The 72,089-nt window shown below is 43.5% G+C and overlaps 1 protein-coding gene across 2 annotated transcripts; it reads left to right on the top strand.

Moving 5' to 3' along the window:
• Nucleotides 1–35,542: 35,542 nt before the first annotated feature.
• Nucleotides 35,543–58,196, top strand: atf3 (activating transcription factor 3). 2 transcript variants are annotated; one of them, XM_078229822.1, is made up of 5 exons: nt 35,599–35,738; nt 42,829–43,008; nt 53,200–53,438; nt 53,614–53,721; nt 57,392–58,192. In XM_078229822.1, the coding sequence occupies exons 3-5, from the start codon at nt 53,208–53,210 to the stop codon at nt 57,587–57,589; spliced, it is 537 nt and encodes a 178-aa protein (XP_078085948.1). In that variant the 5' UTR covers nt 35,599–35,738; nt 42,829–43,008; nt 53,200–53,207; the 3' UTR covers nt 57,590–58,192. The 2 variants fall into 2 exon arrangements, with proteins under 2 accessions (XP_078085947.1, XP_078085948.1); XM_078229821.1 differs by lacking the exon at nt 42,829–43,008 and having other exon boundaries at nt 35,543–35,738; nt 57,392–58,196.
• Nucleotides 58,197–72,089: the final 13,893 nt, after the last annotated feature.

The following is a 72,089-nucleotide window of genomic DNA, read 5'->3' as shown; positions in this document are numbered from 1 at the left end:
TGACTGTGGGAGCACGGAAAGTTTTATACACCCTCGCACAGTGCGTCAATATGCCCTTCCCGTGCGACCCTGGAGCCAGACCATCTCCATGGCCTCGAATTCTCACTCAGTGGAGGTCCTCGGGTGCTGCTTGGTGACGCTGACGGTACAGGGCACAGTCTACGAGCGTTTCCGGCTCCTCGTGCTGCCGCGACTCTGCACAGCTGTACTGCTGGGGTTAGATTTCCTCAGCCATCATAGAAGCGTCATCCTGCAGTACGATGGCCCTTATCCCCCGCTCTCCGTCTGCCAGGCACCGTCACGGCAGCGCCCCTCGCGCACCACCTGCAGTCTCTCGACCCTCAAGATCACCCCCCCCCCGTTATTTGATAACCTCACCCCGGATTGTAGGCCTATAGCCACCAAGAGTAGGCGCTATAGTGCGGATGACCGGGCCTTCATTCGGTCCGAGGTACAACGTTTGCTCCAGGAAGGGATTATCCAGGCCAGCACCAGCCCCTGGAGGGCGCAAGTGGTCGTAGTTAAATCGGGGGAGAAACACCGCATGGTGATTGACTACAGCCAGACCATAAACAGGTATACCCAACTAGATGCATATCCTCTTCCCCGTATCGCGGACATAGTCAACCACATCGCGCACTATAGGGTTTTTTCAACGATCGATTTGAAATCGGCTTACCACCAGCTCCCTATCCGCTCGGAGGATCGCCCATACACTGCCTTTGAGGCGGATGGCCGCCTCTACCAGTTCCTCCGAGTCCCCTTTGGTGTCACCAATGGGGTCTCAGTCTTCCAACGGGCCATGGATCAAATGGTGGACCAGCACGGACTACAGGCCACTTTCCCGTATCTGGATAACGTCACCATCTGCGGCCATGACCTGCAGGACCATGATGCCAACCTACAAAAATTCCTTCGTACGGCCACTCTCCTGAACCTCACATACAATGAGGCGAAGTGTGTTTTCCGGACACGCCGCCTCGCCATCCTTGGGTACGTGATAGAAAATGGTGTCCTTGGCCCCGACCCAGCCCGTATGCGTCCCCTTATGCAGCTTCCCCTCCCTACTACCCTCAAAGCACTGAGGAGATGCCTGGGCTTCTTCTCCTATTATGCCCAGTGGGTTCCCCGTTACGCAGATAAAGCCCGTCCGCTCCTAAAATCGACCTCTTTTCCCCTGGCGGAGGAGGCCTGTCGGGCCTTCGATGACATCAAAGCGGACATCGCGAAGGCCGCGATGCACGCTGTGGACGAATCCATCCCATTCCAAGTGGAAAGTGATGCGTCTGACTTTGCCCTAGCTGCCACCCTTAACCAGAGGGGCCGTCCGGTAGCCTTCTTTTCCCGGACCTTACAAGGCCCTGAGATTCGACACTCCTCGGTCGAGAAGGAGGCCCAGGCCATCGTGGAAGCCGTCCGGCACTGGCGCCATTATCTCGCGGGGCAACGATTCACCTTAATTACGGACCAGCGGTCAGTTGCCTTCCTGTTTAACACCAGGCAAAAGGGCAAGATTAAGAATGACAAGATCTTGCGGTGGAGGATTGAGCTCTCCACCTACAGATATGACATCATGTACCGGCCTGGGAAGCTCAATGAGCCCCCAGACGCCCTGTCCCGTGGATCATGTGCCAGTGCCCAACTAGACCAGCTACAGTCCCTCCATAACGACCTCTGTCACCCGGGTGTCACCAGATTTTTCCATTTTGTCAAGTCCCGTAACCTGCCCTTCTCCCTTGAGGAAGTCCGGACGATTACCAGGCAATGCAGGGTCTGCGCTGAGTGCAAACCGCAGTTCTACCGGCCAGGTAGGGCGCACCTTGTAAAGGCCACTCGCGCGTTCGAGCGCCTTAGCGTTGATTTTAAAGGCCCCCTCCCCTCCTCTAACCGCAATGTTTATTTCCTGAATATCATTGACGAATACTCACGTTTCCCTTTTGCCTTCCCCTGCTCGGACATGACCACGGCTACAGTGATTCGGACCCTGAACAAGCTCTTCACCCTGTTCGGCTTCCCAGCCTATATTCATAGCGACCGTGGGTCCTCTTTCATGAGTGATGAGCTGAGGCAGTACCTGCTCGCCAAAGGCATTGCCTCCAGCCGCACCACTAGCTATAACCCCAGGGGCAATGGTCAAGTAGAGCGGGAGAACGCAACCGTCTGGAAGGCCGTTCTATTAGCGTTACGGTCTAGGGGCCTTCCAGTCAGCCGTTGGCAAGACGTCCTTCCGGACGCATTACATTCCATTAGGTCACTCTTGTGCACAGCGACCAATACGACCCCTCACGAGCGGATGTTTTCATTTCCCAGGAAGTCCTCCTCGGGTACTTCGCTCCCGGATTGGCTGATGTCCCCGGGACCCGTCCTGCTTCGGAAGCATGTCCGGACCCATAAGGCAGATCCCTTGGTCGAGGAGGTCCAACTGCTCCATGCTAATCCCCAATATGCTTATGTAGCGTACCCTGATGGGCGGGAGGACACGGTTTCTGTCCGTGACTTGGCACCCGTGGGTGCCCCGGAGGTCACCACGTCCTTCTGCCCCACGGTCCCTGGTGTCGTCCATTCGGAGACTGCTACGCCTCTTCCTCCCTCAGTCCCTGTCCCCAATGTAGTGTGCCCAGAGCCTGTTGCAGCCCCCCACCCCCCAGCTCCGGTTCCCACTGTTCCCCATACGCCACCAGGGCCACAGCCCATTCCTCTCGCCCCTATGTACAGCTCGCTTGAGTCGCCGGAGCCGTCGCCACGCAGTACCCGACGACTGGACGGGACGACAGATCGGTCCGCTTCACACCACCCAGCGCCTTCTCTCGACGCTCACTGTACGGAGCCTGGGCCGACATCGCTCCCTGCTCGGACGACTCTGCGACCTGCACTACGACGATCGCGACGACGGATCAAGCCACCGGTTCGTCTGGACTTGTGATATTGTTTCCGCTTCACCCCCGTGTTGTTTTTTTAAAAGGAAGGGGTGAATGTGGTGGACCTCAGTTGTGCCTTTGTCCTATATGGACCACCGTTGTGTGTGTTTGTCATACCTGGACACATCCCCTTCCAGTTTGGTTCCTCCCCTCAGCACCTAGTATAAAGGTGGCTGTCTCCTCCCCCTTGTTCAGTCCAGGTCGGTTAATTGTTGGGATCTGCTCCTGATTCTGTTGTGAATAAAAGCCTACACTTATATTGGCATATCGGTAGTCTTTCGCCTTATTGATAGTGCATCACCCACCTTTAAATGTTAAGTGTGTACGTTTGCAAATATTTCAGTGCCTAATTTTTCAGTTAACACTATCTCACTACCCCCACGCCCCTCATCTGATTTGTTTTGTTAGCTGCACTTTAATGTTTTAACTCTTAGTTTCCGTGGCATCTGTGACAACATCAATTCCCGGCCTTGCCTCGGGATCGATACAGTTTTTTATTATCTTTCAGCGGATCCTAATGCTGGAATAAATGACATCAGCTTTGATCGGCTTAAACATTAAAGACGGGCTGGCTGAAGTATGAGTAATCGGTCTTACGAGAAACCACTCGGTATATTGGAAAGAACACTTGCTGCCGACTCTCGCTACAGCTCCCGGGCGCTGACTCGCTTCTTATCGGTTTCGTTGAATGTAAACATCCAATAATGATCGCAATTGGCCAGTGGATTAACATCGTAAATCAGGCCATTTGATTACTCGAATAACAGCAATTCCCTCAAATCAACGAACGCATTCTGTTCTAGGAACCCAAAGATGACGCGAGGAACAATTGCAGGAGTTTATCATCACTTTTCACATCACCCCAGTCATTATTGTTCACTTGTAAGCAATCCCAGTGCGGAAAGATACAGTCATTCGAAACATATTAAACAACCTACTGTCATCACGTGGAGAGTTTTGCAAACAAGGACTTATTAAGGTGCTTCAAGTGCTTGTACTTTGTTGATATCCTTATGCATGTATGTTTCTGCTTTTTACCGTTGTTTTCAAAGCTGTTTTTATGTGATTGCATAAGAGTTTAAACAAGATCAAACATGCACTTAGATATTGGCCTTAACATAGAGAAACATGCCCTGATACTTCAGACAAAATTATACCCTGAAGCAGAGTATAGAAGGAGTGCCCAAAAGTATAGTCAAAGCAACTAGGTGTTAGAGAGGTATGAAAGGAGAGGAGGAGGCAGAGGGGTAGAAGTTTAAAGTTTATTTATTAGTATCAAAGTAGGCTTACATTAACATTGCAAGGAGGTTACTGTGAAAATCTCCCAGTTGCCACACTCTGGTGCCTGTTTGGGTACACTGAGGGAAAATTTAGCACGGCCAATGCACCTAACCAGCACATCTTTCGGACAGTGGGAAGAAACCGGAGCACCTGGAGGAAACCCACGCAGGCACAGGGAGAACGTGTAGACTCCGCACAGACAGTGACCCAAGCCAGGAGTTGAATCCGGGCGACTGGCGTTGTGAGGCAGCAGTGTGTCACCGTGCTGCCCAAGGGAGGAATTTCCAAGAGTATTGGAAAAATGGTGTGGGCACGTGCATTATGAAGATGGGGAGGAAGGACACAGGGTTCCTGCTGAAGGAGATAACGGGGGATTTAAAGAATCAGAATTTAAAATTGGAAATATTGGAGGACCAGGAGCTGGTGTCCATGCGTAAGGACACTAGCGATGGCTCAGAAGAGTTTGGCACTGGCTAGGGTGTGTGTAGTAAAATATTGAATGGGCTGAATTTATCTTCTTAGGTTGACATGGGAGACAGGAAGCCAACCAGGAGAACATTAGAATGATCAAGCCTGGAGATGACGAAAGCGGTTTCAGCAGCAGATGGGCTAAGGCAGGAATGGAGATGCACAGTGCTATGGGTATGGAAGGAGGCAGTCTTTGTGATTGAGTGGATATGATTTGGAAGTTCAGTTTAGGATTGGATCGGATGATGAACTTACCAACAATCCAATTCAACTTGAGACAGTAATTTTCTCTCTCTCTTACAATTAGAGGAGAAACAACATACCACGAACACTAAAGCACCCATTTCTGGTATTACTTTGAGGATTTACTTCTGCAACCTGTCCCACTAACCTTTGTGGATGATGCATTCTTTGGACTCTCTGCTTGAAGGGGGATAGTAGCCATATTAATAATTATGCTCGCTGGAAGGGTTAAAGAATTCAGTTTAGCTGAATATCATACAAGCTTGGTGCACTGTGAGCAAGGACACAAACTGCAAACTGCTTGTTAAGTCTCAGAAATTGGAAAAACAATGTGGGATTGCTCTACCATTTGCTATGACAGCCAAGTAGTCTAAAAGATAACACAGGGAGGCAATGCTATCTTTGAACCTCCCTAGCTTGGGAGAATTCATTAAGCATGGACAGAACAGATAATTGATATCCACAAGTCAGACACAAGTTGTTGTTAAGAAGAAATTGTAGCTGGTAGTAAATCAGACTAGATAGCATATGCGAGCCTTTACTCTGAATGGGTATTATAATCAGGTAGATGTGCACAGGTTGTAATTGATTAGTTGAATTTGTACCTTATGCATGATGTAAACCTAATCAATAGTTATCAGTGGATATAGGTAACTTCTACACAAATGTACATCTCTGATTGGTATATGCTAATTAATTGTAATCAAATCTGGAAGTATATTTGTCCGTGTGATGCTATATTTAGTGCTCTTGGCTGTGCCACCAGCTGGCTTACTGGAGGCCTAGCTATACTTTGTAATAAAATCCAATTTTAAAACTCCGAAATTCTTTGTCTTGTCACTTGAAGGGAACAAAGTCTGTAAGCAGCTGGACAGCTAATTTTTCCCCCAACATTGCTGATTTGTTTTTGTGGTATCACCATAGCAATAGTGCCAACAAGTTTACAGTTTTACCCACGTGTTACCTATTGACATCTTTCCATCTCAGACAACAATGGACTGAGCCCAGGGCATATGCCACTTCTCTGTTGAACATTGTCTGTTCTGGATGTAGTGGCTGATTCATGGATAGCAGTCCCTTCTGCAACTGGCACAAATAAATCGTTTTAGTCCGAGGTTGACTGATTAATTTTCATCCCAGTTGGAAGGGAATTACCCATGTGGATTGCACTCATGTGTAATATATGATTCTTACCATCGCAGCTGGGAATCAGTGCTTTGACAACAAGAACAATATTAATCATAAAGTGTGGATTAAAAGAAACAGTGACCGGTTTTTGTTCTGTAACATTCTAAGAATCCCCTGTTGCCGTGTCCTGACATCATCTGTGACATCCTCAGTGAGCGCTGGAGTAAACTTCAGAGACAGAAGCCCATGCCATCAAGAAGCTAAACTTGATTTTCAGTTTTTGTTACAACACTGAGGCAGTAACCATGTCAAAACAATGAATGGGGTGGTTTTTATCTCTGGTTTTGCTTTGAGTTCATGTTGCTAAGTCTCTTGATGTAATTGGTGTTTCTATGGCATCACAAGTGTCTTTTCACAGCTCACTGGCTACTTTTGAAAAGTTAAACCATCTGAGTGAAAGGTTAAGGTTTACTTTAGGGCATATGAAACAAAGCAGTGTCAAGTGTGCTTGGTGTTTTGGTCAGAGAGATTAGCTAAGTGACAGCTGAAAAGAAGACTTTGTGTTTTTCTATAATATAGCCATTGTTTATAATAATCTTTGACATTTTCATCCATTCTCTTTCAATTCCCCCTAAGGATTTCCAGCAGGATGATCAGACGGTCTACTCCCACATCTTTGCCAGTCGACTCTGGAGTCAGCATTAAGATCTGCAATAGACCTGACTTTGTGACTCAGCTCACCTGCTTATTTCCCATGCCTTCAGACCAGGAATCCTGTCTTCTGTTCATTCCATTCTTTTGAGGACAGAGCCAAGACCAGAACCCCTGCCTTGGTCCATAGCACAGAACAGTGGAGCATGAGTACACTGAGTCACCGTGCTTCCCACAGAATTAATTGCTTACGTTACAAAATTTTATGCGGGGCTGAGAGAAGCTTGTATTGTATTGACCTGCTTTTAATTCAGATCCCAGGAGACTGGCATCTCTGTGAATCAGTTAACACAGTGGTTCCCAAAGGGTGCGGCGCGCCACACTGTTGCGGCGAGAGAGGATGGCAAGTGTGGCGGGAAGATTCAAGGACAATCAAAGAAACATTTAAACATGGATAGATATTTTTCCAAAGTGAGAGCAAGAGCATCAAGTGATGCTGAGGACGATCCGAGTCCACGTTGTGATCCGGAATCGCCTTTCGAACAGAGTGCTGAAGAAGAGTCGTTTAATTCTACACCAGTAGCAGGCCCAAACAAACCTCCAAAAAAGAAAGTTTGTCGACAATGTATGGATAGCTATCTGAGTCTCGGTTTCACATGGACTGGAGATGAAAACGTACCTTGGTCTATGTGTTTGGTCTGTGGTGAGAAGCTTTCCAATTCCAATATGGTCCCAAGCAAGATGAAAAGACATCTGTTGTCAAAACATAGAAATCTGGCAAACAAGGATGTTCAATATTTTGAAAGGCTTTTGGAACAGCAGAAATGCCAACGATCATATTTCGAAAAACGAATGACAGTCTCAGATAAGATGCAGATTGTATCTTACCAAGTGGCTGAATTGATTGCTCAACAGACAAAACCACATACAATAGCTGAAAAATTGATTCAGCCTGCCTGCAGCTTGATTGTGAAAACTTTGGCGATGATGCTGAGCGAGAAGTTATGCAAATTCCTTTGTCTGATAATACAATTCGCAGAAGAATAGTTGATATGTCAGCTAATATTGAGAAGCGTGTTTCCGAAAGTATGAAGAATTCTAAATTTGCCATTCAAATTGATGAATCGACCGACATTAGTGGAAAAGCACAGTTGCTTGCCTATATCAGATTCATTCACAATGACGAAATAATCACACAGTTTCTATTTTGCAAGGAACTTGAAAAACATATCAGAGGACAAGATATTTTCCAAACCTTGTCTGAGTATTTGGAAAAAGTTGAGATTTCATGGGATTCTTGTATTGGAATTTGTACGGATGGAGCGCCATGTATGATAGGGAATGTGAGAGGCTTGGCGGCACTCATCAAACAGAAAAATCCAGATGTAATATCAGCTCATTGCTTTTTACACAGAGAGGCTTTAATCACCAAGACCCTTGTAGCTGATTTGAAGTTGGTTCTAGATCAGACTGTGCGCATTGTGAACCTCATCAAAGCAAAACCACTAAAGGCATGGTTATTTGCTCAACTCTGCAAAGACATGGAATCAAAACATCAATGCCTAATACTGCAAAGAACAAAGAACAGTACAGCACAGGAAACAGGCCCTTCGGCCCTCCAAGCCTGTGCCGCTCCTTGGTCCAACTAGACCAATCGTTTGTATCCCTCCATTCCCAGGCTGCTCATGTGACTATCCAGGTAAGTCTTAAACGATGTCAGCGTGCCTGCCTGCACCACCCTACTTGGCAGCGCATTCCAGGCCCCCACCACCCTCTGTGTAAAAAACGTCCCTCTGATGTCTGAGTTATACTTCGCCCCTCTCAGCTTGAGCCCGTGACCCCTCGTGATCGTCACCTCCGACCTGGGAAAAAGCTTCCCACTGTTCACCCTATCTATACCCTTCATAATCTTGTACACCTCTATTAGATCTCCCCTCATTCTCCGTCTTTCCAAGGAGAACAACCCCAGTCTATCCAATCTCTCCTCATAGCTAAGACCCTCCATACCAGGCAACATCCTGGTAAACCTTCTCTGCACTCTCTCTAACGCCTCCACGTCCTTCTGGTAGTGCGGCGACCAGAACTGGACACAGTACTCCAAATGTGGCCTAACCAGCGTTCTATACAGCTGCATCATCAGACTCCAGCTTTTATACTCTATACCCCGTCCTATAAAGGCAAGCATACCATATGCCTTCTTCACCACCTTCTCCACCTGTGTTGCCACCTTCAAGGATTTGTGGACTTGCACACCTAGGTCCCTCTGTGTTTCTATACTCCTGATGACTCTGCCATTTATTGTATAACTCTTCCCTACATTATTTCTTCCAAAATGCATCACTTCGCATTTATCCGGATTAAATTCCATCTGCCACCTCTCCGCCCAATTTTCCAGCCTATCTATATCCTGCTGTATTGCCCGACAATGCTCTTCACTATCCGCAATTCCAGCGGCACTCGGAGGTTCGCTGGATGTCCCGCAGAAAAGTTTTAAATCAGGTGTTGGAACTGAAGAACGAATTAAGAGAACATTTGGAACAAGAAGGGAACCCATTGTACCACCAACTGGATGACAATGACTGGTGTGCAAAGCTGGCATATTTGGCCGATATCTTTTCCCGGTTGAATGTGCTCAATGCCAGTATGCAAGGCCACGATGACAATATCCTCACAACTACAGACAGACTAACTGCATTTAAAAAAAAGCTTCAGCTCTGGCTCGGAAGAGCGATGCAACATAACCTCAATGTTCCCACTGGTAAAAAGTTTTAAAACGAGCAATGAATTGTACGGCCTCATACAGGAACATCTTGCAACACTGGTAGAAAAAATTGATCATTACTTCCGATCGTTGTCTACAGAAAAATTTGACTGGGTTAGAGACCCCTTTGCGAATTCCCGCTGTTCAGGTCTGACATTGGATGAGGAGGAGGAAGTGGCCTGCATTTCGAGTGATCGCACCTTGAAAATGAAACACGGGAGTATGCCACTGGACTCTTTTTGGATATACAACCCGAAACAGTATCCACGCATCTCTTCAAGAGCATTAGCTATTCTTCTACAGTTCTCCACAACATATTGTTGTGAACAGGGATTTTCAGCTCTGACAAATATCAAAGACCAGAAAAGAGAAAGGCTTATTTGTGTTGATGAGGAGATGATAGTTTGTTTGTCTCAAATTAGACCTAATATAAATGAGATTACCCGACAAAAACAAGCTCACACCTCTCATTGAGTTTGTATACTTACTTAAGGTTACATATGTAAGAGGCTCGTCTATAAGTATATTTTGGGAATGAATCATATTTTTATGTAGCTGCATTGTTTTAAACTTTCTGGATGTCCCATGATCATATTATAAAGTAGTTGTGTTCTATGTTATGAATCAAGCGCTGCTAGGAGTTGTTTGTTTTTGTTTTTGAATGTATTTCTTATCAATAAAATTTGGTGTGGCGCGAGCAAATCTTTATTCTGAAAGTGCGGCCCAGTGAAAAAAGTTTGTGAACCACTGGGTTAACATGACTCAGTCCAGCTTCCTTAAAACAGAGCACCCATGAGAAAACCAAATCTACGAATCTGCTACTAGAGTACAAAAAGTGGATTTTGCAATGTTAGTTCTGGGAACTGCCTCGACAAGAATACCAACACCTTGCCTTTGTATAGTACCTTATAAAATGATAATGAAACATTCCGAGACACTCAGGATTAGAGGAATATGGGCCAAACGTGGGCAATTGGGATTAGCTGGGAGGGTACTATGGACTGGTTGGGCCGAAGGGCCTGTTTCCATGCTGTATTGCTCTATGACTTTAACTGGATGGTCTCAAACAGAATTTGATACTGTTCCACGTAAGGAGTAATTTGGACCGATGACCAAAAGCTTGGTTAAAGGAGTAGTTTTATTTAAAGGTGGAAAGAAGGACAGAGAGGAGGATTTAGGAGAGAGTTCCAGAGATTAGGGCAGTGGCAGATGAAGGCAGGGCCCCCTTGGGGTACTCAAGACACCAGAATTGGAGGAGTGCTGATATCCTGAAGGATTGTAGGCTGGAGGAGGTTAAAGAGATTGGGGTGGGAGCTGGGGGGTGATGAGGCCATGGAGGAATTGGAAAACAAAAGATAAAAACAGAATCAAACTCCCCATTCTGAATTGTAAAGGTCAGTATAATAGCATTTCTGATAATTACAAATTATTTAATAGATTTATCATGAAGCTATGGGAAACTGACAACAAATAGACATTCACACTACAGTGTGGAATGGAATTTATTAGTGGGTAAAAACTTCATATACAGTGTGTTGACTGATAGGAAATTAGGTCTAATATGACATAATGGAATAAGTTCCGAAGGCATAAGATTCATGAACTAGATAGTACCTTCTGATACCTCAATTGGTGCATTTTTGAGCAGTTCGGATTCTACACTGAACAAAAACATAAAATCCTGATTCAGGTGCAATATTTTTATATTGTAAATCGCTCTCTATTTGCCACTTGATATTTCTTTAACGTTATTTTGTTTCAAGATTTCTGTCTTTCGGTGGCAATAAATAATCTATCCAGGAGAGAATTGGTGCAGAAGTTCCTGCCAGTGGTGGGGATCATGGTGGGTGGAGCCACTAGATTTGATGTGAATGAAAAAATCTGTTTCCCACCAGCTGAAAATTAGTTTGGAATTTTGTTTTTCCTTTCCCGACTTTCAAAGCGGGTTAAAAGTGGGTGAGGTTTCCCCGCTGAGCTATGTTGGGAATCAAATTTGCGAATGCACATTAAAGGCCAACTTGCCTGAATCACGCTTCCCCCCCCCCCACTCCAAATTAAATGCCCTGCCAGTGGATCTGTTTTAGAAGTGGCGTGCACCTGCAAGATTCACTTCATCCACAACTTGGAGTTCAGTAGACTCTGCTTTCTCTTTCCTTTGACACTAACTGTTAAATATTGGCTACTTGTAGCACAAGCTGCAGCAATGCTGGGCATGGGAGGCATGGCCAGCAGGGAGGGGTGAGAATAGAAGCAGGATTGAGGAGGTGGGTGAGACAGAGGCAGGACAGTGGACGTAGGAAGATGAGATGGGATGAGTGAGATCATACAATCCCTACAGTACAGAAAGAGGCCATTCGGCCCATCGAGCCTGCACTGACAGCAATCCCACCCTATCCCCGTAACCCCACCTATTTACCTTACTAATCCCCCCGAAACTAGAGACAATTTATCATGGTCAATCAACCTAACCTGCAGGTCTTTGGACTGCGGGAGGAAACCAGAGCACCCGGAGGAAACCCACGCAACACGAGGAGAATGTGCAAACTCCACACAGACAGTGACCCAAGCCGGGAGTCGAACCCGGGCCCCTGGTGATGTGAGGCAGCAGTGCTAAGCACTATACCACCGTGCTGCCCAGATGGATGGAGGCAGAACTGGCAGGGAAAGGATCAAGAGAGCGGGGAGGGATGAGATGAAGAGGGACAAGAGGGGCAGAGTCTCAGCTAATAGAGCAGAAGAGACAAAGACTAATTATCCTGGGGCAACATTGCTCATGGAAGAGTGAAGGATGGGTGCAAAAGTTAAAGGACCATCCAGTGATTGTTCAGAGACCACCCTGGGTTTGAAGCCACATTCTTTAGGGCATATTTCAGAGACTCTCCTGAGACTGCACAGGCCATGTTAAAGGGTTCTGTGTGGCACACATGTCTTGGTCCCAGTCTTGGGCAGGGGAAGGCCTCTCTAGGCAGTGACGGTTGAGCACAGGATGGTGCGCAGGGCATGGTCAGTACCTGAGGTATCTGTACTCTGTATGTTGGTATCTGAAAAGTCATGGAGGATTAGTGGATGGTCTCATGGGGGTGTGGAGGGGTCCTGAAAAATAAGTGTGCATGCGGCCTCAAAAAGGTCAACAAAGAGCATGAGGACTTCATCATGGTGGGATTCGAGGGGTGGTGGGGGGAGAACAGGAATAATGACTAGGGATTCTATGATTCCGTATTGTTGGGATCAAGGGTAATGGGGAAGCTGCATGGTGACAGGGGGAATGGGAATTAGGAGGTGGTGACTATGGAGGAGGATGGGCAGAATGTGGTGAGTGACGGGAGAGGTTGGAAACTGGTATCACTTACAAAACTGATGAGCACCATCTTCACAATGATGGCCCTCTGGCCCTCCAAGCCTGTGACGATCACGATGCCCTAACTAAACTTAAAAAAAACCTTCTGGCCTTACTCGGACCATATCCCTCTATTACCTCTCTGTTCATGTACCCATCCAGATGCCTCTTAAATGTTGATAACATGCCTGCTTCTACCACCTCTTCTGGCAGAATGTTCCAGGCACCCGCCACTCTCTGTGTGAAAAACTTCCCCTGTACATCTCCCTTGAACTTTACCCCTCTCACCTTGAACCTGTGTCTCTTTGTAATTGACACTTTTACCCTGGTAAAAAGCCTCTGACTATCCACCCTGTCTGTGCCTCTCAATTTTGTAGACTTCTATCAGGTCTCCCCTCAGCCTCCGTCTTTCCAGTGAAAACAATCCTAGTTTATTCAACCTCTCCTCATAGTCAATATCCTTGAGACCAGGCAACATCCTGGTGAACCTTTTTTGCACTCTCTCCAAAGCTTCCACATCCTTCTGGTAGTGTGGCGACCACAACTGCACGCAATACTCCAAATGCAGCCTAACCAAGGTTTAATATAGCTGCAACATGATTTCTGAACTCTTGGACTCAATGCCCCAGCGATGAAGACAAGCATGCCATATGCCTTCTTAATCACCTTGGTCACCTGTGTTGCCACTTTTAGGGAACTGTGGACCTGCACACTCAGATCCCTCTGTATGTTAATATTCCTAAGTGACACAGTTTAAATGAAGAACAAGCTTGAAAAAATCAAATTAGGATGGTCTCAGGATGTGGGAGGAGTTCAGCCCAACATTTTTGGGCTGATTGAAGTGGTACCCTATAAATCTCCTGCTCAAACCATGGTGAGCATGGCTCAGCCGACTTAGAGTCTAATGCACAATGAACAAGCTTGGCTCCATTACCAATGTTGCACGTTTGGGTGAGAATCCATGAAGTTTAAGTGCTGTAGTGCAGTTGCTCTTAATGACCATCCGATCCCCACAGTGAAGGAGGATCAAACAACCAAAAGCCGCAGCTCCTGCACAGAAACTAGAAGGAAGCCACAAACCTCAGTGTTTCCAGTGATCATGGCTTACAGTCATGACATAAGTACAAGGCTTGGGTATTGATAGTTACTGTCTAGGCTACAGGAGGCAAATTGACACTAGCCTGACTGAGGGCTGTAGCACATGGGTTCATCAAACCCAATGAAGACCCCCATTGTGAATGCACAGTCACATCTGAGGGGATGCTCAGTCACCTGTCAACCTCCAGGATGTAATCAGACTGCAAGGGATGGCCTGATATGCCATGTAGAGACTGAGGGCAGGTCCAGGGGTGGAAAACAGATTCCTGGCTTGGAGATGGATGGAGACCATTCAAGGGAAGCTGCCATTGATTGCTCAGTTGTACCCATTCATAGATAGAAGGAGGAGAGGCGAATGAGGGTTGCAGGTAATGCTGCCTTGTTGATAATTTTGATTCGATTGAAGGGAAGAAGGGTCCATTGCTGATTGGCACAACTCTGGAAAGAACATCACCCTGAGGAGCAAGAGCCAGAGGGGCCCCAGAAAGTCTCAAATGCTCCCAAAGAAGGGCAAAATCTACAAAGACATTTGGCTCAATCAAGTGACTACAGAAGACGTAATTCATACTTGAAGATGACTTTGCCACAGGCAGCTTCACTTGTCTAGAGGGGTGGCAGCTCACATTTGCCACCTTCTCCATGAGGAACTCATGTCACAAGAACTTGGAGGGCATCCCACGTTTGTTGCTTTGAAGGTAAAACCACACTTACATTTTTTGCCAGATCCTTCCAGGGCTTCACTGGGGTCATTTGCGGAATATCACAAACAGCAGCACATAAATGCATATGGGAGGTCCCCTTTCAATAAATCTCATCATTATGTCCAGTTCCATTTGGATGAAGCAAGCTGGTCTGCCAAGGCTGTGGATTTGCTGTGAGATCAGGTTAACCACAAGTGTAGGGCACCATCGAGCGCACAAATGTTACCTTGAGAGCTCCCCGAGAGATTCATTAATGGAAAAGGATTTCACTCTCTGAACGTCCAACTAATTTGTGATCACAGAAAACAGATCCCTGCTTTTTTGTGCTAGGTGCCCAGGGAACTCTCATGACTCTTATATCTTAAGTTTCTCACAGGTACAATATATTGTTGAGGGAACCTTGGTACTCAGAAGGATGGCTTCTCATTGACAAAGAGTAGCCCAGATGACATGAGTCATTATACACATTTGTCAGCCACTTAGCGCATCTGAGGAGAGATACAAAGCAGCACATTCCACCATGTGGTCATTAATAGAACAAACCATTGAAGATATATTTTTGATATTTGGACCAGTTAGGCAGGCTCTCCAGTACTCACCACAAAGACTATCCCACATCATTGTTGTTTGCTGCACCCAGCACCATTTAGCATAGCAGAGAGGAAATGTGTTGCCTGAGGGAGACATTAAGAGGCAAGACGTCTCCTCAGATAAGAAGGACATTGAAGGGGACGACTGTGAAGAGGACTTGGATTCAGATGAGCCACATGAAATGCCATGCATGGGCACGATGCGGCAGATGTGCCCATGCTGACCTCATAGCTACAGAGGGAATAAGGTGAAGACTATTTTTCACAATTGAAGTTTTCTTCAGCCTTCGTTTTCAGCTTGAACATCTCAGGAAGGATCAGAAATCTCGTAATGATCATGCAATTAACATTAGTCACCTTCTGCTCTAATGATGGGGTCATTCTTGGAAGGCATATTAGCCTTGGCAATATGTGGCCACTATGGACTGTGATTAGTGCACACCATTAGGCAACTCCACATGGTGCCATCCTTTCAAACATGGCATCACCAAGTCAGTGGGCATGGCAGCTTTCAAACGGATGAAAAGCTAATTAGATAACTGCCCAAATACAGATTCTAAAGCAGCTCAAATTCTTCAGTGGTTTGTGCTTGGGCAGCTCAATGGGGAGCAGCGTGTGGAGAGCTCCATTCATCCCATCGCCAGATCTCTGGAATGGAAATTTCCACCCCAAATGCTTTCTTATATTGTTTAAAAGTCCACACAACAAAATGTCTACTGTTATGTGTGATTGGGCAGCACTTGCTAAACAATCCTGAATGTGCTAATAGTTACACCAATAACCAATTTAAGATAATCAGTTGAGCTGGTTTACACTTACTGGAAGCGACATAAATTCATACGCAGGGATCCATTCTTTGCAAACAAAAGGAATGAGTTCAAGCCTTGTACCTTTTTGGAATTGCCCGAGAGCTTGCCCGATTTTTCCCCATTAGTTTCTCCATGGCAATGCCTTGGCAAATCAGAGTTGACTTGCCAACCAATCAGCACCTTATTCTCCTGCGGTATAAATTGTTGTGATTGTTTGAAATTTGGCATTCTTGCATTTGTCCTGATATGTGCAAAACTAAAAGCTTCAGCAACACCTCTCTTTTCAGCAATATCTAAATTCTGTTGTAGTCTCTTCATGTCCCCACAACTTGCTTTCCTACCTATCTTTGTATACACAGAAAATTAGGTAGAATGGGTCTCTTCATCTAAATCAATATAGATTGTAAATCAGCTCCGGAACTTATCCCAAGACAATGACCAAGGCATCTCCATGTTGAGTATGGTGGGGAAGGTCTTTCCTCACATTGCTCTTACCAAATTGCAGACCCTGGCATGAATCATTCTGCCTGAGTCTCAGTGTGGCTTCAGAGCTGGCACATCAACAGTTAGAGTTTTAACAACACCAGGTTAAACAACTCTTGTTGTTAAAACTCTTACTGTGTTTACCCCAGTCCAACGCCGGCATCTCCACAACATCAACTGTTGGCATGATTTTTCTCACTTCCCTTATTGGGCACTCTCTGGCAGGACAGAGTGCTGAACGTGGAAGTACAGCAGCATGTAGGGATCCTGAGCGTATTTGTCCTCTCGAGTCAGTGACGACTCTGGCTCATGTGAGCCAAATGGAATGTGTGGCAAATTTCAGCTGGAGTTCTCTGTAACTTTGTCGACGAACCTCCTGGAAAAAGCAGCACAAACATTTCTGCCACTTCTTTGGGATTTCTGTGGGTTTTCCACCAAAGTTGCAACATACAAGAAGATGCAGAAATTTGCACTCCACTTCCTTTCACTTGTCCTCATCTCATTGATAGTGCATCACAGCATTTTATTTGGGTCTTTACTATGGCTACACTGGGCTCACAGAGTTGCATATTTATCAATCACAATCCCTAGATTGCTTACATGCTGTTCCACTCTTATACTTTTCATAGACTTCCTCTTTTTGATTCCATTCTAATTATTTACAACTATCAACATTGAGTTCCAACATTGGTAAATGAGATGGTGGAGTTAGGTAGAAGCAATGAGGTCACATACTCCTTACAAAATAAAGGGGAAATATTTGTTCACATATTGCCACTTCAGGTGGCACTACACAGAACTACACCGATTCCCTGGGGTCAGACAGTGCCATGAGCTGCTAACTGCCCAGCCCAGTCCATTGATACCTTTGAGAATGGCCACCTGGGTCAGGGAGGTAGCAACTCGTGATGCTGTCTGGCCGAAGGAATCTGTGTAGCCCCGCTCCAGGAGGTGCTCTGAACCACCCCCCCCCCCCCCCCCCCCAACCCCCTGATGTCCAAACTTAACTCCCCACCCCCACCCCTCCCACCCTGCCATCCACTCCCCATGTCTGGAATGCCCTCATCCCCTTCATTTCTGGATCCCCATGGATGGAGCAAAGGTGCAAAGAAGTCTTGGGGTGCTAATACACAAACCATGAAAAGCAGGAATGCAGGTTAATAAGGCTATAGATAATGCAAACAAAGTGTTGGGAGGTTAATTCATGAGGAACAAAATGGAAAAGCTGAGGCATTCTGTTAAATTTGTTCAATCCACACATGAAAGTACTATGCACAGTTCTGGCCTCCAGAACTCTTAAAAGCAACATATATGCAAGTACTGTGGAAGGTGCAATAAAGATTTACAACACTAACACCGGACTTGAGAGGCAAACACTATTAAGAAAGATTGAGTAAGCTGGGGCACTTTCTCTAGAACAGAGTAGGCCGAGGGGTGGGCTGCCTTTAAAATTATGAAGGAGTTTGATGGGGTCAATTTAGAAAAAATGTCTTTGTGGGAAATCTAAAATGAGGGGTCACAATTATAAAATAGTCACTAAGAAAATAAGGAACTCAGGAGTAACCCCTTTACCCAAAGAGTGGTCAGAATGTGCAACTTGCTGGAGCAGTTGAAGTGAATGGCATAAGTGCATTTAAGAGGAAGCTTGTTAAATGCATGAGGAAGAAAGGAATAGAAGATTATACTAAATGGATTAGATGAAGTAGTGTGGAAGGAGGCTAGTGTGGAGCATGAATATTGGCATTGACCTGGTCAGCTAAATAGTCTGTTTCTGGGTTGTAAACTCTGTCTAATTCTGTGATCTGTGTCTGACACATATTGAAAAAGTCTGGTTTCTTGTTATGCTTTATTTGTACTGTTTTCTTTTTTGGTGTCGTATTACTTGATCTGTAGACGTTAGTTATGATTCATAAAGTATTGTTTGTTCTGAATCATTGTACAAATATTGACATTGATAAATTACTCAGTTCTGACTAATGTGAAAGAAATCTTATATAAACCTGAGAATCATTTAATTGTAATACAGGGCAGGATTTTTCAGATTGTGGGGTTTCTCACTCCACCTAAAGAGTTGATAGGAAATGCATGCCCGCTGCCTTGCAGCCACTTAATGCTCAGCGTGATGTTAATCAGCTAAGGGCAAGACTGCCACCGCATCTGGGAAGGAAGTCCCCTCTTTGAGAGCTCTGTAGTTCAGTAGTCTCAGTAGCTCCAGGTTCAGGTAGTGGTCACTGACTACAATCAGTCCCCAGAGAAGAGGAGTTAACAGAGGCCAGACTTCAGAAGTCCAGAGTATTGGCAGGGCCTAGCTGGCAGATCCCAGTGAATGGGGGTCAGTGCGGTGGGAGGGCTGGGTTTGAGAGACTGGAGGAGGAGAGTTAAATTTGGATATGACTCTAGGGGACAGCTGCCTCTGATAGGCACAAGGGACCCCTTAAGGAGGTTACCTTCTCCTGCTCGACATCTACTTGTCCAGTAAAAGCTGCTGGGCTATCCACCTGGTGTGATCCAGCCTCTGCTTCAGGTAAAATAGTGGTGGGGGCAGGATAAGGCACTTAAGGTGGCCCAATGTCTAACATCTCCACCACCCCCCACCCCAGAAAATGGGAGTTAGGTTGGGTGGGTGGATAGGTGGTAGGCAGGCCTTTTTAGGGCAGCACAATGACTCAATGGTTAGCACTGCTGCTTCACAGCACCAATTGGCTGAGTCTGTAAAGTTACCGCTCGCTGGAATTCCCATGTGGATTATACTCAGTTCTGAGAGAGACAATGAAATATCAGATCTTTTCATAAGATAGAGACATATCAATGGAAGAGGCAATGCAGAAACTGAACTGTAATCTCCCGTGGAGTTAATGGAAGCTGGTGACCATTTCAACAGAAACTACTACCATCCTGTGAGTTTTATCCCAGAAATGTTTATGATTTTCCCCTTCCAGGAATACGTAAGAAAAGGGGCTAAAAATCAACTGCAACAGTCTGATGTTCTAGTTCCACTATACTAGTGTGTGCTATGAAGATCACAGCTGAAGAGTATGAACTTGGTACTCCTGCTGTTTTCAGGTAAAGACCCACTCTCTCTCTGATTGCTGGAAGCAGGTTAAGTTAGCAAAGCCACAGTCAAAAAGGAAACAGAACAACGCCTCTCAGCTAACCTGCAGAACCAAGACTCTTCAAACCAATTGCTCAACTGCTGAAGTCAGGGCCACCGGAATTACACAACTTAATGGCTGCAACGTTTCACCAGCTACTCCTCACGGACAAGTCAAAGACTACTTTGCATATCTTTTTTAAACTTTTATTTTTGCACTCACTTCTCATTTCTAATCCGTCTGTTCCATTTTACTATTTTCTTTTTCATTTTTGGAACCAATAAAATAACTCTTTCTTTAACCCAAGAAAGCCGAGTTCTTTTGAAATACATTTATACTGGGAAAAGGTATCCACAAGGGAAAGGATCCTTTTTAAATTAACCTTGTTGGCACCAACCGAGGGATTTGAATAAAGAATAAAGGGGTGTCAGTTCATCCCTTCTCATCCAGGAGAATAATCATTTGGGGGTATCCTGTCTGGAAACATAACAAATTTGGGGACATTTTCCGGGATCCATTCATATCTGTGGTACATGCAATAGAATTGATCTCAGCTTAGCCTGAAGCAATGTAGCAGATAATTCAGCTAGGCTTCCCTCTTATGAATGCTTTCTGTCAACTCTGACTGGTTATTATGTGTAAGATGGGTGAGGACAAGATTGGTTGCCTATGATATTCAGAGCTGTTGTATAGCCCACTGAAACACATTTGGAGCCTGCATTCTCCATGCGCGAGATTGCCAGAGGGAGCTCAAAATCTGGCAAAAATAGGAAATTACAAATCTTGCCGGCAAGATTGCTATTTTCCCTTGATTTTAATAGATTTTAATAAATTTAAATATAATTACACACACCCCTCGTCAAATTATCTCCCCTCACTAAATTAAGCATAAACCTGTCGAGGGGATCCCTTTGGGGGTGCAAAAGGAAGTATAACCCCCGGGGGAGAAGAACATGGCCAGGCAGTGCCCTGGCAATACCCCCAGGCACTGCTCCTTGCCACTGCAGTGCCAACCTAGCAGTGGCAACCTAGCAGTGGCAAACTGTGCCGGGAGCAATGCCAGGGGTGGGCCCTGGGGGAGCCTCATGTGCAGGGACTCATCTGTTTGTGGTGGGGGGATGGGAGCAGACACCGAGGGTGACGGGGTTGCCGGGATGATCGGGGAATGGGAGGGATGGAGATGTTGAGGGTAATCTTGGGGGGAGGCCCCAGATACCTCTGTAGTGGCGGGGGGGGGGGGGGGGGGGGGTTAATTAATATTTGTGATTGTGGTGGGGGTGCTGGGGTGAGTCGTTTCTTATTTGTGATTGGAATGCCCTTTAAAAAGAGAGTCCCTACCCCATCAGAGTGATGCCGCATGCCATGCCCACTTGTTTTCTTTTGCTCTCAAAGTGTCTGGAGAGAAAACAGAGCGGTGGTGTTGGAGAGCTTCACATCAGCTTTCCCGTCAGAACTGACACTTTGACACATTCTCGTTCAGATTCCGCTCATAGTCATGGTTCACAAATGAATGATGGTAAACATGGGTAAAGTACTCGAGCTGCAAGTGAAGTTATACCTGAGAAGGTGTTAACTTCTCCTGGAGAGATGATGAATGTGAGGCAGATAACAGCAAATGAAAATAAGTCATTGAAAATAATTAATGTTCACACTTTGATTTGCTGAAAGTGAATATCCTCCTACAGAGTCTAGAACTGGGAATCTTGCTCCCAAAGCTGTGTCACTTTTCCTTTCCTCAATACAGTGCCAATAACCCACCATGCAAATAACTGTTCCTCTTCATCTGTTCCCTTCATCTTCAGACCTTTTAGTCACTAAACGGATTATACAATGCAGGCCTTCTGTGGGGTATTTGAAAAGTCACGGTACAACGTGTTGATGAAAGACACCAGAAATGGTGACTAATAAGTATCAGTTTGAGACTATTTTTACAGTTAGATCAAAATATTTTTCATGTGCGAGTCTTGTTGGCATTCGTTTCTTGCGGCTGAATGTGCTGGTGGACGAATGCATTGATGTGGTGACCACAAGAACCAATATCAAAGTATTGAACTGTTCCCCTCATCCTTCAGTCATTGTATTGGACTTTTCACACAACCTCAGTCCGCAAACCAACCTCCTACCAACAGCTGATTCATCATAAAAACTTGGGTTTTTTAAAAATTCAGATGAATTTGGTGACTCATTTTCCAAAATGTCCCACTTCTATTAACTCAAAGGAAAGCTATGGGGTGGTTGGAAATGTTTCCTGTTGACTAATTTAATGAAAAAAATAATTATTTTAAAATTCTTATTCCAAGCATCAGATTCCAGGGTTTGTTCAGATTCATATGCTCACTTTATTATTTGTAACTCAGTTACACAATTCCACTTCATAACTAGTAGTAATAACCAGTAAATGAAAAATGTAGATACCAGTTAATGTATTTAAAGCTTCCAATATGGATGAGCAGGTAAAAAGCAAATTACTGCGGATGCTGGAATTTGAAACCAAAAGAGAAAATGCTGGAAAATCTCAGCAGGTCTGGCAGCATCTGGAAGGAGAGAAAAGAGCTGACGTTTTGAATCCAGATGACCTTTTGTCAAAGCTTTTTTCAAAGATATGAATAGGCGATGTCTGTGACACTGAACTGTACAGGTAAGTGTGCCTCTGGTTCAGTCCCTAGTGTTAAACTGAGTTAGTTCAGCCTCGCAGTGGCCAGATACTTGGTGTCCGAGGATAATGAGAATTAAAATCAGCAACATTTCCCACTCTGGATCACCATCCCCAAAATGTCTGTTTTAATGTATTGGGCAGAATCTTACCAAAAAATGGCCAAATGTCAGGATATGATTGAAAACTGGTGTGTTTCTCTCCAGAGAAACAGGCAGCTTTTCTCCCCAGATCTTATGACATTTTGTCAAAAAAATGCAGGGAGGTTTGTTTCACGCTGTCATTTTGAGGGGCGGGGCCTAAAGATGGCGGTAAAGTTGGCTGGTGCCCTGATCAATATCAGCCAATGCTTGTCTCCCCGCAGCAGTTATCTGACCTGCTGGGTATTTCCAGCAGTATCTGTTTATATTGCAGATTTCCAGGTGGTGTACTATTTCACCCTTGCATTAACAATACAATCCTTTTGGAGGAGGGAGTTTTACAGTTGTTTTACTGTATATTTTGTAATTGCGCAAGAAATGTAGTTTTGGGGTGTTTTGTAGTTGTGAATGGTACGGAGTTTTAGACAGCTTTCTTTTTTCTTGCTTGCTGTTGAAATTGTTTTGTGGATTACATAATGAACATTTTCCTAGACATGTTATGACTGTTACTGATTATTGTTTCTGCTATGGTGTGTTGTTCTGTATTGGATAACTTACTATTGTTGTGAGCACTAAACATTATGTATATAGTTTGCAATTACTAAAAAAAAATGTATTTTAGTAGGTCTTTACTGAATGCCAGAAGTGAAACAGCTTGGCACGCAAACACATTTCCTGCCTTAGGAACTCGCAGACAGTGGTGCTGTCTGGAACTCTCTTGTATGCAGAGGTTCTAACAAAAAAGTAACCATTATTTGCTAAACCAAGGTTTAAACGACATGCACTGGATTGTGCGCAATCTCTGATTTGTTTGTTGGTACCTCACACTAATTCTCCATGTCTCTCTGTGGTCTCAACAACGATCCAAATTGGAGAATTTATTTCCCCAATTTCTAACTGTCTCCAGCTGTGCCTGTTTTGTCTCCACTGAAATGTGGAAGCCTGCATGAAAACAACTCGAAGATGAGATTCTGGTTTCCCCGTGTATGACTATGTAATAAAATTGGGGACAACAACTGATTTATACTGGCTCGGTGTGAAGCTGACCAGGCCTATTTAATATGTCAGATTATCCTGTATACTAATCCTAAAAGCCCCAAATCTAGTGACTATATATGGAATGCTGGTTTCACAAATGGGAATTCTTAGTAAATCTTTTTGTTAAAAAATTAGCTCTGCTCAGGTTCAGTTCCATCAGTGACATACAAAAGTGGGCTGAGTCTTTTACCCACATAGGGAGCTAACTTACCTTCCCAGATATCGACTTGTACAGCAGTGAAAACTAAAGGTGTAAAAACGAAACATGGTCATGATCTGGATTGAATTTTCTTCAATTCCTCTGGAGGTGGACTGACACAACATTGGATCAGTTGAGATTTGGCTCAAATCATTTACCTGCTTTATTGCAGTAAGGCAAATGAGCAAATTATCAAATTCACTTAATTCAAATCAAAGAGGTCAAGTGTTAGATCAAGCCCAGGATGGGGTGCAATGCCTTGTCTTGTCAGCTTGGATCTTGTTTGTTTCTCTTGTGGGGACCATGAATTGGATTCAATGTGGGTTTGTTTTTTGGAGCAAGCAAGGAGATGGATTCGGGTCTGCCTTGGCCACTCTGTGCATTGGCTTTGTAACTTTGAGAATACAGTCATTTTCTTTTGTAAAAACAACTTTTCTCTGAGTGATCACATGAAAATAATGAACATGCTCGACCACACCACCTCAGTTGCTTGTCTTGGTTAATTTAAACAAATATCACCTCTACACTCGGATGCAGAACGTCCTGTCCCCGCAGTTGCTTACCTTTTGCAGCTTTTTATTCCCTGACAGCCTGTTTAAGCATTTTTTTGCAAACTTTTTCTTTGCCAAAATATCTGTCTGAATTACCCATGTACGCTAACACATTCCTTAAGGTTTAGACATTGGGAGAAACATTTTCGGATTAATGGTGATAAGTGAAACAGCATCAACGATCAACAACAACATTCATTTATATAGCACTTTTAAAGTAATGAGGTACCCCAAGGTACTTCACACTGAGACACATATAAGAAAATATTAGGACCAAAAACTTGGCTCAAGAAGTAGGTTTTAAAGTCTTAAAGGAGGAAAGAAACATAGGGAAGCAGAGAAGTGTAGGAGTGGCATTAAAGCTTGGGATATTGGCAGCTGAAGGAATGGCCACTAATGGTAGAGCAGTTAAAACTGGGTTGCGCAAGAGGCTAAAATTAACAGAGTGCTGATATCTTGGATAGCTGTGGGGCTGGAGGAGATTACAGAGATAGGGAGGGGTGAGGTTATGGAGGGATTTGAAAACAAGGATGAGGATTTTAAAATCAGGATGTTCCTTGACCAGGAGCCAACACAGGCCAGTGAGCGCAGGGGTGGTAGGGAAATGAGACTTCCTGCAGATTAAAGAACAGGTAGCAGAATTTTGGGTGATCTCAGGTTTATGGAGGGCAGAATGTGGGGAACCATCCAGGAGTGCTATGGAATAGTTGAATCTAGAGGTAATGAAGGCGAGACTGAGCATTTCAGCAGATGAGTTGAGATGGGATGAAATTGGATGATGTTACAGAGGTGGAAATAAACAGTCTTTGTAGAGACACAAATATGAGGGCAGAAATTCATCTTCAAATTCATAGTAAATCATAGAAACCCTACAGTACAGAAAGAGGCCATTCGGCCCATCGAGTCTGCACCGACCACAATCCCACCCAGGCCCTACCCCCTTTTCCCTACATATTTAACCCGCTAATCCCGCTAATCTATGCATCCCAGGACACTAAGGGGCAATTTTAGCATGGCCAATCAACCTAACCCGCACATCTTTGGACTGTGGGAGGAAACCGGAGCACCCGGAGGAAACCCACGCAGACACGAGGAGAATGTGCAAACTCCACACAGACAGTGACCCAAGCCGGGAATCGAACCCAGGTCCCTGGAGCTGTGAAGCAGCAGTGCTAACCAGTGTGCTACCGTGCCGCCCTGGTCTGATTAGTACTGGGGAATGAGCCCGGTCAGGTCATCAAAGTTCCGGTGGGAGAACATGTGGCGAACAGTGACCACAATTCTGTAAACTTTCGGATAGTCATGGAAAAGGATGAGTGTTGTCCTATGGGTAAGGTGCTGAATTGGGGGAAGGCTAACTATAGCCGGATTAGGCAGGATTTGGTGGCTGTTGATTGGGAGAGGCTGTTCGAGGGTAAATCCACATCTGGCATGTGGGAGTCTTTTAAGGAGCAGTTGATAGGAGTGCAGGACAGGCATGTACCTGTAAAAAGGAAGGACAGGAAAGGTAGGATTCGAGAGCCGTGGATAACCAGAGAAATTGTGGGTCTAATCAAAAAGAAAAAAGAGGCATACATGAGGTCCAGGCAGCTAAAAACAGATGAAGCACTGGAGGAATACAGAGAAAGTAGAAAAGAACTCAAACAGGGAGTTGGAAGGGCAAAAAGGGGTCACGAAATGTCCTTGGCAGACAGGATTAAGGAGAATCCCAAGGCATTTTATACATACGTTAGGAACAAGAGGGTTGTCAGAGAAAGAGTCGGACCTCTCAAGAACAAAGGAGGGGAATTATGCTTAGAACCCAAGGAAGTAGGTGAGATCCTAAATGAATACTTTGCATCAGTATTCACAAAGGAGAGGGACATGTTGACTGGTATTGTCTCAGAGGGATGTGTAGACCCGTTAGAACAAATCACAATTACAAGGGAGGAAGTGTTAGGTGTTTTAGGAAGCATTAAGGTAGACAAATCCCCATGGCCAGGTGGCATCTGTCCTAGATTACTGAGAGAGACAAGAGATGAAATTGCTGGGCCTCTAACAGAAATCTTTGTTTCTTCATTGGACACAGGTGAGGTCCCAGAGGATTGGAGGATAGCAAATGTGGTCCCGTTATTTAAGAAGGGTAGCAAGGATAACCCGGGTAATTATAGGCCAGTGAGCTTGACGTCCGTGGTAGGGAAATTGTTGGAGAAGATTCTTAGAGATAGGATCTATACACATTTAGAACTGAATAGTCTCATTAGCGATAGACAACATGGTTTTGTACGAGGGAGGTCATGCCTCACAAATTTGGTTGAGGTTTTTGAGGAGGTGACAAAAATGATTGACGAGGGAAAGGCCATGGATGTCATCTACATGGATTTTAGTAAAGCATTTGACAAGGTCCCTCATGGCAGGCTGGTGCAAAAGGTTAAATCTCACGGGATCAAAGGTGAACTAGCTAGATGGGTACAGAACTGGCTTGGCCATAGAAGACAGAGGGTAGCAGTGGAGGGGTCTTTTTCTGATTGGAGGTCTGTGACTAGTGGTGTTCCACAGGGCTCTGTACTGGCACCTCTGCTGTTTGTGATATATATAAATGATTTGCAAGGAGATGTAGCTGATCTGATTAGTAAGTTTGCAGACGACACAAAGATTGCTGGAGTTGCGGATAGTGATGAACATTGTCAGAGAATACAGCAGGATATAGATAGGCTGGAAAATTGGGCGGAGAAATGGCAGATGGAATTTAATCCAGATAAATGTGAAGTGATGCATTTTGGTAGATCTAATGCAGGGGGGAGCTATACAATAAATGGCAGAACCATCAGGAGTATAGACACACAGAGGGATCTGGGTGTGCAAGTCCACAGATCCTTAAAGGTGGCAGCACAGGTGGAAAAGGTGGTGAAGGCGGCATATGGCATGCTTGCCTTTATTGGACGGGGCATAGAGTATAAAAGTTGGCATATGATGTTGCAGTTATATAGAACGTTGGTTAGGCCACATTTGGAATACTGCGTCCAGTTCTGGTCACCACACTACCAGAAGGACGTGGAGGCTTTGGAAAGAGTGCAGAAAAGGTTTACCAGGATGTTGCCCGGTATGGAGGGTATTAGCTATGAGGTGAGATTGAGTAAACTAGGGTTGTTCTCCCTGGAAAGATGGAGATTGAGGGGCGACCTAATAGAAGTTTATAAAATTATGAAGGGCATAGATAGGGTGAACAGTTGGAAGCTTTTTCCCAGGTCAGAAATGACAAACACAAGGGGTCACAAGTTCAAGGTAAGGGGAGCAAGGTTCAATACAGATATGCGGGGGACGTTTTTTACACAGAGGGTGGTGGGGGCCTGGAATGCACTACCAAGCAAGGTGGTTGAGGCAGACACGCTAGGATCATTTAAGACTTATCTAAATAGCCACATGAACAGACTGGGAATAGAGGGATACAAACGGATGGTCTAGTTAGGAACACATGATTGGTGCATGCTTGGAGGGCCGAAGGGCCTGTTCCTGTGCTGTATTGTTTTTTATTCTTTGTTCAGATCAAATGTGATAGCAAAGTTGTGAACAGACTGGTTTAATCTCAAACTGTTGGCAAGGAGAGGGCTGGAATCAGTAGCTAGAGAATGCAATTTGGACCAGGGAGCAAAAACAATTGCTTCAGTCTTCCCAATATTTCATAGGAGGAAATTTCTGCTCATACAGTGCTAGATGTCAAAAAAGCAGTTCGATAATTTAGCACCACAGAAGTAGTTGGGAGAGATGGTGGACATGACCTTACCTGCTGCTCATGCTACGCTCCCGCTGCACTGAGGTTGGAGAATTTGGCGGCCAGCCAAATCTCCATCCACTGCAGCGGGATTGGAAATCCTGCCGGCGTGAACAGTGATAAGAAGCCGGCCCTTGTGTGGTGGACTGGGTGTCATCAGCATACTTGTGAAAATTAACACTGTGCCTTAAGATAATATCGCTGAGGGACAGCAAGCAGATGAGAAGCAGGAACCTTTTAAAGCACGTCCCAACTTAAAGCATATTTTAAAATATTTACAGTGCAGAACTGATTAAGCAATCTTGAAATGTGACAACCCTATTGCCTCATGTAATAGCAACAAACTATTATTAAAATTAATCCAAACACAGCTATTCATTTAGATTGCCATTCCTGCAATCTTGGTGATATAAATGATGAATATCACATGACTTATATAGTTTTCGGTTCACAATGTAATACTACACTGTGTACAAGTTGTACAAGTCTTCTTTCGTCAAATCTATTCACAGTTAATCATATTGATAACCCGATCTCTTTATACCCACTGTAAAACAAATACATTATGTTGGGAAGTCCCTCCTTCAGTCAATTTTCATGGAACTTTATTTTTCAAAAAAATCCCACTGGGAAATTGTGCTATTGAAGTTATTATGTGATATGTCTGATATGTCAGTAGCTCTAATACACTAGGAATAATGCAAAGCATAATGGAAAATATAAATGAAAAAATATATTTAAAAACTCTGCGACCAGCCTTAACGAGTATGCCACTACAGTAACTGACTTCATTAGTAAGTGTGTAGAAGACTGTGTGCCAAAGAAGCAAATCCGTGTGTTCTCCAACCGGAAACCGTGGATGAACAGGGATATCCACTGCTTGCTGAAGTCCATGTCTGAGGTGTTCAAGTCAGGTGACACTGACCTATACAAGAAAGCCAGATATGATCTAAGGAAATCCATCAATGATGCCAAAAGACAATACCGGACCAAGCTAGAGTCCCAGGCTAGCCACACCGACCCCCGCCGACTATGGCAAGGTCTGCAAGACATAACAGGCTACAAGATGAAGGCATGTAAAATCGCCGGCTCCAATGCACCCCTCCCTGATGAGCTCAATGCATTCTACCCCTGTTTTGAACAAGAGGTCAGCGAGAGCATGCCCTCCACCCTGGAAGCCCTGGATGAACCTGTATCTGGGGTCACCATTGCTGATGTCAGAGCAGTCTTCTTGAAGGTCAACCCACGGAAAGCAACTGGCCCGGATGGGGTACCCAGACGAGCACTCAGATCCTGCGCAGATCAGCTGGCAGGGGTATTCACAGACATCTTCAACCCCTCTTTACAACAATCTGAGGTCCCTATCTGCTTCAAGAAGATGACCATCATCCCAGTGCCTAAGAAAAACCAAGCAGCGTGCCTTACTGACTATCAGCCGGTGGCTCTGACATCCATCATTATGAAGTGCTTCAAAAGGCTAGTCATGGCATGAATCAATTCCAGCCTCCCGGACTACTTGGATCCACTACAGTTTGCCTACTGCCGCAAAAGGTCCACAGCAGACGCCATCTCGCTGGCCCTGCACTCAACCCTGGAACATCTAGATAACGAGGACACCTATGTCACACTTCTATTTATTGGTTACAGCTCAGCCTTCAATACTATTATTCCTATGAAACTCATCTCCAGACTCCATGGCCTGTGCCTCGGCACCTTCCTCTGCGACTGGATCCTGAACTTCCTAACTCACAGACCACAGTCTGTAAGGATAGGCAACAACACCTCCTCCATGATCATCAACACAAGTGCCCCACAAGGCTGTGTTCTCAGCCCCCTACTATACTCCTTATACACCTATGACTGTGTGGCAAAATTCCCCTCCAATTCGATTTTCAAGTTTGCTGATGACACCACCGTAGTTGGTCGGATTCCAAACAATGATGAGACAGAGTACAGGAAGAGATAGAGAATCTGGTGAACTGGTGCAGCAGCAATAATCTCTCCCTCAATGTCAACAAAATGAAGGAAATTGTCCTCGACTTCAGGAAGCGTAAAGGAGAACATGCCCCTGTTTACATCAAGGGGACAAAGTCGAAAGGGTCAAGAGCTTCAAGTTTTTAGGTGTCCAGATCACCAACAACTTGTTCTCGTCCCCCCATGCCGACACTATATTTAAGAAAGCCCATCAACGCCTCTACTTTCTCACAAGACTAAGGAAATTTGGCATGTCAGTTACGACTCTCACCAACTTTTACAGATGCATCATAGAAAGCATTCTTTCTGGTTGTATCACAGCTTGGTATGGCTCCTGCTCTGCCCAAGACCACAAGGAACTACAAAAGGTCATGAATGTAGCCCAATCCATCACGCAAACCAGCCTCCCATTCATTTACTCTGTCTACATTTCCCACTGCCTTGGCAAAGCAGCCAGCATAATTAAGGACCCCACGCACCCCAGACGTTCTCTCTTCCACCTCCTTCCGGCATGAAAAAGATACAAAAGTCTGGGGTCACATACCAACCAACTCAAGAACAGCTTCTTCCCTGCTGCTGTCATTAGTTGCATTAAGTTGATCTTTCTCTACACCCTAGCTATGACTGTAACACTACATTCTGCACTCTATTGTTTCCTTCTCTATGAACAGTATGTTTTGTCTGTATAGCACGCAAGAAACAATACTTTTCACTGTATGTTAATACATGTGACAATAATAAAGCAAATCAAATCAAATCAAATCAAATATGGAAAACCTTGTGTATTCCAATTCAGGTGAATGAGAATCAAATGCTGCCATTTAAAGTTTCTCTTGGGTGCCTGGTTAATGCAGTCGGTTGGCACATTGTGCATTCATTTTTGGAACCTGAGATTAAGACTAAGATTGAAAAGTTATGTTGAAAGGCTCCTCTATTTGCTTGCTGAAATAATTCAAAATAAGTCAATAATAGTTGTGATTTGGAAACCATAATAATACTAGGGTGATATTAGGCTTCATGATCCTAATATAAAACACAAAGTCACTAGATTTTCTGCTCCCACCCCTACAGTAGACAGAAATATGCACAATTGTTTATACCATTGGAAAATGTGCTCTTAGGAAATTTTGATCAGGAAGGTTACATGGTTAGATGGTGGATAAAGTAAAGATATCACATTCATACAAGCATACCGTGATTTCTATGGGAGAGTAGAATTTCTGAATACACACCCCTTGAAAGATACACCACCTATTATCTACATTTATTCGAAAGCTGGGGGCAACATGTCCATGATTTTGTGAGACATACTATATTATTTACACAATGGCAAGATAAAGACTCAGAAAATCTAGCCTATGGACGGAGATCCCTCTATTCTTTACACCTTCTCTAATGCCTTCACATATTTCCTATAGTACAATACTCAGAACTGGACACAATACTCCAGTTGGGGCTGAACCATCATTTTATACAGGTTTATCATAACTTTCTTATTTTTGTACTCTATGTTCCTGTTTTTAAAGCTCGGGATTCTGTATGCATTATTATTAACTGCCCTCTCAACCTATTCTGACTTGTGTAAATACACACCTTTGTTACCGAGCCCCTTTATAATTGAACTCTTTATTTTATATTATTCCATTACCATAAAGATATTCAGATGGAACAATGCTGTTCTAAGCTATAATATCCATCATGCACCAATGGGTAGAGCACTTTGATTGCTTACTTAATGACCAGTGGGTCATTTTGGAGACATGAATTTCAAAGATCTCCTAGAGGGTAGCGAAGCTGGATGAACCACCAACCCATGAGGATATCATGACCACCACAGCGCAATTAACATCACACACAGCCCCCAGAATAGATAGCATTCCAGCTAAGGTCTATAAACAGGGAAGAGATGCAAACCTTGATAGTTCACTGGGAGGAAGGGACAGTGCCTCAGAACCTCAGACTCACTTTATAAAGTAAAGGGAGAGAGGTCAGACTGTTCAAAATACAAAAGCAGAACCTTACTCTCCATTGCAAGTAAGTATCCAATAGGGAACTGTTAAACTTTGACCTAGAACTTGACACTGTCTAGTATGAATCTTTTAGCAGGGTAATTCCCATGGTATAAAACTACCCAATGTAAGATGGTAGGTACATTCATAAATTGGCTTTTCTAGTAAAAATGGTAAGCAGCTGTATTCATGCATAATCACCCAGACCTTCCCTTTAAGTTCACCAATGACACAATATTTTTGTAAGTGTTTGGTCTGCAGTGAACCAAACTTGGACTTCTCGCGCATGTACAAACCAAAGTAAATACACTATACTGTTTATGGGTGTCTTGCTTATTGGAAAGCACCCAAATTCGAAACGTTTTAGCTATAAAATGTACTTTGCTTCAACACACTTTAGCTCCAAAGAAGACAACATTACAGAGTAATACATATTCTGCATTAATATTACATTAATAATTTACTATAAGAAATCATGTCCCCTAGTGAATTTTTAGTCAAATGACTAGTCTCCATTAAAGAATAGATATCTTAAAAATGACCAATAACTGTGATTTTAAAGTTCTGACAATGTGAGCAAAAGGAATTCTACATATAAATTAAATGGAACCAACAAGAGTGAGCTCATTGGACACAAACATTTGATTGATAACCCACTGACTTTTAAATAATGTACATGATACCCCACGATATAGGACATGCATCCGTCACGTTTGTTTGCAGAAAGGGATTTCCAACAGATGGCGTGGATTCCGTCTTTTGGCGTCCTTACGAAATTCTGTCATTTTGACAAACAATGTAAAGACGCTGCAACAACAATATACATTTATATAGCGCCAGTCACATCGTGGAACTTCTTAGAAGTGCTTGGTCCGGGAACATTGAGAAATGTACAATCTAAAAGAAAGGTCTGAAAAGGACTTGTGAAAAGGCAGAGAGGGGAATCATGGCAAAGTAGAACGAATCTTTCAGAAGATCACAAATGTTGTGGCTGAAAACTCGTGTTCTGGTGGCGGACCTGGAGAAGATAGGGGGCAGGTACAGATCAGTGCGATTGGTGGTTGCGAGAAAATACAGATTATGGTTCGATTTGAAAATGGTGGTGACATTTGGAGTAAACAGACTGTGAAAGGGGGTAGAAATAGGGTAGGTCGTGGGCAGCAGCTTATCTAGAAGAGCATTCAAGTCACTGAACCCTGAAACTTTTGAAGGGTGGGGGGGACAGTTACTTGTGTTATGAAATCCTCCAATTTATATTCCCCGCCTCCCACAAAGTTGCTCTAATTGTGTGTTTTCTTTGCTATAATAATTAAAGCTTTGACAAAGTTCATCTAATGCATGTGTCAAAAGATCTCAATGGCTGGAGGGCAAGACAGTAAGAAGTCTCACAACACCAGGTTAAAGTCCAACAGGTTTATTTGGTAGCAAATACCATAAGCTTTCAGAGCGCTGCTCCTTCGTCAGATGGAGTGGAAATGTGCTCTAAAACAGTGCACAGACACAGAACTAGAACTGATCCACTCCATCTGACGAAGGAGCAGCGCTCCGAAAGCTTATGGTATTTGCTACCAAATAAACCTGTTGGACTTTAACCTGGTGTTGTGAGACTTCTTACTGTGTTCACCCCAGTCCAACGCCGGCATCTCCACATCATGGAGGGCAAGACCACAGAGATTTAACATATGTATGATGTATCAAGAACACCCGAATCCAATCTGTTTTATAGCAGATAGGTATATTGTTGTTCTATCCTGAGTAGAAACCTCAACTCGGGAACTTCCCTTCAGCTCTGTTCACCCTTTTATCCATCAACCAAAACATTACCATTCAATAACCGGGGTGCAAATAAGAACAAAACTTCCAAGTTGCGTTGAAATAATTATTTTAAACAGGCATTGAACAGGAAACTAACATTTTACACGTGGGGAGCACCAACCCAGCATATAAACGGTTCCAAAGCCTTCAACGTTGTTGCCCTATGTGATCTAAAATAAAACCTCTATTTATAACCTATGCTGTTTAAAGTCAAATTCACACCAGAAGAAAAATGAAATACAGTTTAAGTATTGTGATCACGCTATTAAAACATATAAATGGACACTACCATACAAAATGTATCTCAAGGAAGGGGTAACTAAAGCTCAGAATGGTCGATTATCGAGAAGTGAATGTACAATAGTCCAGAAAGATGAAGGTTTCCACTTTCTTTTCCTTTTTTTAAAAGAAGCATCCCTTACGTAGCTCCAAGACGTCAATGACCAGTTTCGCTATGTCCGGGTAAATTCCTCAGAGCCGAGATAGGGAACTTCGAAGTGGGCTGGATACATAACGAGACATCACCTACCTGTGTCAAAGAATCCCAGATTGTCAAATACCTTCGCTCTTCCCTGTGGATAGGTCAAGGGAGAAGAGCTGAGAGAGTCCCGTTAGTCCCAAACCCAGAGCCTGGTGAATTTATTGTGGAACTCGGACTTTTCGCCGCTGAGTAAATGTACAAAGGGCAGTGATTGAGGGGACAACACATTCCTTTATTTGTAGTCATCAAAAAAAGGTCAATTCAGTGATCATATAATGCCATTACTGATCATCAGATGCCAGCAATATACAGTCAGCCGGCGGTTTTAAAATACTTTCGTATGTTTTAAGTGCATGAATAAGCCGACAGGGAGGTTCAAACCAGCGTAAAGGTCAAAAGCCCAATGATCAGCGTTAGAATATTACATGGGTTATGAAGTCTAGTTATACCGAGAGCCTCTAAGAAACATCTAGAAAGTTCTATGTTAACGGTGAATGAAATATTCAATTACATTGTCAGCTATTAGGCTTGAGTAAGAATTGTTTCAAAGTTTATTATTGGGAATAAAAAACGGAAACAACTTGTGAGGATTATATTGACGTTTTGATTAACGGCGCGTTTTTCAGTGTAGCCAGGAGTCGAAACCATCTGATGGGAGGTTAGAATGTAATTCAAGGGCTTGTTCTAATAATATTGTAATCATCCTTAAAGTTTTGCTGGAGTGATGTGTATATGGGAGAGATAGTCGGTTGTGGGGGTTATAAAGGGCTGTCCTACACTTTGGGTAACAGGTCGATATTTCTCAAGAATAAACACCATGGTTAGATAGTAGGACTCCATCCCTGAGGCAGACTTTTAGATTCGGGTTTTTCCTCAATTTGCCAGAATTTGCTATTCCAGGAATAAAACAAAACTGCTTTGTCCTGGAGTTTCTGTCCCTACAGTGGATTGGCAGCTTGGACGTAACTTCAAAAAGAACACCAATGAATGATACGTTTTGTATCTGTATAAAAGAAAAGGCGCGCAGTCAGCTCGAATGAGTCTATTATTATTTGCGGTTCATAAAATGAGATACATATTTTCGAAAACAATATTGTCCCGAAAGAAAAAAAGAAACGCCTGGGCTATTTTGAGCAAGCTGCCTAAACATTCTAGCTCCTTTCCCCCTCAGAGATGCCGGCTATCTTGGGTCATTCCGCTGTTCCGGGGGACATTTCTTCATTAGGATGCCATCCCTGAGTTTAATCAAACTGATGTGATCCTCTTATGGTGCGGGCAGCTCAGTTCCTTTTGGATTGGGGCTGGTTGCATCATCACAAAGAAAGCTTCCCCCCTCTATAAATAGAATGACGTCAGTTGCCTGGGCTTGTAAATACCAGAGGCTCACACACTCACTATATAAAGGCAGTGATGCAACCTCCAGCGGTGTTCCGCAACTTTCCCAAAAAGCGGACAGGCCGGGCCGCTGCTGAGCACAGAAAGCGCCGCTTCTTTCCCAGCGAAGGAGCCTTCCTCCTCCTCCTCCTCCTACACACAAACACAGCGGGGCGGCCAGAGCAGCAACAAGGTAAGGTCCAAGTTATTAAACAACAATCCACTCCAGCCTTCTTGCTGCCTGTCCAGGGCAGTTAGAGAGTTGAGCTGAGCTCGGGGAGGGGGGGAAGCAGGGATTATTATAATGCTATAGAAGGCGATGGTCACGCTATCACCCGCCCCCCCCCCCCCAACCCCACTATTGCTGCCTAATTGGAAAGATCGGCGGGAAGCGGGTTGTGCCCATCCCACTCACTTTCTGGGAACGCGGTTCATTCATTCTCTGTCCCACAGCGGGTTCACTACATGGGATCCGCCACAACAACTCATGGGGTTGTTGTAAGGCCAGGGCTGCCGGGTGAGGGGAAATCAGGAGGACGTTCCTCACAAGCATTCCTGTAATTTACAAGCGAATCGCCACAACTTGTCATTCTGCTGCTGTGGAATTTGATTGAATTTGAGCCTTCGCTTGTGACAGTTCACCCCAGCGCCAGGATTTCAGCGGGCTTCTTTTTAAACAAAAATAGATCTTTCTTCTCCCCGAATGATAAGTGTTGGGTTTAACCGGGAAACGGTGCAGGTTGTTATTTTGCTGGTGGCGAGCGGGACCCCTCCCCAGTATAGTGAGCAACGGCCCCCAGATCTGCTTAGTCAGAGCAACAGCGTCACTGGGTCAGATGACACGGAGGAGGTTTCCTGTTTGAAAAAAAACTGAAGTTTCCCAATCGCTGCCTTGTTGCAGTTTTCATTCCAAAGTTCAGTAAGTTGCAGCGCCTGTGTCTGTACACAGGATGGAAGCAGTGAGGATATCAGATCTGACATTCTCTTCACTGAGTTGAAAGAACCCACTCCTTTTTGTTGTCCCAATCGATTGTGATGTTCCATTTTCTTTCACTTTAAAGTTTACAGTAGCTCTGAGCATATCAATTTAAAGTTTATTTATTAGGCTTATATTAACACTGCAATGAGGTTTTATATCAGGGCCGTTTCCATTAAGCTGCCAGGGCAGGGTTATACTGCAGGTCCCGCACTGCCTTCCTGATGAACACTTGTCAAAATGGAATATCAGAAAGGAACATTTGTGAACCTCTGTCCCCGGCATTGAAATGGTTAACCCTTGTGAAGCAGCAGTACGATAGTCAGGGGGAGAGCGGCAATAGCACCAGGCTGGTCTCCCTAAAAGACACCACCCCCACCACCCCCAGCCCGTTCTTTTGAACCCATGTAGTCTTCGCCATTTGAAATTAATTCTGAAGACATCTGAAATAAATGTGCAATAGCTTTCAGACTGTGATGTAGTGACACATGTAGAAGTGGATATGTTCTACATCCTACGTGGGATTTATTTTCCAGAAAGGTTACAAAGCTTGGGGCAGTATGGAAATATCTCCTAGAAATGCTTTCTCCCATCACCTGCCTAAATTCAATTGTAACAAAATCAGAATGGAAACTGCTTTGTATTGATATGATGCATTGCCATTAGTGGACTATCTAGTTTTAATTCTGCACATGTACCTATATCAATTGTACCTATATCAATTTGTCTAGTCCATGTCACTGAGTCTGGTGACTGATTAGCTAATGGATACTGAATTCTAACTTGATCCTCTGAACATTTCCAACGTGTAGGGGTAATGTTGCTTCTGGACTGATTCAGTTTTCTTTCACATGTTAAGTGGTCCTAGTTATTGGCATTGGAAACTCCCAGCAATGACACCATATGTGTTTGTTATGGAGAATTTCCCAGATAGTGCACAGGTTTCTGTGTTACAGCCATGGTGCAACTATAAGGGAAAGACAATTAGTGCAGAAAGAAAAGAGAGACTCCCATTTATAAAGCACCTTTTTGTAGTATAAGGGTGTTTGGACAGAGCATGGGTTAATGTGGGACTGGAGAACTTCTGCCCATGATCTGATGTAGATTGTGTGCACTGAGTCTGGAAGGAACCAGCACCCACACATGGCTATATCTTGGAGATGTATATAATTATGAGTTGTTAATAAATAGTTTATGTTCAACCATGAACATCTCCAGATCTCTTCCAAACAACCTTACAACAACTTTCACAACATCGGGATATCCCATTGTACTCACCAGCTAATGAAGTACTTTTGGAGTGTAGTCACGATCGTAATGTGGGAAATGGGGGCAGTAGTAATGGTGATACTGTAATATTAGGTTGAGTAGCGGGTGCATTGTGTACTGCACAAAGCAAAACTGAACTCTTACTCAGTTCGGCATTACTTTCTAGTCTGTAGAGTTAGAAACTGAATGCAATAGCAGTAGTTTTATAATTTTCTACCTTTCCCACTCAACTCATTTACAGTACTTTGAGAATCACTTTCTATTGTGGTATTGTAAAAAAACTTGCATTTATATCGTGTTTTTCATGATTTCAGGACCTTGCAAAATGCTTTCAAATTAATCAAGGGTAGTCAATGTTGTGATGTAAGAAACATGGCATCCAACTTGCTCAAACTCTCTCAAACAGCAGCATGATAATGATTAGATAATCTAGTTTTGTGATATTGATTAAGGATTAAATATTGGCAAAAAACCAAGGAGAAATCCTGTGTAGTTTTTGAAGATAGTGCCGAGGGATCTTTTATGTCCACAGGAGGGACAGACAGGGAATTGGTTTGAAGTTTCACCTCCAACAGTGCATTACTCCCTCAGTACTGCACTGGCACATCAGCCTAAACTATTGTGCTCCAGTCTCTAGAGTGGTTAAGTCCATACCTTTTGACTCTGAGGCAAGAGTCATATCAGCATCCATGGCTGACACTGGGCAAAATCTTCCCTGCTGTAAGGGTTAAACATTGGCAGGTAAATGATGGAGAAGGTGGTTCAAACTGGAGGCCAGCTCCAACTTTTTCAAAGTATAAATTTTAAAAATGGCTTCTGCTGCCAGAGCACTAGTGTGAGGTTAGGGTTAAGGTTGGCTGGGGGGGGGGGGGGGGGGGGGGGGTGGAACCCCTGTACAAAGGTGGTCTGTGGCTGCTGAACCCAAGCAGACAGGGATGGTCTCTTGGCTTGCCTGGAACACTTTTTTCCCCTTGATCTGCTGTCAGCAGGCCATCTCTGGGTTCCAGCCATATCCAGGAACCTGGAGGCTGACTGGAAAATCCTAGTTGTCTTTTGTTAACAGGCCTCCATGGCTGCTTAATGGGTTTGATAGGCTCCCTGCGCATGAAGGTGGCTTTCTCTGCACCCCCCCCCCCAACCCCATCCCACCTTCAGAAAACAGCCCAGGGCAGGATGGAGCTGGAGGAACAAGGGGAGCCATGATGTGGAGATACCGGCATTGGACTGGGGTAAGCACAGTAAGAAGTCTCTCAACACCAGGTTAAAGTCCAATAGGTTTATTTGGCAGCACAAGCTTTCGGAGTCTCGCTCCTTCATCAGGTGAGTGAGGAATTGTGTTCACAAACAGAGCATATACAGTCACCAGCTCAATTTACAAGATAATGGTTGGAATGCGAGTCTTTACAGGTAATCAAGTCTTAAAGGTACAGACAATGAGTGGAGAGAGGGCCAAGCACAGGTTAAAGAGGTGTGTAATGTCTCCAGCCAGGACTATCTGTAACCCCCACGACTTAATGCAAAATCTCACTAACTGTCCTGGCTGGAGACAATACACACCTCTTTAACTTGTGCTTGGCCCTCTCTCCACTCACAATGCCTGTACCTTTAAGACTTGATTACCTGTAAAGACTTGCATTCCAACCATTATCTTGTAAATTGAGTTTGTGTCTGTATATGCCCTGTTTGTGAACATAACTCCTCACTCACTTGATGAAGGAGTGAACTCTGAAAGCTTGTGCTGCCAAATAAACCTCTTGGACTTTAACCTGGTGTTGTGAGACTTCTTACGGAACAAGGGGATGCAGGCGAGATGTGCTAATTTAGTGCCCATCCACCTTCCTCCATTACCAGCTCACGCAGGGCCTAAAATTCAAGCCCTGCATGTTAGTAATGTAAATTCCATTCAGAAATATGAAATAATTGTGCGTGATACCAGAATGGAAAAGTAAATTAGCAAAGTACCTTAATAACATGATAGCCCTTTAATTGTGGTTGTGTGTTTCCTCACTTGTTGAAGATAAATCGACCATTGATACTCGAATGACCACTTGGCTGGACTATGAACAGTCAGAATAGAGAAGCTGCAGTGCCATTGTTACAGTATTGCAGAATAATTGCATCACATTAGAGGAAGTTATAAACTAGGAATTACCTTGTGCCTGTTATAGGGGAATTCGGTAAAGTAAACTTCAAGGAAATCAAGAGTCTAATATAATTGTCATTTTCAGAGAGATTCAAGACTTTTCTGGATTATCAGTTGGAGGTTAGAACGTTAAGATATGATACTCCGATTTAAAGAGGGTGAGATTCTCTGGCCTCCCAGCCGCGAGTTTCCTGCTGGCGGGAGGTGGCGTGTTCGCTAGCAGTGGGTTTCTCTGGTCCCATCGCTGTCAATGGGAATTCCCATTAACGTCACCCCAGGCTGGCAGGAAACCCAGAGGTGGGGCATGCTGCCGGCAGGACCAGAGAATCCCACTAATGTGAAGGGCTAGTAAATTCAGGATGTGGAGATGCCGGCGTTGGACTGGGGTAAACACAGTAAGAAGTTTAACAACACCAGGTTAAAGTCCAACAGGTTTATTTGGTAGCAAAAGCCACACAAGCTTTCGGAGCTCTAAGCCCCTTCTTCAGGTGAGTGGGAATTCTGTTCACAAACAGAGCATATAAAGACACAAACTCAATTTACATGAATAATGGTTGGAATGCGAATACTTACAACTAATCAAGTCTTTAAGAAACAAAACAATGTGAGTGGAGAGAGCATCAAGACAGGCTAAAAAGATGTGTATTGTCTCCAGACAAGACAGCCAGTGAAACTCTGCAGTTCTAGGCAACTGTGGGGGTTACAAATAGTGTGACATGAACCCAATATCCCGGTTGAGGCCGTCCTCGTGTGTGCGGAACTTGGCTATCAGTTTCTGCTCAGCGACTCTGTGCTGTCGTGTGTCGTGAAGGCCGCCTTGGAGAACGCTTACCCGAATATCAGAGGCCGAATGCCCGTGACCGCTGAAGTGCTTCCCAACAGGAAGAGAACAGTCTTGCCTGGTGATTGTCGAGCGGTGTTCATTCATCCGTTGTCGCAGCGTCTGCATAGTTTCCCCAATGTACCATGCCTCGGGACATCCTTTCTTGCAGCGTATCAGGTAGACAACATTGGCCGAATTGCAAGAGTATGTACCGTGTACCTGGTGGATGGTGTTCTCACGTGAGATGATGGCAGAGTTTCACTGGCTGTCTTGTCTGGAGACAATACACATCTTTTTAGCCTGTCTTGATGCTCTCTCCACTCACATTGTTTTGTTTCTTAAAGACTTGATTAGTTGTAAGTATTCGCATTCCAACCATTATTCATGTAAATTGAGTTTGTGTCTTTATATGCTCTGTTTATGAACAGAATTCCCACTCACCTGAAGAAGGGGCTTAGAGCTCCGAAAGCTTGTGTGGCTTTTGCTACCAAATAAACCTGTTGGACTTTAACCTGGTGTTAGTAAATTCAGGCCATTGTTTCTTACTACTGACTCTGAAGAGAAACTGCAAACCATTTTGGACAGGGTAGTGAGTGAAAGTGAGAAGAAAGGGCTGAGCATAAATTGTAAGAAAATGTCTAATTATATTCAGAAAGAAAATCGTACAGAATGTAAGATCACAATGCAGAATGAAAAGGTCACCCAGGTAGGTAAATTTTGTTACTTAGCAAGTATGTTAAGATCAGACAGAGTACGACCAAGAAATAAGATGAAGCATTGGAATTGTCAAAGATGCATTTCAAAAGGTTATGATCAACTCAAAATTAGCTATGAAAACAAAGCTGAGAATCCTGGGATGCTACATCATACCAATTTTGACATACGGAATCTAGTGTTGGATCATCCGTGAAGCAATGCAGGAAAGAATTAAGGTTGTAGAGTTTGAGGTATGTAATGATATCTTGAACAAGTCCCACAACCAATGAAGGGCTGCTGGTAAAATCTGAGACCAAAAGAACTCTGCTAACCAAGATCAGGAAGAGACATTTGGAATTTATTGGGCACGTAATAAGAAATCACGATTCTAAAGGTCAGATGTTGATGGAAAAGATCGATGGGAAAAGAGTTCAAGGTAGACAAAGAATGGCTTTCTTTAAAGAGCCTCTCAATCTGGATGAATGTACCACAAACAAAAATGACCCACGTCTCCAGAGCAAGATTAACACGGAGGTCCATGGTCAACAACATCCTCTCAGAGCATGGTATCTGAAGAGAGAGAGAGAGGGAGAATATAATTAACTGCAAAATACAACGCATCTTGTTTTAAAGATCATCAAAATAGGGAAAAATCATTTACCCATAAAAATCACTGAATGGCATTATCAGTAAGACATTCGTTCTACTTTGAATATCCTTTAAGATTTGACTATTAGTTGACAAGAAAGGATAAACTAATGCATTAGTGTTGTGGATTAACTTTAGTGTGGGACACTTAACAAAGTAGATCCAAGGGTAGATTTCCTCTCATTTAAATATGATCTTTAAGGGGATGACTAGCAGTATCTTGGCTATTACTAATGTGTTCAGTGGAGGAAATTCCACAAACTATAGTCATTATCTTTTTTATGAGTAATAGTGGGAGAGGAAAAATACAATTTGCTGAGTCATTGATAATTAGGAACACTGAGTTTGAAGGCCAAAAATGAACTTTGTGACAGTAATTCAAATTAACGAGTTTCAGTGCTTTGTGTTCACTTTTGGGATTTGAATAACTCTGTTGTATACACAACAAAACATGTCCTACAGATTGAAGTTCATACTTTACTTGTGGTTAGGTTAAAACTGTCACAGCCACATCATCCTTATTGTCAAAGTTTCTCCTGACAGCTGATTGAGTAGCATTTGCAACTCGCCTTTGTTCCAATCTGCGCTCTGAGTCCATGGGGAGGGTGTGCATGCATGCATGTGTGTAGCCTGACATGTCCTGCCTCTTGGTTGTTGCACTTGAAGAACTGTACTGTTTGCATATGGTTGGCATGAGAGGTTTAAAACAGCATTATGTTGTAATATAGGGCTGAATTTTCCCATGGCTTCAAGACAAGCTGCACTTGTTGGCAGGAGACCAACTGGACGTGGCCTCCTAATTGATGGCCAACAGCTCTGGAGCCTCAGCAACCCCACCGTGAGAAGTCGACATTACTGAGGCAGCCTAGGCATTGCAAGGACATCTCAACATGGAGAAGCCCTCAGAGGTGTGGGTGCCAATTGAAAAATCAAGCAAGCTGAAGCCATGAAGCCCCTCAGAATGGAGGAATAGTTTTGGGTTGTTGGGTGTGGCCTTTCCTACCTGCAGCCCTGTCGATGGGGAGTGGAACTGATGGTCCCCAGGCCTAGCTGCTGCAAAACGTCTGCCTCCATTGAGCCTTCAGCCTCAAGTGGCAGGGAGCTGTTCTGCCAGGGGCAAAATGAGTTTGGGATTTAATAAGGGGGCCTAGAGGAGCAAATAAATAATGCATTTGTACAGGGCAGTATTTAGGTTGTAGTTTAGTTATAGTATTGTACATAATTTTGGGGACATTATAGTGGTGAGGGGATTAAAACCATTAAAGGATAACTTCATCCGGGTACACCCGGGATTAGAAGCCATAGTTATGTGGAGAGGGTGGAGATATTGGGAATATTTCCACTGGGGCAGAGAAGGTAAGAGGAGATTCAATAGAGATTTATAATTTTATGGAAATGTTCAGTAAGATAAATAGAGAAGGACTAGTTCATCTAGTTGGGGAACCACTGACAATGGGCCTTTACTTTGTAAAGTCAGAGTGTGAAGTTATGAGAAATTACTTTAATCAGATAGTTGTTGGAACACAAATATTTTGTTGCAGGGAAAAACATAGAAAATAGGAGCAGAAGGAGGCCCTTCCAGCCTGTTTCACCATTTATGATGATCATGGCTTATCATCCAACTCAATAGCCTGATCTCACCACCACCCCCGCCTCCATTTCCTTTGATCCCCTTTGCCCCAAGTGCTATATCTAACTGCTTCTTGAAAACATACAATGTTTTGGCCTCAACTACTTCCTGTGGTAGCAAATTCCACAGGCTGACCACTCTGGGTGAAGAAATTTCTCCTCATCACTGTCCCAAATGTCTATCCTGTATCCTCAGACTGTGACCTCTGGTTCTGGACACCCCCACCATCGAGAACATCCTTCTTGCATCTGCCCTGCTAGTCCTATTAGAATTTTATAGGTTTCTGAGATTCCGCCCCCCCCTTTCATTCTTCTGAACTCCAGCAAATATAACCCTAACCAACTCAATCTCTCCTCATACGTCAGTCCTGCCATCCCAGGAATCAGTCTGATAAACCTTCTCTGCACTCCCTCTATAGCAAGAACATCCTTCCTCCGATAAGGAGACCAAAACTGCACACAATTTTCCAGGTGTGGCCTTACCATGGCCCTGTAATTGCAGCAAGACATCCCTGCTCCTGCATTCTAATCCTCTCGCTATGAAGGCCAACATAACATTTGGCTTTTTTACTGCCTACTGCACCTGCATGCTTACCTTCAGTGTCTGGTGGACGAGGACGCCGAGGTCTCATTGCACGTTCCCTCTTCTAATTTCTAGCCTATTTTTGCGACCAAAGTGGATAACCTCACATTTATTCACATTATACTGCATCTGCCATTCATTTACCCACTCACTCAACTTGTCCAAAGCATCTTTGTATCCTCCTCACAGCTCACCCTCCCACCCAGGTTTTGTGGCTTCTGCAAATTTGGAGATATTACATTCAGTTTCCTCACCTAAATCATTAATATATGTAGTGAATAGCTGGGATCCCAGTGGTACCCCATTAGTCACTGCGGGCATTTGGAAAAAGACCTCTTTGTTTCCTGTCTGCCAACCAGTTTTCTGTCCATCTCAATACACTACCCCCAACAATCCCATGTGCTTTAATTTTAGACGCTTATCTCTTTTGTCGGACTTTGTCGAAAGCCTTCTGAAAGTAGATGAAGCAAAGATTAATATGCAGCTAAGCAACACTTTGGGAACAGATTAGAGGAGTGGGATTAGCTTTGAATCCAACAAAGAGCAGAAGGGCCTTCACTATGTTGTAAACCAATATGGTCTAATTGCATTGTGAATAGTACCAACACAACGTTTTGTGTTCCATGCACAGTATTATAAATTGAGGGGATGAAAGAAGTGTGACAATGATTGAACAACACATAGGAAATTAGGTCCTAGGAAAGGACATAAGTCATAGGCCATTCAGCCCTTCAAGCATGCTTCACCATCCAATAAGATCATGGAAGATCTGATAGTGGCCTAACATACAAACATATGAATTAGGAGCAGGAGTAGACTACTCGGCCCCTCAAGCCTGCTCTACCATTCAATAAGATCATGGCTGGTCTGATTTCTTCACATTCCTGCCTATCCCGTATAATCTTTCACCCCCACTCCCTACTTATCAAGAATCTATCTACCTCTGCCTTAAAAATATTCAAATGCTCTGCTTTCGCTGCCTTTTGAGGAAGAGAATTCCAAAGGATCACGTCCTCTGAGGGAAAAATGCTCCTCATCTCTGTCTGAAACAGGCGACCCCTTATCATTAGACAGTGACCCCTGGTTCTAGGTTCTCCCACAAGATGAAACATCCTCTCTGCATCCACCCTTTCAATCAAATTGGTCTCAATCCCAGTAATTTCAATACATGGTAACATTATGTAATCCTGTTTAGTAATGCAACTTATTTGCTTACGAACAAGAAAATGAACAACACAAACTTTAAATCCCTGGCCACATAATGAATTGACATAAATGCCCAGCAATGTGTTGCAGTATCAAAGAAAGACCAAATCGAATTTCCTGCAGAGAAACAAGCCATTTGATCCAACCAGGTCTATGCTAACGTTTGTGTTCCCACTTTACTATTTCTGAACCTACCAATATATCTTTCTATTCTTTTTTTCCTCACACACTTCCCTAATTGCCCCTTAAATACATCTATGCTAATCGCTCAACTACCCTACGGTTTCAATCTCACCACTTCCTGTGTTGAGAAGTTCTGAATCCTTTCATAATTTTAGAAATCTATCAGGTCACCCTTCAGTGAAGAGACAAGGGGCTGGTCTGTTTGGTCTTTCCTGATCATTGTGGCCCCTCCGTTCTGGTATCTTCATTGTAAATCTCTTTTTTTTTGTATTTTCTCCATTGTTTCTATATCCATTGTGTAATAAGGAGACCAGAAAAGTACAAAACCTTCAACAAATGTCCACAGCTGAAGTCAACATGGTTACTCTCTCAGATGCCAACTCATGATAGCCAAAAATGATTAATAAACTTCAAAGAATAAGCAGTTTGACTCGTAGTCTAGCTAAATACAATGCTAATGCCTGCAGCAGGAAAAGGAATGAATCATGCCAGTTGTCTGTTAAAACTGCTTTAAGATGTATTTTCCTGTGACCTGATGTATGTGAATCTAGCAGTTTTACAAGCAGAATGGTAACTGCAAACAGACACAAACTTGCTGACACGGGAGGGAAGTTCTATTTAAAACTTAATGGATTACATCCTGAGTTTCCGAAAAACATATTTGTGGCCACAGCTGCCAGGCTATCATTTTGGAAGGGAAGCCCCTCCACAGAATGGCCAGAGGTTGCAGCCATGTGATAAAAGGGGAGGGGGAGTATGTATTGGGGCCACCCAGTCAGACACCTTCAGGCTCCTACCCTGGTTTCTCCTCATTGGGAGATCTGTCCAGCGGTGGCCCCGGTCTGCCCATTGACCTATGGAAATGTGCTCTGGCCACTGCCGGGAGGGTAAATCTAGCCACACCTCCAACAAGACTAGCCAGAGGCGAGAACTTGTCAGCCGGCAGATCTAACTGCCTGCTGGTCCCACTGTCAGACTGGTTTTGGTGAAGTGACCCAAATAGTCTCCTGCTGTGTTTGAGGGTCCTCCTCACAGCTCCATGAGCAATGACCACGAGCTAGGGAGCATCCCTTTAAGCAGCGCTTGAAATTGGCATCAATGCTGTGTTTACAACCAGAGAGTTAGCTGAATCACTGGTCATTACAATGCCTCTAAGTGCTTCCAAGGGTACGTTCAACCTCAGGATGGCTATGCCCAGTGCTGGCTTCATTTTACCAAATCTTGTGTGAAGCATGAGCTAAACTTCAGCTTAAGGCTTGTCCCTGGCCACTTTCGACTTTTAAACTTAAAATATTCAGTGCATACTACCACAATATTCTCTCCACGTGGAGAGAATTATTGTACCATTATTTATTCCATTCCTAATAATGATGACCAGTCCACCTCCCCACCTATATTTACCCTGTCCTGTCCTTCTGTTCCATTTGGTAGTGTCCTACATAGCCAGTATGAACCCATGACCAGAATACCATGCTCTATAAAGTTATGCATCCCATTGTACCATTTGACCCCACCTGGATCTCGCCAGTAGTTCTCAGAAGTACCCCCTTTAATACCCAATCTACTCTACTACCTGGGTCAGTTATCCCAGCTCCAGGGAGGAATTACACTGTAGCATGTAAATCTCCCTGCAAAGTTAAAGTTTATTTATTAGTCACAAGTAGGCTTACATTCACACTACTATGAAGTTACTGTAAAAATCCCCTAGTCGCCACACTCTGGCGCCTGTTTGGGTATACTGAGGGAGAATTTAGCATGGTCAATTTACCTAACCTGCACATTTTTGGACTGTGGGAGGAAACCGGAGCACCCGGAGGAAACCCACGCAGACACTAAGAGTGCAAACTCCACACAGACAGTGACCCAACCCAGGTCTCTGGAGCTGTGAGACAGCAGTGCTAACCACTGTGCCACCGTGCAAAGGTTTATAAATCAAAAAGGAAGCCCCTGACAAATAAGGTGGTTACATTTAACCTTTGCATGTTGGGGCTGCCTGCTCTATCTCACCTACTGTGTATTTGACCTAAATGTGATTATGTTTGAAACTGGAGCCAGCTACTTTGTCTCCTACTTCTTTCCTCTTCTGTGTGTTTAAAAAAAAAAATCCAGTTTCGTTTGATGCTGCTATGGTTTTTAGTAGCCAATATTTTAACATTAAAATTTCCAACTATTGAGGACTTGTATGTTGCCAATTAAAGTTTTTATAGAGCTAATGATAGCAAGGCTGCCTGTGTGGAGATGATCAAAAACAGTCCTCTTTGCTCAGCTGCCATGTTGTTGGCATTTCCTGTGACAATTAGTACTTCCAACGGGCACTAGAGTACTGTTGCCATCAGAAGCATTGCCAAGATCCATGGTTTGCAGTGAACGCCACAATAACAGCTACGTTTACACCTGTAGCTAATAACCATAGCAGTGCAGTTGACACAAATTCCCAAAATAAATGGGAGCATGATGAGGAAAAACTGCAGACATGACATTTCACTGTCTTTCCTGTGTGGAGGTGGTGGCCTGCCGTGTTGGATGCCCAGAGGCTGTGTATCCATCATCAGTTTTCACACTGACATGCTGAAGTTAGATAATAGGCATCAAGTGCCATCAGTTTTTTAAAAAAATGGCATTAGCTCCAGATTATTTAATAAACTCAGTCTTTAGGGGTATTACAACTTGCAACAAGGCATCTGTTTGAAAAACGTGTTGAGTGGTTATGTTTTATACTGTAGAGTCTTCTAGATTGCTAGAGGGCTCATTTCTATCAATCTTGGTTCTGAATGCCAAGTGCAATACGAGGCAGCAGTCGTATAAATGAGTGGCTGCTGATTTCACACCAAGTTACTGGCAGAAATCTTAATTAACTGTCACTCACACGTGCGTGTTAAAGATAGTCCCCTTCCTGTTGTTGGATCTTGCCTTGTGCTGCAAGATCTGCTACTGTTGATTTATTGCTGTGTGAGAGCTTGCAAGTAAACCTATTAACTCTGCAAATTGATTCTTCCAGTAAATGTGTCTAGATTGTTTGAAAAGCAATCGTTGTGGTATAATTAGGTCTTCCCCAGTCTGTATTGGGACATTTTGTACTCCAGCTGATTAATATCTGGTGCAGTGTTTTATTTATTTTCGGTTTGCTTTCCGGTTTGGCTGAACTGGTTGCGTCAGCAATGTCTTACAGCATGTATTCATCTATCTATAGATCTGTGCCCTGCCTGCTGCTCTACAGGATGACAATGCATCTCTTAAAGAGGAGTGGGGGATGCCCAAATCTTCAGATATGAGGAGTGGCCTCCAACTCAATTTACATTGCTGATGTGCCTTCAGGAAGTCCCAACGTGGGCACATCCACCGTACCTCGGTTGGAAGTTTAAACTTCCGATTGCTGGTTTTACCCCTGCCTGGATTGTTCTGTGATTCCAACAGCAGTGGGATTAGATGGCCAGAACGACGCAACCTCTCCCCCAACAATATTTATCACCCTCCTCATCCCTCTCCTGACATCTTGCCCTAGCCCTGGCTCCTGTATAGTTGATGCCTAGAAGTGCCAATATTGTATGTGTGTAGCCGGGAAGGGTGGGGGGGGGGGGGGGGGGGGGGGGGGGGAATGGTGGTGATTGGTTGAACACTGTCGGGGGGTGGGGGAGAGGCGAACTGTCAGGGATGGGGAGGGGTGAACACTATTGGGGAGGGAGTGGGGGCAGATAAACACTGGGGTGAAGGTGGAAATGAACAGTGTCAGATGTGGGAGGGCTGTACATTTCAGGGGTGGGGAGAGGTGGACATTATCCAAGGTGGGGGCATTGTGCAGTGTTAGTGTTGACAGCTCATTTAAAACCATATAAGTCAATGAACTGAAGTCACAACTTCAGTTTTCAGTTCATGGCAATGAAAAAGGACATGACTGTGCTGGACTTACACTCGCCACCTGGCCTCCCAATTCTGTTTGTCTCTACATCCCTGCTGGAGAAGGTGCAAAGGCTGTACTGTAAAATGGTAATACGACCATCATCCCGGTACCAAAGAAAATCCAGGCAGTGCCTTAATGACTATTGTCCGGTGGCTCTGACATCCATCATTATGAAGTGCTTCGAAAGGTTAGTCATGGCACTAATCAATTCCAGCCTCCCAGATTGCCTGGATCCACTACAGTTCATCTACTGCCGCAAAAGGTCCACACCAGACACCATCTCCCTGGCCCTGCACTCAATCCTGAGACACCTATGTCAGACACCTATTTATTGACGACAGCTCTGCCTTCAACACCATTATTTCTACGAAACTCATCTCCAAACTCCATGGCCTGGGACTCAGCTCCTCCCTCTGCGACTGGATCCTGAATTTCCTAACCCACAGACCACAATCAGTAAGGATAAGCAACAACACCTCCTCCACGATCATCCTCAACACCGGTGCCCCACAAGGTTGTGCCCTCAGCCCCTTACTATACTCCTTATACACCTATGACAGTGTGGTCAAATTCCCCTCCAATTCGATTTTCAAGTTTTACTGACGACAGCACCGTAGTGGGTCGGATCTCAAACAATGATGAGACAGAGTACAGGAATGAGATAGAGAAACTGGTGTGATGACAATAATCTCTGCCTCAGAAAAGCAGCCAGCATAATTAAGAACCCCACGCACCCCAGACGTACACTCTTCCGTCGGGAAAAAGATACAAGCGTCTGAGTACTCGTACCAACCGACTCAAAAACAGCTTCTTCCCTGCTGCCATCAGACTTTTGAATGAACCTACCTCGCACTAAGTTGATCTTTATCTACACCTAGCTATGACTGTAACACTGCATTCTACACTCTCTCCTTTCCTTTCCTTCTGTGTGCTTTGTCTGTATGGTGCGCAAGAATCAATACTTTTCACTGTATACTAATACAAGTGGTGATACTAAATCAAATCATTCAAACCCGTACATGCCTTTGCACCATACTGTCCTAACGTCTAAAAAACACTCCTAATAGTGGCAATAGTTAGGAATGGAAGCGGAAATGCTATGCTACAGAATGGAACCCTGAGATCTAACCTAAAAGATTCCCAGTTGCTTATGTAATAGTAATAAATAATTGATCATGGAGGTGATGACAGGGCTACATTGAGCAAATGTTCATGCTGAGCAATGAAGGCACAGCTGTCTTCTAATCTCATAACTATATTAGATCTTAGCAGCATTATGGTATGACGTTGCATCCGTTCATTGACATCTCCCTGCTGCTTGGATATGTGCAACATTCTTCGAATTAGCCTTGAATTGATTGTGGGTAGTTTTACATGGTGCCAATTCTAGATTAATTCTTGAGTTACAGCACTCAGAAGGATGTTCATTCACTCGTCAATATAGGGTAGCCAACTGCCAGTGTTTACACAGGGCTTGGTAATGCAGAGGTTTCACAATCAGGGCAGACTCTATGGAACTGCTCGACACAAGGATTAGAACATTTGCATCATTTCATCTCCAGAAGCTGAGTTTGAATTCAGTCAAGATGCGTTGAAAAACCTTTTGGAAAGGGCCCAAAGTGAGGGGGGAGGGAGAGTAACAGTATAGGGCCAGTTGTCAATATGAAAATCATTTCATACCTTTTTCCCCATCTTTACACCAGTTTCCGTGTCTTTGGTGTTGTATCTAATAAGCAGTTGACTCAGACACCAAGATTGGTTTTCTGTTGGTATTGGGTTAGCTGATTTTTGACTATTGCAGTGAATGAAGTGCAGCAATTACAATCATAGAATCCCAACCATGCAGAAGGAGGCCTTTTGGCCCATCGAGTCTGCACCGACCATTGCCAAGGTTACAAAATCAGATATGGGGACTTGACATGTCACCTTGCCCTATGCTTGTGGAGTGATGCCCCTCAAACTATATATAACCAATTGTCTTTCTCTAATGGAGAGATGCCTATGGTCCTTTGTAGGCAATGGCTAATTATTTCTTATTTACAAGTGATCTTCAGGCTCACACTTGGTAATGGCCATTTTTGGAGTCATAGAAGATGAGAATATTGTTTTTAATAAACAGCCCAGGGCTGATTTTATTTTTCTTTAATTATGCCTGGCAGATAAATGCTTCCAAACACCGAGATCTGTTTCTCTCAACATTTTAAAATATATCCAAATGATAGGAATATGGATTTAATTTTTTTAGGGACAATTTATGAGTATGTACTTCTGGTGGACAGCCTTGCTCAATGAATGTACAAATCTGGAAACTGTCCATTTTAATGGATGGCAAGTCATTGATTTCCCCAACATCTTCTTTGGTGAATGAGATTCCTGCCAAAATGCATGGGCAGAATTTTATATTCCCAGGGATGAGTTGGCAGGTAGCTGGTGGATGTAATGCCATGACACCTTTCCCAGTGCCTACCCACTGTTCCCACCCCACAGCAATATGTTCCACAGCTGGTGAGAGCAAAACCAAGTCTGAAACCTGTTAGGTCTCGCCTCTTGGGCTATTGGTGAGAGAGTGGTGAAGGATACTCCTCCTAAGATCTGGTTCCCCTACCACCACCCCTTCCCAAGAGTTTCCCTTTCTGTTGGCCTGTGTACACCAGTACCCCAACGTGCTCATCAGGGCCTCCTGGCCTGGCTTTGCCTGAAATCTCCCCCTACCATACCTCTGTATCTGGCTCCAGCAACGATCTTCATTGGGGCTTGCTGCAGTCCCAGCAGTGACCGCCACTGGGTGCGGAGAGCTGCCAGTGTTTTGAAGGGAAATGGGATTTCCACGACAGACTGAGCAATCGAGCTAAATAAACTGACCCTGCTGCCATATGGAGGCATCTGAGGATAGTCGTTTGGATATGAAAGCCTCAGAACAGGGATGTATCCTGGGAAGATCAATGAATTAAATATCCCATACACTTGTCAACTACCAACCACTTGTATATTGGAAATAGAAATGAAAGCTTTATATAATACTACTGAGCAATTTTAAAAAATAGAAGTGCCTCACCAAGTGGAATCAAGTTTCATGGTCTGGGATCTTTCAATTCAACTGGGTTTCACGGTGGCACAGTGGTTAGCACTGCTCCTTCATAGCACCAGGCACCCGGGTTCAATTCCTAGTTTGCGTCAATCTTGATGCGGAGTCTGCATGTTCTTCCCGTGTCTGCATGGGTTTCCTCCCACAGTCCAAAAGAAGTGCTGGTTAGGTGCATTGGCCATGCTAAATTCTCCCTCAGTGTACCCGAACAGGCGCCGGAGTGTGGGGACTAGGGGATTTTCACAGTAACTTTGTTGCAGTGTTAATGTAAGCCTACTTGTGACACTAATAAATAAAACTATTTTGGGTGGAAAATGATGAGCACTAGCCCACGGGGAGGGGGAGAAAGTGAGTCAATCTATGCTACATTTGGATATTTCCCAGCGGCGCATTCTGGATTGACATTTATTATGCCGGGGGGGTATAACTTAAGAAAAATGAGAAACCGATATCTGAAACCTTAATTTTACTATCATTGCCTGAAATAATTTCATGCTCATTGTTCTTCTTAACAGCCAATACCATGATGCTCCAGCACATAGGACAAGTATCTGCGTCAGATGTCAGTACAGCAGCAGTCGTTCCATGTATTTCACCCTCAATGTCTTTGGTATTTGATGAATTTACAAACATTACCCCTCTGGTCAAAGAAGAGCTGCGATTTGCCATTCAAAGTAAACGGATATCAAATGGCACCTCAACCATGGACTATTTCATAGGAACTGAGAGCTCAAACGAAGCGGTCGAAAGAAAGGTGCGTCACATAAATGTATATCTTGGGAATACTAAAATTGTATCATAACGTGAACACAGAAGGTAAAACATTACAAACTAAACTGTGACCTAAAATTAATGATGATATTTGATTTTGAGGTATTGCTACCATCTTGCAATTCCAGGAAAGTGAGTTTAGATATTCATTCTTGCAGGTGACACCACAGGAAGACGAGAGGAGAAGACGAAGGAGAGAAAGGAATAAAATAGCCGCGGCTAAATGTCGAAATAAGAAGAAGGAAAGGACCGACATATTACAAAAAGTAAGTTGATGTGTCGCAATTTCTTTGGCCTGAGGTGTGGGTGCTTATGGCAGCTCTATTGCTCGGATTTCATGGAAATAGTCTTGTATTACCTACATGGCCACTGACAGTCAAAGTCGTTTCCAACTCTTTGCACTTTTTTTTTAAGTTTCCAAAACAATAGTAATGTTTGGTCAGCCAGTTTCATTGTTTGCTGTGTCTGTAAGGCTGGGTGAAGCCTGAAAACTGATCTGTAGTTGGAGAAGCGTTATTCCTCACAGTAGATTGACCTTGTTCCCACGCTCTGTCTTTCAGCATCAGCCATAGTATGCAGACTATTTGGCATTGAACTTCACACTGTGGTGTCAGGTTCCAACTGACTGAGGTAGAACTGAGGGAATACGTAAAAAAAAATATTTAGTTACTTGTGGGTAAGCCTTTGAGGAAAATGAAACCGTGAAAAATAAATTAAAAAGGAGAAGGACCATTTTGGGAATTACAGGTATTGATATGGAGGATAAATATTCAAATGTGACCCAGTTTGAGGATGCACTTTATCTTCATCGTTAGAAGTATACTCTTAAATTGGTTGTCAGCATAATTCTTAGTACACTGAGGATTGTTTACCAAAGAGTGTCAGTTGGGGTCGCAATGTCACGCATTTGCGTGTACTGGAAGATGTATGTATTAACCAGGGGCCTGTTCTTTGAAGACAGAAAGAACATATACCCACATTGTGCTTGTTTCAGCGAACCAAAATAAGTGACAGTCATTTGCTGGTTCTGGCAATGTCTTGACCAATCACGTTGCCTAGTTTAAATTTCAAATAATGCTTGGCAGTTAACTGTTAGTGAACATCAACTGGTTGCCAACCAATCTGCACTCCTCATACAGTATAAATATGTTGTTTCCCTTGACATTGGTATTTTCTTGCGAATTGGCCTGATGAGTGCAAGGCAAAAAGCTTTGCCAAATATGTCTCTTTTTTTAAATGAATTCTCAAGTTCTGTACTATAAAAATACTTGAGTATTATTTCCATAACTTCCAGTTAACTATTTTTGCAGCTGCCAAGAAAATGGCACCACAATGTAAATATGCAGTGAATAATCTAAAACAAAATACTATTGGATAAGCTGAGTATTTACATGTCAAATAACTTTTCCCTCTTTGTCGGTATCCCATGAGACAGGCTAAAACATGATCAATTCTTTTTTAGTTATCTCCTGCTAAAAAGACTTTTTCTTAAACTAAGCTAATTCAGTTAAGGCATGCTGTCAAATTTATCATGTTCTGGCACAATATAATTGATAACTATTACTATTTTTAACTGTGACTGCTGCCTGACCAATGCACCTGGAGATTTCCCTACTTTGAGTAAAGGCAAGCTCCCAAAACAATGCAGAATTAAAACAAGGGGAATTGGGTATATATGGAGAAGGAGCTCAACATGGATAACCATAGAAATGTGAATAAAACTACTTACCTGACACACTTTTATATCCAAGAAAAATAAATTGGAATATTTTCTCAATGGTGTGGAGGAAAAAGGGGTTTTGATGAGCATGTACATAAATCACAAGAAGGTAGAAACGGTATTCTAAAAGACTCAAGGAATGTTGGCCTTTATCTCATGCCACTGGAACACAAAGGAGGGGGTGTGAGGGAGTTATGATTCAGTTATACATAAAATGCCATTACATAAAACAGGGAAATGTATTTCAACTTCGTATACTTACTTAACAAATGACTACCCCACCATTCAGTAACCAAGGAAGTAAGGCACTTGCAACAAACAAAGCACTTGCCTTTAGTCTTAAAATTTTACCAGCAAGCACACAAAGTTTGAAGTACATATGCATATGCAGTGTGAATGAGAATTGAAATCAGATGTCCAACAACAGTGCCCATTATTCATTTTTTTTATTTAATAGGAAATGAAATTGACCTAATCTGGATTCTCAATTAGTCATTTGTGACCAGTGGCTAACCTATTGCACAAACACTGCTACAATTAAATTTCCAGTTATCCACAAGTTCCAATTTCTTCCCAAAGATTTGCCAAGTAGGATCTTCCCTTGTTGCCCACTTAGCATTCCACTAAAACCCATGTTGACCTGTCTTGAACTTTGTCAACATATTTCATGAGATCTTTTTCAGGAAGACATCAAAGCAATACATCTGGGACAGATATCTATTTGACTGAACTGTGGTTATCACAACTTTTTTCCTTTTTTAAAAATACGTTTATTACAACTCCTAATGATTCTGTAATTAAGAGTTCCAGAATCCTAATTCAATTTTCTCCACTTGAACTCGACCATTTCCTGAAATAATATTCTTTGAAAACCATGGGTCTGTGGAGATTATATTCTTTCAGTGCTGGCAATGCTGCTTTCACTTTCCAGTATGTAATTACCAGTGTCATTTACAAATTTCCTGGAAAATAATCTGTTTTCAGGAGTCAATGATTCCTCCCATAAATTCAGAGATAATTTTGGCTATCTGTTTTTCAGATAATCTGACTAACATCTCTAAGTGCTTTTCGCAACCCTACTACTCTGACACTATTTACTCTGAATACACATAGGGCCTCTTTGTTTTTTCGTTATTTTTGTCTATTTAGCCAATTTTCTAAGAGTCTTCAACCAGTCTTTTTGTCCTGCCTGTGTACCATTGAGGATCAATATTTGAGGACTTCCCTCTTTTTTCACTCTTATTTCTTACATCACTTCCTCTTGTCATTGTCATTGGCTGAAATCTTATGGAGATGATGGATTCTTGGCCACCCGCCTGAGAGCCAGCATTGACTCCTGTAAGGAAAGTCCATTGTATCATGTGCCACATAGGCACTTAACTGGACAGCAGCACACCTCTTTCCCCCACCCCCTGGACAGGATCAAAGACCCCAGGTGCAGAAATCTCCACCGCTGAAAGCTGCTGGCAGCTCTACTGAATGGCAGTGCCATTGGGAGGCAGTGGTTGCTGTCGGTATGACTCCACCCGTGGCTTAGAATCATTGCTGAATTCCAGGCAGTGGTGAGTGATTTTGGGGGAGGAGGAATCAGCAGCAGGGATAGAGGGGTGGGGCTCAGTGTCTCCTCCCCTACCCCCTTCCTGATGCTGGATCCCTTGATCAGGCAGTGAATGTCTTTCAACAAGAGACACCCCCTGGAGTTTACAGCAAACCTGCATAGGGTTACCTGTCATGCTTCTCACATGGCTGGACCCCTGTCTGATGCTAGATGAATCCTAGTGGCACTGGGCTGAGATTCTTGAGTTGGCTTTAGTCGGCCACTTAAGGATTTCAATTGATGGGCATCCATAGGCTGCCTTGCCACAGATTTAACTGGGATGAAGGGAGGAAGGAGGCAGGGTCATCACTTAGTTTAGGGAGTCTTTTGGGGCACATTACCTGGAAAGTTAAAATTATTAAAATGGAGAATAACATTCCAATTAAAGTCCTGGAAATCAAAGTTTTCTCATTCAGAATTTTATGTCTAGCAGCTTGATATTTTCTGTAAAATCTCAAGGTAAATTCACGATTAAATAGAGAAAAGCATAAAATGTCAGGAATATGTTTTACATTTCTTTGTGTAGTTATTGCACTGAAAGTATGTTTTTTTTTTAAGAGTCATAACTGACCACAGCTGAATAATAGACAAATTGCTAAATGTGATATCTTACCCCTAGGAGTCAGAAAAACTGGAATCCCTGAACGCGGAGCTGAAAGCACAAATAGAAGAATTGAAAAATGAGAAACAGCAGCTGATTTACATGCTGAACTTGCACAGGCCTACATGTATAGTCCGGGCTCAGAATGGAACGACTCCAGAAGAGGAGAAAAACCTTTTCATCCAACAGATCAAGGAAGGAACACTGCAGAACTAAATCATAAAGGAAGTGAATCATGGAGCCACAGAGTTCGTCTCCACGGAGGCATCAAGAATGGAAATAGCTCTATGTTAGCATGGTACTAACTTGCTAGGGGGAAAAAACTGTTCATTAGTCAGAAGAGTTTGCACTTTCAGCATAATGGATACCTTCTGTTTCACTAACTGTTGAACCTGGACAAGTGCTGCCTTAAAACCGCATGCAAACAGGGGAAAAAACACACACATTTGCTCTCTGCCTTGATATTAGGCTGCACAATTTTTTTACTATTGACGCAGGCGTCATGCCTTTTATTGTCTTTAATTGCTGTTGCTGTACCAGCATGCCAGCCGTGTTTATGGTATTGTTACTTTGAGACTGTGTGACACTTATACCTTGTAGCTTTTATTCAGGCCTGTAGCGTTTACGCCAACTGTCTAGGATATCATCGCAAGCGTGTTACATTAGTTTTGGAAGGAAAAGCAATGTTACCACAAAATCTAAGCATGTATGTAAAGTACTAAAGAAATTTTAATGGAGTGTTCTAATATAACTTTTTTCTACACTGTGATAGTTGAGGTGTGCATTTGATACATTTAATAATAAAAATATTGTCATATCATTTAGTTTGGTCAATTTTATAGCTGATATTTCTTGATTTCAGTTATATTTTGAAGGAATAATAGATGTAATTATGATTACATGATCATAGAATCCTTGCAGTGCAGAAAGAAGCCATTCAGCCCATCGAGTCTACACCACCCACAATCCCACCCAGGCCCTATCCCAGTAACCCCATGCATTTACCCTAGCGAGTCCCCCTGACTTTAAGGGGCAATTTAGCATGACCAATCCACCTAACCCGCACATCTTTGGATGGTGGGAGGAAACCGAAGCGTCCGGAGGAAACCCATGCAGACACGGGGAGAATGTGCACACTCCACACAGACCGTGACCTAATCGAACCCAGGTCCCTGGCGCTGTGAGGCAGCAGTGCTAACCACTGTGCCACCGTGCCGCCCTTTTTTTGAGTTGTAAAATTGCTGGTAATCCATTATAACAATATATAGGTCCTTTTGTCAAATTTATGTACAATTGATTCCATCCAGGTTTTGTTTTTGAATTTCACTCTTCACAGTCATTCCACATTCAATCTTCCATATTTCTAGTAACACAAAGGTGGGAGAATGAACCACAAGCTATTTCTAAATTATTTTTTATGGGATGTGGGCATCGCTGACTGGGCCAGAATTTATTGCCCATCCCGAACTGCCCTCCATTTGAGAGTCAATCACATTGCAGTGGGTCTGGAGTCACAAGTAGGCCTGACCGGGTAAGGATGGCAAACTTCCTTCCCTAAAGCACATTAGTGAACCACATGGTTTTTATGACAATCGACAATGGTTTCATGCTCATCATTAGACTTTTAATTCCAATTTTTATTGGATTCAAATTTCACCATCTGCCTTGGTGGAATTCGAACCTGGGTCCCCAGAGCATAACCCTGGATCTCTGGAATGCTAATCCAGTGATATTTTCACTGTGCCACTGCCTGTTCTTATATATTTCCCAGAAACATGATACAAAATAACTGTCTCAAAGGTCAACTGCCAGCTCTTGTACTAATGAACCAATGAAGCTGATGACAAATATATTAGTTTAGCAAGAGGGTCAAAATGGTTGCTCACATGAAAAAAAGACATTTGATTGAATGTAATCATTTGTTACTGAAGAAATGGGATGTGGAGGTGCATAGGAGAGCAGATTTCTACACCAACCTGTTTAACTATCGGCATCACACTTGGTTATAATGTTTCCCTTTAGGGCCCTCAGCTCCAACCTCTGGGTCTGAAAGCACCCAATCGATGGAGGCCTGCCACATGCATTACTGGGTCAGATGGCCTGCAGCCTTTCAAGAAACCTGATGGAAAAGCAATGTGCTTATTATAATATGTAAATAAGCTGCTTTATGTTGATTGTAGGACGCTTTTGTAAAATTGGTATGCTGCAGAGCTTGTTTCAACATCTTATCTTGCCCAGCAAGTTATGACGTTAACCCGTAGGGAAGGAGCCTGCAGGAATGCTGTTCAAAGGAACCATGACCTCCATTCAGGTAAATTGTTGCCTTGTCCTGTTGGGCTACAGATGGATTTTTGGACCTTTTTTGATGAATCTGTCCACCAGAGAACGGACTCCCGAGTTCTCCAAGCAGCCTTTTGGAGGTACAAGAGTGGTTATCTTCCTTATGATATTATTTGCCTCACAGGTGCTCTGTTTGGTTTGCCCTGGGAACTGGAGAAGACCAGCAGAGTAGCACCAAAAAAAAACCCTTGAGCAGGAGCAGCATAGAGAAGGGGGAGGAGGAAGGAGATGTGCATATTGTGAGACAACAGTTTTCTTATCTCAACCTGATGGGGGTGAGCTGCCTATGAGACTGTGACCGAGGTTAGTCGCTTGCTGCAGCCCCAGTTGAAACCTCAAAGCAGGGCACAGGCAGCACTCTTTGTGGCCGAGAAGGTAGATTTGGTCCTTAAATGCTACATGACCGAGTCCTTTCGGACTGAAACAGGGGAGATCTGCAATATCCCTTGCCTTGTTGTCCACTGGGGCAGTCTATTCCAAGAGAGTGAACCTTATCTCTTTCCCTGTGGACTAAGTGAAACAGGATGAGTGAGCAGCAGGCTTTATACAGATTGCAGTGTTCCCAAGTGGGTGCAGGTGTTTCCCAAGGGGAGGCTGACATCCGTGTGAATAGGAAGTAAAATCACTGTTTCGGTGTCCAGGAAATTTGCAACAGCAAATAGCAGATATAGGACAGCACAGTGGTTAGCACTTCTGCCTCACAGCGTCAGGGACCCAGTTCAATTCTGGCCTTGGGTGACTGTGTGGAGTTTGCACTGGGTTGATTGGCCATGCTAAATTGCCCCCAGGGGGATTAGCAGGGTAAATACATGGGGTTGTGGGGATAGGGCTTGAGGGGGATTGTAGTTGGTGCAGGTCTGATGGGCTGAATGGCCTCCTTCTGCACTATAGGGATTCTGTGATGATGCATGCTTGTCTCCAGTTGGTTGGCAGCAGCCATGATGTCTTCATCCCGCATCAGTCTTCTATTCCAGCTGGCTACTTGACAACATAAGGCCCATGACGAATGTCAGGCTGAGCTGGCTTACATTGAAAACCATGACGCCACAAGGTATGCTGCATGCTGTATAATCTTTCTCTCCAGAGAGACCAGTCCATATCATCACAGGGGTAAGAAGAAATGGAGCAGGAGGACCAGCCTTACCCTTCAGTTGTCTGAAATCTCAGACAACTAAGAGAAGAACATTTCAATTTAATCATTGCCAATGCATCGACAACCCCACCATCCGTATACTCACACTCCTTACAACCACCATTTGAGTGCCCGTGTACAGTCCAATTTCAGGGCTCTTTGGATAACTAAAGATACAAAAACCAAACTCCAATTTCCCCCAACATTGTTTTACACTAACATAATTCACCATCCTTCATTTGAGAATTAATAATATTGAACATAAACTAAGAATCACCTTTGTACAAAACTCTAGTACTTATCTTGTGTGTTTGTTTAGCTATTCTATTGCTCATTTGACATAAATCCTCAGTAGCTCCAGCCTGGGAGTGGTAGGTTACTGAACTTTTACTGAGTATATGTGTGTGACTTTGAGCTGTTCTGTCCTTCGGCAGACTGCAGAATCTTGGCATGAGATTGACCATTCTGGCTCTTCCTAGCAACCTCCTTGACAAGGGTCTCCAATGCTGCATCCAGGAATCTGATAGCCCTTGCTTCTGAAGTTCACCCAGCCATTTTTGAACTTTACAGCCTTTTAACAGGTGCAGGCTACCCTAAATGCCTTTGGGGTTTCCACTGCACCAGTCTTCCAATACCACCCCATTCTTAAACAGCGAAGCAATCTATGAGCAGCATTGGTAGTGCTGGTTATATCTCTTGATTTTATTCCCACTCCTAAAGCCGCATGAAGCACATGCTTTCATATGTTTTTATAGCTCATTTTTTCCCCCGGAAAAGTTGTTAACCAGAAGCCTGAGGTTGAGGGACACCATACCACATCAAGCATAGCTTACCAGGAGTATCACACCACCTGGCATTGGCATATCGGAAGGATTTGCAGATTGATTGTTTGGCCATGTTATGAATACACCTTCCATTGTCATCAAGTCCTGAAGTGGGACTTGAGCCTAAAGCTCTGGTCCAGAGGTAGGGACACTACCCCTTGTTCCATAAGGTCTCAGTGCTGGTTATATACCTGTTTCTATGGGAGCACCAATATTTGGTAGCCTTTGCGACCATGTGTAGGACCCATACTGCCCACAACTCTCCCTTTTGTTTGGATGTGATCAAATTTATAGGCTCCCCTTCCCCACAGGTATTGGCTGCCACTCAAAACGTGAATATAGACATGCACAGATTTGTAGGTACAAGTTTCCTTTTCAAACTTGTTGCTCAGTCATTTTTACAAATATTGCTGATTCTGCAGCTAGCTTACTGGTCTTTTAAACTTTGACAAAAGATCATTATTTCAGCAGAGCTGCCATTGGTCATTTACCTTATCACTCCAGTCAGCAAAATTGCACCTTACAAAATACTTGCAGCCATCATTTTGAGCACTTACACATAATGATGAAACAAAAGTACATAAAGTGGGAAATCAACCATTTTAAGGTTAATAGGTATTGTATAAAAATATTGTGAAAGTCTAAAGCAATTGATATTTTACTAGCTGTCAACATTGTATTGCTGATAAAAACTATTTGAAAAAAGATTAAGTTCGCATGTAAGTCTTGTTTCTTTTCTTAATGTCCCCTCCCCCCTCCCCATTTTGCAAGCAGATTTAACTATGGACTGCAATGCTGTCATTTAAGAAATTCACAGGGCCAGGGGAATCGCTCCCACAATCTCTTGCAAATAGATGGTTCTGAGAGAATGAATTGAGGAAGTACATTCACTAGATGGTGCTAGATGTCTGTCTTGCCTGAACATGGTGTAAGTCAGTTTTGTAGCTTGCATGACAACAATGAGGAAGGCACGATATATTTTAAGGCAAATATTCATAATGCCTACATGATCCAAAGATGTGTGGGTTAGGTTGATTGGCCATGAGAAATTGACCCGAGTGTCAGGGGGATTAGCAGGGTAAATATGCAGGTTGCGGGAGTAGGGCCTGGGTGGGATTGTGGTCAGTGCAGACTCGATGGGCCGAATGGCCTCCTTCTGCACTGTAGGGATTCTATGAGAAAGATCTCCAGAAGAAGAGAGAGGCAACTGCTGAGATTTAAGCACCAACTGGAAAGCTTTAAAGCTGTGTATGCCTTGTATTTAACTTTTCCTGGGAAGTTAGATGTTATTGACTCATGACCAATGATCAGATTTTAGATTGGAGATATGCACTATCATGCCATTGCTCTGTAAGTTAATTTTGATCTTATAATTATAGACAGGATAATCAAATTATTCAAAGAACTTAATTTAACATTGAGAGTCTGCTTTCGAATTGACAAATATTTATGGGATTCATTCCAATTGATAGCCTGCTGTCCATACAAAACAAATTCTCTGAAATTTATGTGATCCAATTTATGTTCCTTTCTCTCTTAAAGAGCTATTTAAATGAGTGATCTCACTGGGGTATATTCAGAAAATGTTGTATCTCGCCTGAGTATCATCAAGCAGTATATTTGAGAATTGAATAGAATAACCTCTCAGGAACGTAAGTCAAGAAGAAGAAAATATAATTCATATCACTTATTTTGCTGTTTGAGTACATGTGCAGGACCTTCTCAGATATATTCCTTCTCTGGGCAGCACGGTGACACAGTGTTTAGCATTGCTGCCTCACAGCGCCAGGGACCCGGGTTCAATTCCGGCTTTGGGTCACTGTCTGTGTAGAGTTTGCACATTCTCCCCGTGTCTGGTGGGTTTCCTCCGGGTGCTCCGGCTTCCTCCCACAGTCCAAAGATGTGCGGGTTAGGTTTACTGGTCATGCTAAATTGACCCCAGTATCAGAGGGATTAGCAGGGTTACGGGAATAGGGCCTGGGTGGGATTGTGGTTGGTGCAGACTTGATGAGCTGAATGTCCTCCTTCTGCACTGTAGGGATTCTATGATTCTCCCACCTATCTTAAATGCCTGAGTGGCATTCCTATGTTGTCTCTCTGGGTGAAATGTAATGCCTCATCGACCCCCACCCTGGAGGCTAATTCAGAGGCAGTGAAGGATGCTGCCGTTTGAACGAGCAGAGGGGGGGGCGGTGGGATCCTGCCACCTTTCCCTAATCAGCCGGAATTTTACCGGCTCACAGAACGGAATTCTCCGTTGGCTTCGGGCGGGATTTTACGTGCCTCGTCCAAGTGAGGTAATAAAATTCCAGCCATTGAGTCCGAGGTAGGAAGGCTTGAGGATGGCCTTCCTACACAGACTCCAACTGAGGCCCTCAAATGGGAAGGATTTTCTGCCCTACTGGAGGAAGTCCTGGAACTAAATAGCTCATGTGGAGCCGGGAACCTCGGCATCAGGATTCTGGCTGCAAATGAGGGACTTAATTTTCTCAGGCTGCCAGAGATCAGGTCAATCTTGGTGACAGACATCAGGCTACCCTCCCCCACCCCCAGCCCCCCTAAACACCCTTATAAATTTCCACCCTGTGTTTTTATCTCTTTATCTCCTCTTATTCACAGCTAGAATTGAACCAGAGACTTTTCATCACATTGGGATAAGATATTTATCAATTTTTTGAGACTGGCCACCATATTGCTAACAATGTTTCTGAAAGAAACATCAACGATAAATCATTTGTATTTTAACCATTTGTTTCCAGATTTTTAATTAAACTCGTGTGTCAATACACATTTTTAAAATGCAAAATATAAAAGTATTATTAAATTTTTTCCAAAACTTATTGGGGACCGGTGTTTTTTTAAAAGTCTTGAAACAAAGACACTGCAATCAATGAATATGCGTAACCTGGCAATGTCTTTCCCCTTGTCCTCTCTGGTTCAGGGTGCAGCAGGGACAGTGGACAGTGGTAGTTTTTCAATAACCTTCATTTACTTTGCTCTAGTGGTTCTCCTGGCAGCAGAAGGATCTTGGCAAGAGCGTAGAATCATAGAACCGACTGAGTATTTCTAGTGTTTTCTGTTTTGATTTCATATTCACTCTGCTAGGTGATATTTCTTTTCTTGAAATAACACATTTAAAAGCATAAGAGAATCCTGTCAATTCCTTGCTACAAATGATTACTTCTGTTTTCTTTGTTGCCATGGGTAATTTATCTATTATCATCATTGGGGGTCTGAGATGAGGCTGTCCATGGTTTGGATTTATAGATACTGCTGGAGGCAAGGCTGCTAGTAAACCTTTATTGAACATTCTATTAACTATGTAGAGTGTAGAAGAGGCCATTTGGCCCATCGAGTCTGCACTGACTCTTTGACAGAGTATCTTGACAAGGCTCTCTTTCTTGCCCTATCCCCATGACCCCACACATCTACCATGGCTAATCCACCGAACCTACACATCCTTGATACACAGCAGGAACGTACCAAGGCTCATTGGACAGCACCTTCCAAACCCAGGACCATCACCATCTAGAAGGATAAGGGCAGCAGTTGCATGGGAACACCACCACCTGCAAGTTCCCCATCAAGCCACTCACCATCCTGATTTGGAAATATATTGCCGTTCCTTCACAGTCGTTGGGTTAACATCCTGGAACTCCCTCCCTGACAGCATTGTGGTTGTACCTGCATCACACGGACTGCAACAATTCAAGAAGGCAGCTCACCACCACATTCTCAAGGATCAATTAGGGATGGGCAATCAATCCTGGCCTAGCCAGTGATGCCTACATCTCATGAATAAATAAATAAGTCATATGTCCGCCAGGCTCATCTTTTATTTTCTTCACCAGTTCCATTACCACACCTTTAGGTCTCACGCGAACAACACTTTTCTCATTTGATGTCACCCACCTTCTGTCCTATTGTAAACGTTCCATTTGTTCTGTTTCATCCTCGCCCATTTCACCAGCTTGAAACTTATAACATTTCTAACTTTTCCAGTTCTGATGAAGGGTCACCGACCTAAAGTGTTAACTCTGTTTATCTTTCCACAGATGCTGCCTGACCTACCGAGTATTTCCAGTATTTTCTGTTTTTATTTCATATTCACTGTTCTAGGTGATATTTCTTCCCAAGAAACCACACATGTAAAAGCATAAAAGAATCCTGTTAATTCCTCACTGCACATGATTACTTCTGCTTTCTTTGTTGCCATTATCATCATTGTGGGTCTGAGATGAGGCTGTCCATGATTTGGATTTATAGATACTGCTGGAGGCAAGGCTGTTGGTAAACCTTTATTGAACATTCTATTAACTATGTACAGTCAGGCTTAGCATAAAGCTTCACATTTCTGAGCGTACTCTGTTGCCATGTGATCTCATATCACTGATGGGATAGACTATGTATTTACACATTTACCATAAACTCTTTACCCTAGATCTCCCCAAGTCTCTCTCTTTATTAAATACATTATCCTACATCTTCCCCGCAACCCACCCAAGCCTCTGCCTTCATCTCTGGTTCACAGAGATAAGCATTGCTGTTATTTCATCAACCTCCCAGATCTGGTTCTTAGCTCTCTTGGATGTTGTATAGGACTTGAGTTCTCCAGGTTCTCTCTCGAACCCTGTCGAGTGCCGTGTGAATCATCAGAGACTATTGGTTCTCTGTTCAAGTTGTCTTGCTGATCATATGGGCAGTTAGTCCATTCCATTGATGGTCTTCTTCTTGGAGATATGAGTGAGCATCTGTTTCTTCTCAGAAGATAAGACTGTGGTTTGGTGTTTTTTCCAGTACTTGGCCTTCACAATCCTGATGATGGGTTAAGATTGATCCACCTGCTTCGAGTACTGGTAAATCACACATTCTATTATATTGATTCTTTGAATTGCACGATATTCATCCTCCTGCTCCCTTTCTCTATATCTGCTGATTTGAGACATAAGTGTGTGTGGAAGAACAGGAAGTTAAGTCCATAATCGTCTTCCTGTCAGAAGTTCTGATAGAGCCAAACAATTCTGAAGTGGCGTAGAACAGGAGCTAACCAATGCCAAGTTGATATCGTCATTTTTCTTCAACAAATCTTTTACAGTCGCTCCTCCTTTCTTGACCTCTCAATTGGTGCAATATCCCCTCATTTTAACACATTCTTCTTCTGTTTTTTGTGCCTTTTGAATCTCATTGAGCCTCTAGTGTTGTTGCTGGTTGAAATGTTGTGGTTAGTGAGGTACATGACTCATAGAATCATAGAATCCCTACAGTGCAGAAGGGGGCCATTCGGCCCATTGAGTCTGCACCAACCACAATCCCACCCAGGCCGTAACTCCATAACCCTATATATTTACCCTAGCTAGTCCCCCTGACACTAAGGGGCAATTTAGCATTGCCAAACCACCTAACACGCACATCTTTGGATTTTGGGAGGAAACCGGAGCACCTGGAGGAAACCCACGCAAACACGGGGAGAATGTGCAGACTCCGCACAGACAGTGACCCAAGCCGGGAATCGAACCCAGGTCCCTGGTGCTGTGAGGCAGCAGTGCTAACCACAGTGCCATCCTGGAGTAAGGACTCGGCATCTTCGACAAAATGTATGTCCTCCTGTTCAGGCTTTCCAACAGGAATGTGTGACAATGCATTGTCTGTTGTTCGTCCATCCACTTCTTGCTCGACGCAACTTGTTCTTCCCGGTGATGCTCCTGTGGTTCCATCACCTGCTGCTCACAGTAAACATTCTGGCTGGCTTCCTCGAGGTTTTTTATATGCTTCTATTAGCTTCTGGTGCTCCTGCTTCAGGGCGCCCATTTCTGTCTTTTCAACACCTCTAAATGATTCTGGAAATTCTGGCCTGAATTCTGTCAGGTTTTCTTGGCTTCTCAATTCATCTACTTTAAGAATGAGTTGCAGATCTGTACAAGCTTTTTAACTTCACAGTGAACGCTCTTGATTTTGGATCACCAGTTTCTTTGATTTCTCTTCCTTTGTGTGAAGCTTCGTGATCAATTGCCCCTTGACCTTCAGTTGAATGCTTCATGGGCCATGGAGTCATATGGTTGATGGCTGGAGGTGGTCTTGCTTTAGCCACTATTCTGTATCTGAAAGAATTTAAACTTCTTTTATGTCCATTTTATGTCCTTTGACCACAACATCTGTGCTCCAATAGTTCCCTCTTGATTCTACAATTTCTCCTAAGAATGACGCTTCATTATCTTTTTGTCTTCAACTTCTTGAATGTTCCTTTAATTTCTGTGCAATGAGCTTCTTGCTGCAGCATAGGTTTAAAATGTCCTCTCCTCTTACAGGAATGATACTCTGCATTTTTGGTGGGGTATTCTTCATGTCGATACAGCCTTTTTCCACCACAGCTAGAGTAATGAGTAATGGTAGCTATCATGTCCACTTCAATCTCTCCCTGTTTTGGATTAGGAATACTGCTAATTCTGTGACCTCCAAACTACACTGTGTCAGCTATTTTTCTCCATGAGATCTCTTTTTCATTTCCAAGAAATATCTGATTTTGCTTTCTCACTTCTATGTGCCTTGTTAACTGCACAGCCTTTGAGGCAATCTTCCTTTGACTGCAGAAAATCTGATAAAGTCTCCCCTAAGACTCCTATAACAATGCAATGCCAAATTAACTCGTCTTTCAGGGTTCCATACTCAAAAATCTCAGCTAGCTGGAATAAATCGTTAATGAAGGAATCAGTTGCTCTCTCCCGGTCTCTGGGTACATCTTTTGAACTTTGCCCTTTCTAGATGGTGTTCCTTTTAAGACTAAAATAGGTATCAAAGTCCTTAATCACACTTTATATGTCACAGTCACTTAGTTTATGTCTGTCTGGTCATTACATCATCTGCACTACTGCCTATGGTGTATAGAAGGATACTGAACTGTTCCATGCAAGTCTTCTCTGCTAGTCCTGATGCTGTTCTGCATCTGGCAAATCTGTGACACTAATTCTGCCTCTTCTTGGCTTGATCTGGTCCTTCCAAGTAGTCAAAGCACTCTGGTAAAGGTAGGATTTTCTCCATGGCTTTGCTTTTCTCTAGCCCTTCTTCAAATTCTGTTTTTGATTTTCCTGTGCTGTTCTTGTCCTGCAGTCATTTCTCTTGTAGCTTTTTCTGGTCACTGAACTCTTTACTTGGTGCTTTTTCCATTATCTTTTCCATTTTACCACATGTCACCATATGTTATCACCATTGCCAGTCTTGTGTGAGGCTGTCCATGATCTGGATTTATGGATATTGCAGGAGGCCAGTCTGTTGGTAAACTCTACCTTTTATTAAACATTCTACTAACTGTGTACAACACAAGGCTTAGCATGAGGCTCCATATAGGGCTATCTCTCAGTATACTCTGTTGTATTATGATCTTACATCACTGGTGATTGAGTCTACCTATTTACATATTTTGCATTAACGCTTTATACTACTCTTGAAAGGCTAACAAATGTAAATATAATACTTAAACATTGAAGATGGGATAAGACATTGCAAAAGAGTATAGCCAAAGCAAAAGGCAGCCACTTCAGCAAGACAATAACCTGAATTTTCCAGCCCCGTTGGGGCAGGACCCGTCATGGGATATTCGTAGCCCAGCCAGGATTGGGAACTCGGTGGAGCCAGAAAATCCCGTCCAACAACAGAACAAAATTATCTGGTTGATAGAAAGAATGATAGCCAGAAATGTCAATCCAGATCGGCAGATGCATATGGCAGACATATGGAATAGGATCTCGGATACAGTCAGTTACTATCAGGCTACCAAGGTGCAGAAATGGCAAAGTATTTAAGATTATGATGGGTTGAGAGAACTGGAGAGGCAGAGTTGATTATCATCAGCATACACGTGTAAGCTGAGCCTTTCATGTGGATAAAATTGTAATGGAATAGTATAGAGATGAAGACGCAAGAGGGAAAGGCCTGATCCTTGGAAAATTCCAGAAGTGGTCGTGCAGGGTGAAAAGAAACCATTGTCGGAGCTCCTCCAGTTGCAATGAAAGCTATCACTGTTACTGCCTGAAGAAACACGTGCCTTACTTCTGTTCATGTACTTTAGTGTGAGAAACATATCCAAACCCCCTGAAGATTCATTCAAAGATTTCAAAAATATCACCCAGGTTCTCCCATTTGCTTATAAAATGACTTTCTTACGGTAGCTAGTTATGTGTCAGTGCAACTTGCAAAGCCAACCACATTCAGGAAGTTAAGCAAAGCAAAAAGAAAAAAATGGAGAGAAGACTCTCCATTGAGGGATTATAGGGTAGTGCATTCTGTGCCAGGGAGTACCTTAGTCCTGGCAGAAGTGGAAATGATTATTGGATTGAAGGTAGGTAACCTGTTTAGGCAGAAAGCATCCAGTGCAACTTTGATGAAAGGCTAAATATTTCACAGCAATGACTTAACATTGCAATAACAATGAATGTAAAATGCAAAAAGCAAAACTCCTTGAGGAATAAATTCTATCCACTTTATAAGGATTCTGATAGGATACTCATGCACAGTTCACTCTTGCTAAAAAAGTCACAGTGGTTTAATGCTAAGGATGGCTCCTGGAGAAAGGAGATTTAATCAAAGTAGCTTAATCCAAACGTGCAGGTCGTAGAGAGAAAAAAAGTGAAATAAATTGAAAGAATTCCCCAAAGCACATCGAATGTAAATGTAAACTAACTCATTCAGACATTCAGTCAATTTCACCACATTCCGGCTGTTCACCATCTCTTTCCTGCGTAGAAGACAAGTTATGATTGCTGAAAGCTGCATTGGACTGAAGGGAAAATGGAGAAAGCAGAGATTTTGTTTTACAGGCTTCCAGCAGTCTTTATCAAACTTCTGTTTCAGTTGTTGTCTTGAAGTTTTATTTTTAACTCATAGAAAACCACGTTGCGAATACCACAAAGCTCACTGTGGTTTCAGTACAGTTTTTAAAATGGAAGAAATTGCGCACAGCAAGATCTGACCACTCAGGGCTCTGGGCAGCGTCTTAGGCAATGTTCACCCATTTTATCAACACAGAACAATATAACTGCCTCCGAATACCCAACAATAACCTGTATTTAGAATCTTAATGCTCTCCTTTTACTTTGTGCTCTTAGTACAGGTGAGAATCTATGGATTACTTGGTGAGTGACGTCTACAGGTCAAGCTAAGGGTCATGTTAGAACTGACTTAAATGGGCCTTTTGATGGTTACCATCTTAACTTTGCCCAATTTGGTTAACATGCAGGTTAGTTCGTCCTATTACAATTTGTTTCTGTGCCTTGAGCAAGATGCATGAATCAGCTAACATGGGAGAAGTTAAATCTATAATAGGATGTACTATGAATCTCAGAAAAATTTCAAAATTATACTAAGCGGAAATTTAGCATGGCCAATCCGCCTAACCCGCATATCTTTGGGTGGTGGGAGGAAACTGGAGCACCCCGAGGAAACCCACGTAGACACAGGGAGAACATGCAAACTCTACACAGTCACCCAAAGCCAGAATCGAACCCGGGTCCCTGGTGCTGTAGTGCAGCATTGCTAACCACTGTGTCACCGTGCCACTCATAGGAATGATAAGCTCTGTCACTGCAGGTTAACTTTGTTGAATTGGAGATTCTTCTGGCACCTGAATGTCTTTTCATCCTCATTTTCCATTCTTTAGCACTGACTCACTCTTTGTTGAGTCTCCAGTTGTAGTGGTGGATGGTGGATGGTGGTTGGTTCATTCTGCTCTTTACGGGGCTGACAAACTCTAGACACATTTCTATAGTGTTTCTTTCTCCTCTTCCTTTCTGCGGCTCACCACGGCGCATGCTGAGAGAGAGATGCTTCTTCCTGTTGTGGGGGTGTGACTGGTGGTAGTAAACTCACCTTTCTGTTTGGCTGTATGGTGTGTTGCCATTAATGGAAAGATGCTACTCAGTTCCAGTATCCTTGGTGGCACTGTCATGCTGCCTGGGATTTGTCGCATTTGTCTGTGATCTCAGGGTTCATTTCTCCAATTGGCACGGGGCCTCTTCTCATTGCTGGTTCTTTTTTAGGCTGTCATCTATTTGAGGTGTCATGGTAACCATCTGAGTGGTTAGTGGGTCTGACCAATGAGGGGCTTCAGGCACCTGTAACAAAGTGGACAAATCTGTTTTGCAAAGAGAGAAGACAGTTTGGAGCTGAAGTCCCAGTCAAAAGAATCTTCCTTGTTGGAACTCTGGAAACTTGCAGTTCTGTATAATTTACAACAATGGTTGCCTTGACAGCTTCTGCCCTTTTGAGGAGATTCAGGGATACACAGACTACATCAGCTTGATAATTTGTTTTTCTGCCACACTTAATGGTTCAAGAATCATGCCTATGATTTAGTGCTCCATTGTGTGTCTGTTACTCATAGCCAGAGATCTCTCAGTCACACTCCGATAGGATTGTAACATTGGCTCCT

The sequence above is a fragment of the Mustelus asterias genome, chromosome 15 (assembly GCF_964213995.1).
Source record: "Mustelus asterias chromosome 15, sMusAst1.hap1.1, whole genome shotgun sequence".
In the NCBI taxonomy this organism is placed as follows: domain Eukaryota; kingdom Metazoa; phylum Chordata; class Chondrichthyes; order Carcharhiniformes; family Triakidae; genus Mustelus; species Mustelus asterias.
The sequence above is the reverse complement of the archived record's forward strand: the minus strand, read 5'-3'. Positions and strand labels throughout refer to the sequence as shown.

Bases quoted from the DNA above. Each gene is read 5' to 3' on its own strand.
- atf3 (XM_078229821.1), top strand. From the start codon at position 35,582: ATGCAACCTCCAGCGGTGTTCCGCAACTTTCCCAAAAAGCGGACAGGC. The intron at 35,739-53,199 runs GTAAGGTCCAAG...TCTTCTTAACAG, and splicing joins GCGGCCAGAGCAGCAACAAG to CCAATACCATGATGCTCCAG. The intron at 53,722-57,391 runs GTAAGTTGATGT...TCTTACCCCTAG, and splicing joins GGACCGACATATTACAAAAA to GAGTCAGAAAAACTGGAATC.